The sequence below is a fragment of the Polypterus senegalus genome, chromosome 9 (genome assembly GCF_016835505.1).
Source record: "Polypterus senegalus isolate Bchr_013 chromosome 9, ASM1683550v1, whole genome shotgun sequence".
Taxonomy (NCBI): Eukaryota; Metazoa; Chordata; class Cladistia; order Polypteriformes; family Polypteridae; genus Polypterus; species Polypterus senegalus.
This window is the reverse complement of record NC_053162.1, coordinates 94,042,200-94,114,288: the sequence shown is the minus strand read 5'-3', so window position 1 is coordinate 94,114,288 and position 72,089 is coordinate 94,042,200.

Genomic DNA, 72,089 nt, shown 5'->3' with positions numbered 1-72,089 from the left:
CAATTCCTTCATCCTCCAGGTACTGCCTGCATACTCTTGCCACATGAGGCCGGGCATTGTCGTGCATTAGGATGAAACCAGGACCTACTGCACCAGCGTAGGGTTTGACAATGGGTCCAAGGATTTCATCCTGATACCTAATGGCAGTCAAGATGCCGTTGTCTAGCCTGTAGAGGTCTGTGAGTCGCTCCATGGATATGCCTCCAAGATCATCACTGACCCACCACCAAACCAGTCATGCTAAACGATGTTACAGGCAGCATAATATTCTCCACGGCTTCTCCTGACCCTTTCATGTCTTTCACATATACTCAGGGTGAACCTACTCTCATTTGTGAAAAGCACAGGACGCCAGTGGTGGACCTGCCAATTCTGGTATTCTATGGCAAATGCCAATTGAGCTCCAGCGGTGCTTTGCAGTGAGCACAGGGCGCAGCAGACATTTGGGCCCTCAGGCAACCCTCATGAAGTCTGTTTCTGATTGTTTGGTCAGAGACATTCACACCAGTGGCCTGCTGGAGGTCATTTTGTAGGGCTCTGGCAGTGCTCATCTTGTTCCTCCTTGCCCAAAGGAGCAGATACTGGTCCTGCTGATGGGTTATGGGCCTTCTATGGCCCTCTCCAGCTCTCCTAGAGTAACTGCTTGTCTCCTAGAATCTCCTCCATGCCCTTGAGACTGTGCAGGGAGACACAGCAAACCTTCTGGCAATGACACGTATTGATGTGCCATCCTGGAGAAATTGGACTACCTGTGCAACCTCTGTAGGGTCCAGGTATCGCCTCATGCTACCAGTAGTGACACTGACTGTAGCCAAATGCAAAACTAGTGAAGAAACAGTCAGAAAAGATGAGGAGGGAAAAATGTCAGTGGCCTCCACCTGTTAAACCATTCCTGTTTTGGGGTCATCTCACTGTTGCCCCTCTAGTGCATCTGTTGTTAATTTCATTAACACCACAGCAGCTGAAACTGATTAACAACCCCCTCTGCTACTTAACTGACCAGATTAATATCCCATAAGTTTCATTGACTTTATGCTATACTCTGATTAAAAAGTGTTCCTTTAATTCTTTTGAGCAAAATTAGGGCGAAACATGTGTCACATACTCTTTGCATTATTTCACAGTAAAACTATTTCAATATATATATATATATATATATATATATATATATATATATATATACACATACATATATATATACACACACATACATATATATCAGCGCTTCCCGATTCATTTTACCCTCGTATCCCCTTGGTTTGAGGCGTATGAAAAATATGCGGTTAACGCAGAAAGACAGATCACCAATTGAAGCTTTATGAATAATGGATACTTTATTCGCCATCAATGATTGTTTTGGTAAAGCCATACTCAGAGGAATTATTTGATGAACGGTAAAAAAGTAAGAGCGAGGGGAGGGTGACTTATTGAGGCACGCAGGCGAAACCACAATAGCACACAAGCTCGATGTAGTGCGCGTCAACTCGATCTGAATTGTGCGATCACATTCGAAAAAATACATCTTTTCAAGTTCTATTTAGTCGACACAAATATCTTTGGTTGGAATATAAGGCGAATTTACTCTTTACATTTCTATGGTGAAGAAAAATTTATGCAATGATGCCTACATTTAACTTACATTCCTACCAAAGACATTTCTGTCGACTAAATAAAATTCCTTCTATTTAAAATTTAAATAGAACTTGAACAGATACGATAGGTCATAATATCCACGCAGACTTGCACGTGAGAGCGGGAGCCATCTGTTTTAACAAGTAGCGTATTGCACTGATACAAAATAGCCTGCCCATTTAATTATTTACGAATGGATAAATAAATTAAGATTTTGTACAAATAATATTTTTCATTTTTCTACCCTGATGGATTCCAAATACAAACCTAATTGCAAGAAATAATGATAATCAAATCCTTGATGACAGCAACACTCATGACGGTCACAAAACTATTACTTTGACAATCATGTTACGTTATTTTTAAAATGTTTCCTTTTCTTATCACAAGCACAGCTGAGAAGCTTCGATGCATGTACTCCATAACACGTAAAAAAAAAATAACGCATTTAATCACACTTTGCATTCCAAGCAAAGGGGAACTTTTGTCAATGCATGATTTCCTGGTACATTGATTACATTAATGCACACATCAAAGCTACAAAAATGTTAGAGTCGGAATAAAGCGCGTTCCTAGGACTGATCGCTGGCAAAATTCATTTCAAAAGACTACCCGACGGAAGCCTTGATAGAAGCGTGGTTTTGTGCAAACTGTCCAAATACGAACCTGATTGAAAGAAATTATAATCAAATCCTTGATGACAATAACACTCATAACGGTCACAAAACTATTACATTCACAATCATGTTACGTTATTTTTAAAATGTTTCCTTTTCTTAGCACAAGCACAGCTGAGAAGCTTCGATGCATGTACTCCATAACGCGTAAAAAAAAATAACGCATTTAATCAAACTTTCAATTCCAAGCAAAGGGGAACTTTTGTCAATGCATGATTTCCTGGTACATCGATTACATTGATGCACACATCAGAGCTACAAAAATGTTAAGAGTCGGAATAAAGCATGTTCCTAGGACTGATCGGAGAAAAATTTCATTTCAAAAGACTACCCGACAGAAGACTTGATAAAAGCATGGTTTTGTGCACACTGAAAAGCAAGCAAAATTAGATGCATTACAGAAAGCAGACTTTGTGGCTCTTACTGGGGATCATTGGACTTCTGTGACCGTTAGTAATTCTAATTATATCTAACTAGCAAAATACCCGCGCTTCACAGCGGAGAAGTAGTGTGTTAAAGAAGCAATGAAAAGAAAAGGAAACATTTTGAAAATGTGAGTGATGAGTGTTGTTGTCATATATATATATATATATATATATATATATATATATATTTACACACACACACATAAACATATATATATATATACATATCTATACATATACACATATATACATACATACATATATATCTACATATATACACACACATATATACACACACATACATACATACACACACATATATATACATATACATACATATCTACATATATACACACACAGCTATTTCGTATCAGTGCAATACGCTGTTTGTTAAAGCGGTTGACTCCCGCTCTTACGTGCAATAACAAATCAAATCATTCAGTTTTCTTTGCTCATATGTCATTTTAGAGCTGGACGCCTGGCATCTTTTTTTGGCCACAAGTTCGTTTCTGTTTGGTGTGAGGTTCTGTGTTGTGGAGATTCTCAGGATGGATTGCAGGTGCTCATCAGTGAGGCGACTCCTGTGTGCTGTTTTGTTAGTCTTTATCACTGAGAAGAGCTTCTCACACAGATATGTGCTACCAAACATGCACAAGGTTCGAGCCGCATGTAGACGGACTTTTTTTGTTCTTCAAAGTCACCAAAGCGCCGTGCAAACTCAGTGCGCAATAACTCTAGCTTCGCAATAACTTGCAGCATCATAAAGTAGACTTGATTAACGCGTAAGTGTTCGGCAAGGCAGCTGAAGCGCTGCATTATGGGATCTGTAGTTTATTGTGTTACCAGCGCTTCATATACCCGGGCCATTAATAACAATAATACAGTATATAAAATGATCTCGGGGCGGATATAATTACACGCCGGGCTGGATGTGGCCATGCCCTTGAGTTTGACACATATGGACTAAATAGAACTTGAAAAGATATATTTTTTCAAATGTGATCGCTAATTCAGATAGAGTTGACGCGACTACAGCCTGCATGCCTCAATGAGTCATCCTCCCCTCGCTCTTACTTTTTTACCGTTCATCTAATGAATACACTGAGTATGGCTTTACCAAAACAATCATTGATGGCGAATAAAGTATCCATTATTCGAGTATGTAGAGCGGGATATATATATATACATATATATATACCCGTATCGCAGCGAGAAGTAGTGTGTTAAAAAAGGTAGAAAAAGAAAAGGGAACATTTTAAAAAACGTAACATGACTGTCAATATACAGTATTTGTTTTGTGAGTGTTACTGAGTGTTGCTGTCATCAAGGATTTGATTATCATTATTTCTTTCAATCAGGTTCGTATTTGTAGGATGTGTTGTGTTCAAGTTACATTCCGTGTTTGTCAATCGTTGTAAAGATGACAGGTTTCATTCATTGATTCGTTTCTTACTGCATCAATAAACAGTTTGTCTTCTTCTTTATCTGAGACCTGACACACTGCATGCACGGGTTTTTTTTACACTGTCTTCCTTTAGCGGGACATTGACTTTTTCACCGTGTGCTTTGTTTCGCAGTAGCTGGATTTATGAATATGCTTATCAGACGCTTCATATTTTTTGCTGCCTTTTCAATTGTGTAATTCGGTTTTTGTTCAGCGCTCTTTGGAACTGTTGCTTTTTATCTGTGCACTGCGTCAGTTCATGTGAGCCACTCGGTGTACTTGCATCGAAGGTTCCCAGCTGTGCTGGTGCCATCTCGTGCTATGTCCATAGCTTTATTTAATGTTACCTTAGTCCTGGCACTTAAAACTTTCTCTCGCAGTTTCGCTGAGTTTGTGTCAAACACCACCCTGACCATCTCATCTTCCTCTCCATAAGCACAGTCCTTCACCCGTGAATATTTACCCGTGGCAGTTTGCTATTGCTGCGGTGGGTTGGCACCCTGCCCTGGATTGGTTCCTGCCTTGTGCCCTGTGTTGTCTGGGATTGGCTCCAGCAGACCCCCGTGACCCTGTATTCGGATTCAGCGGGTTAGAAAATGGATGGATGGATGGATGGAGTTTGCTATTGGATTGCCGCTGACGGACGGCCTTATATGGGCAGGCACTAAATTACAAACGCCAGCGGCAGCCTGTCTATGAACTTAATTTAAAGTGTAGGTTTACATCGTGCTTTGTTTCCGAAGTAGCAGAACTCATGAATATGGTTGTATATGTCACTCGCTCGCTTCTTATTGTTTCGCTGCCTTCTCAATTATATAATGCATGTTTTCTTGAACGCTTTTTTGAGGTCTTCCTGGTTTTCTATGTACTGCGTGATTACGTGGGAGGCGTGATGATGTCACACGAAACTCCCCGGCGTTGAAGCTCATCTCCATTACAGTAAATGGAGAAAAACTGCTCCCAGTTATGACCATTACACGTAGAATTTCGATATAAAACCTGCCTAACTTTTGTAAGGAAGCTGTAAGGAATGAACCTGCCAAATTTCAGCCTTCCACCCACACGGGAAGTTGGAGAATTAGTGATGAGTCAGTGAGTGAGTGAGTCAGTGAGTGAGTGAGTGACTGAGTGAAGGCTTTGCCTTTTATTAGTATAGATTACAAAATGTTCAATGATCACAATGTTTTAGCCTAATGTACAAAATAATTTTGACTAAGGTTACTCAGAGTTTAAAGGTGAAGCTGGTCAAATTACCTTTTATTTTTCTGCCTTATTTTTTTAAGAAGAAAAACTGCACTTTATGTTGAAATTTTTGTTATTATTATTTAAAGACAGTACCATTCTGAAAATGTACTTAAAATACCACTTTATTTTTAAGTCTGGCCAATTTTAGCCAGGGATGATATTTTTGTTTCTATTTTGAATTGAAATGCAGTTTAAAAGCATTTTTTTTTTCAGAAATTAAAAGAGTTTGAGTTTACAATATTCATGTCCATGTCTATTATTTGATTCTGTCGCCCACTAAAACCCTTTTAAATTAAAAAAAAACATTTGCGATTTGGGACAAATTTTCATGTGTGATTACATACGATTAATCAAGATTAATTATTACACAGTCTCTAATTAATTAGATTTTTTTTTAATCGAGTCCCACCCCTAATATATATATGTAGATATATATATGTAGATTTGTACATATATATGTATATATAAATGTATATATGTGTGTGTGTATATATATTGTCACGCACGCGCGAATAGGAGACCGCAGACGGACCTTAAACCGCTTTGGAAGATGTTCGCCGGCAGGGAGTGGCGGGGTACTAACCTTTCTCCTTTGATTTCTTCCAGGAAAAAGACGCTCCGCCATCATAAGCCTTCCCGCAGTACGCTTACTTCCGCCCTTCCTTCGCCATCTTTCCTGACGTCATCAGTCCCATCCTCCCTCACGGTTCCTTCCCAGCATTCCTCCACTTTCGGCTCCTCCCTTATGAAATGGCCGCCGACGCCTAGAATGGCGTCGCGAATATGAACATATTTGTGTTTGTATTTTTGACCGGAGTTTTTCTTTAATTGTGGATTGTGTACAATATACGGGGCCGGATAACCCCAAACCTTTATGCTGCTTACCGTTGCATCTTTTACAATATATATATATATATATACTAGCAGAATACCCGCGCTTCGCAGCGGAGAAGTAGTGTGTTAAAGAAGTTATGAAAAAGAAAAGGAAAAATGTTAAAAATAACGTAACATGATTGTCAATGTAATTGTATTGTCACTGATATGAGTGTTGTTGTCATATCTATATATATATATATAGATATATATACCTGTATATATATATATATATATATATATATATATATATATATATATATATAGCAGAATACCCGCGCTTGGCAGCGGAGAAGTAGTGTGTTAAAGAAGGAAAGAGAAAGAAAAGGAAACATTTTGAAAATAACGTAACATGATTGTCAATGTAATTGTTTTGTCACTGTTATGAGTGTCGCTGTGATATATATATATAGCAAAATACCCACGCTTCGCAGCGATGTCATGTGTTAAAGAAGTTATGAAAAAGAAAAGGAAACATTTTAAAAATAATGTAACATGATTGTCAAAGTAATTGTTTTGTGTATTTGGCGGCAGCGTCACGAAGTTGTTTTCGGTAGCTGCATCAGAAAATGTACCACGACGTCTGACACGCCTCCTTTTTACTGTTTTCTCACAGCTTGGATTGCTGCTGTCATATATATACACACACACACACACACACACATACATACATACATACATATATATATATACATACAGTATATATACACATACATATCTTCATATCTACATATCTATATACATATCTACATATACACATATATATATATATATATATATATATATATATATATACATACATACCTATCTACATCATATATACACACACACATACATACATACACACACACAAATTATATATATGTGTGTATGTATGTATGTATGTGTGTGTATAGGTTTGGTCACTGAGTGCAAGGGAAAAATAATAAATTATAGTTTATAAGTTATTAAACAGTAAAACATTAACGTTTTAAGAAGTACAGGTACATTGAAATTACATTTTCTATGTGAACGTTCAAATTTATGCCTCTGGTAATGTGCCTTACCGGCATTTAAAGAAAATTAGTTTTGTGTCCTCTGCAGTGTTAAGAGAGAAAGGCTTTGGTTTGGGATAAAAGGAAAAAAGGTGTAAAGAAAGGAAAGTTGCCTTTTTCTTTTATATAGTATAGAGAGATGTGTTCGCTGACGTTATGATCGCCTTTTGGGGACAGTCGCGGTGGGTCTTGTAGACTGCTGAGACGTCCCCGCCATTAATCGGCTGTGATGGCACTGTCAGTCCTCCACTCGTGTGCTTGTCTTCATAATCCGAGCTGAGGACCTCATAATCGTATACGTGCAAAAGAAAGTGTGAATCGCCTTAATATTATTTTGCCGTGATGTAGAAAAGGGGTTGCATTACTTCTTTAACACACTACTTCTTGCTGCGAAGCGCGGGTATTTTGCTATCGATATGTAATTTTAAGTTGAATAATTGTATGCTTTGCGTATATGGAGCTTGAGTGCATTCTCTGCATTGCTACCTTTCACTCCTTTTCTGATATGTTGAGTGATAGATCTTTTTCCCATTGTCCTCTTGGATCTTTGAAAGGGAGGAACTGTAAAATAATTTTATATATTGCAGAGATGGCGTCTAAGTCTCGAAATTGAGCAATATTTTTTCTAGCATGGAGGAAGGTACAAGATGAGGAAAATCGGGAATGTTCTGTTTGACAAAGTTTCTAATTTGAAGAAATGTGTTACTGGAAAGTTACATTTGCAAAGATGTTGTCTATATAAATATCTCTAAGTAATTTAATCCGAAACGTTTTCCAGATATTAAAAACTGTATATGTTTGTGAGGGTTGAAAAAGGTGGTTCTCATGCAGAGGTGCCACAGATAAAAGCTTCTCCATCTTAAAATGCTTTCTACATTGGTTCCATATTCTGAGTGAGTGAAGCACAATTGGGTTATAAGTATATTGGCGATAACTTGCATTTATTGGGGCACAAAGCAGGGAATACAAAGAAGTACTGCAGGATTTTATTTCTATTGCTGACCAAGCCTGTGTATGTTCATCTATTTGTGTCCAGGTTTTTATATCTTGTATGTTTGCTGCCAAGTAATAAAACTAAAAGTTAGGTAGAGCCATGCCACCTTCTACCTAAGGTCTTTGTAGGGTCACTCTTTAGAAACGTAGATGTTTTGAGTTCCAAATAAATGAGGTTATTGTTGAATCTAATTGCTTAAAAAATGATTTATTGATGTATATTGGAATGTTTTGAAATAAAAAGAGAAGCTTAGGAAGCATATTTATCATAACAACGTTAATTCTTCCTGCTAGAGTGAGATGAAGGGTTGACCATCTATGCAAGTGTTGCTTAATTTTTTCCATACAGACAGTGAAATTTTGTTGATAAAGAGCTTTATATTTACTTGTGATATTAACAAAATTAACTTTTAATATTTTCTTTCTACAGGCATAACAGTCTAACTTTGTAGTTCAGCTCTTGTTAGAATATTAAAATTGTCACAAAGTGTGTCTTTTGCAGTACTAACATATTAATATACTTTGTGGCATTAAGGGTGTGTCCAGTGAACAAAAAAATATATGATTAGCTAAGAAACCTCTGAAATTTAAGTATTTATACTTCAATAGGCTCTGGTTATTTCTGATGTATAGCTCAATCAGTCAGTCAGTGAATCTTTGCATAGCACATTAATAATATTTTCCATAAATAGATTCTTTACAGGGCTAACAGGATTATGATAAGATGATAATCAAAAACAAAACTTGAACAATGTAATAAGAAAGACTGCAAATGCAGCAAATAGGATGACACCATTAGTAGAAACCACTAAGACCTTGTACTTAAACCAAACATATTTTAAACAGAAAGTATAGTGGAGTAGTTCTTAAGACTTGCCTGCTACACAAAGTGGCATCTCAAAATTCATATTTTAGTGCAATGTGTGTATGAGTTTACCCTGTGATGAAATAACATACTGTCCAGAGTCAGTTCTGCTGGGATAGGCTGGCATCTCCATTACACTAAGGCTGGATTAGGAGAGTTTGGAAAATGGAGATGTACAACACCATAACAGATACAAGATAAAGGTAACAAGCAAAGTATTAATATTGTGTGTTCACACATGAACAGACCTCAAACCCAGAATGACACTCAGATGCTACAAAATATCCGGTGAATAAACTGATGCATTTCAAGTTTGACTGAAATATACAATATATTTTACTTAGCCTTGTGTGGTCAAACAGCAGTAAAACCCAGGTTCAAGGATAATGTTGAGACACTAACAGGGTTGTACTGTTTAATTATTTTTTAATTCAATGCTGCTGTAAAATAGAAAATATAGGCAGTTGCCTTCTTTCTTTTTGTTGTGGCTTGGATGAGTGCATCCTTTCCTTTTGTGGAGTTCCATCTTTCAGTTTAGCTCAACTCAGAGTGAAATGTCTCAGTCCAGAGATGCTAGACTTTATAAAAATTGTCCCAGAAGCAGTGGAGTCAATTGCCTTCAATGGCCATTTTCTAAGAACTGTGGAGGCAGAAACAGGAGACAAGGTTAGCACTACCACCTCTTGGTTTGGGGTGGTACCACCTACCTCATCAGAGCCTAGAAGGAGACTCAACGATGCGCATGTGTGACACTTGCAACAGATAAAGGACTGAAAAACAGGAATGTATAAGCATACAAGAATACTCCCCAAGGGAAACAACATACAATAGGGCTCTCACAGGTCTGACTACACAGTTTTACTTCTTCCTAGCTTCCTCTTCCTCATAGCACTGGCATATCCAATGTCACCATCCTGTCAGGTGAGCTCTTGCTTCTACTCCACTGTTGACTCAAGGCTCACTCTGTTGTCAGATCAGAGATCTTATTTGTACTGTCAGGAATGGTGAAAACCTGGCAGGCCTTAAAGACAAAGGAAAATGGACCAGCATATGAAATCCTAAACCAAAAACTAATGGGCTTGTAACCAGAAAAACAAATGATCTTACAGCAAAATCCAATATGTAATTTGAACTTTAAAATCACTAGTCAAAAAGTCATTAATCAAAATTCAATAGGATGAGTACTAGCAGGGCGGCACGGTGGCGCAGTGGTAGCGCTGCTGCCTTGCAGTTAGGAGACCCAGGTTCGCTTCCCGGGTGTGTTTGTGTGTGTCCTGCGGTGGGTTGGCACCCTGCCCAGGATTGGTTCCTGCCTTGTGCCCTGTGTTGGCTGGGATTGGCTCCAGCAGACCCCGTGACCCTGTATTTGGATTCAGCGGGTTAGAAAATGGATGGATGGATGGAGTACTAGCAAAATTCTTTAGAATTGATCTCCTCCAACCTTTGTACAACCCCTGGCATCCTGTCTGGGACACATTCCAAACCAATTTCTGGGTGGCTCAAATGAATCCCTACTTGGGCACTGGCTTATACCAACCCCAAGATGGCTCTTAAATGTCTCCATGGGCAGAGGTCCACACCAATACCTGGGCAGTTTTTTGGCAGACTGTCTAAGAAGTGGTCCATTTCATCTCCTGGACATGGGGAAAACACTTGCAATGCATCTCACTTCCCTGTTGCGTTTTACAACTGATATATAAAGTAACAGCAAGCAACAAATAAGATACACAGATCAAGAACACCTATAGTATAACATTCTAAAACAGGGTTCAGAGTAACAGAATATATGACACTAGCTGAAGACCCACTGTTTCCCAGATATATTTGTAGAATGGGTTAAGGAAAGAAAGCAAAGATTTATGTGTTTTTTAAAAGATAACCCTGTTGTTATTGCTAGCTGTCCCATCTGTCATCCACCTGGCTTCTCTGACAATGCTCTTGTGAGTCAAAAAATGTGTTCTTTTCATTCCAATTAGATCCCAGAAATGCAGTAATCCTTGCTGGGTTGTAACTCTGAACACTGCCATGGCTGACTCTGGAACTGGAAAGTTCTTAGTGCTTAAATTGTGAAGAAAAGCTGGCAAAGAAGGAGCAACCCTTTAAATTGTCCGTTGTGTTGCGCTGCACTTCCACTCTCGATCAAGCCTCACCATAAGCAATGGAAAAATATTCAACACTCCTTTTTATATTACAGTAGATAGATGCAGCACATGGTGTTGCCCAGGTAATTAATGTTAAGCTGTGGCCATTTTGTCTGCTAGTCTGACTTTAGTCTGTTCCAGCAAGTGGCACCGGTGTACAAACTGTAGCACACAAGAACAAAAGGGATCCAAAGTATTCTATGTTGTCCATATGGCCCTAGGGAGCAAATATGCAAAATATGGTCCAGATTGGTCACAGGATGCAGGATTGTATGGGAAACATACAGACAGACAGATAGAAATTCAATTATATACCCTATATATATATATTGTGCCTCCTCCAGACCGCGAGGGGGCGTCCACCCTGGTTATGTTGGGGGCCCTGTAGGGACCCATGGCCACCACCAGGCGGCACCCCAGTGCCTAAATATCCCGGGAGCCCAGCACTTCCGCCACACCAGGAAGTGCTGGGGGGAAGATGACAAGGGACACCCGGATGGCTTCTGGGTGCGCAGCCGGCACTTTCGCCACACTGGGGCGTGGCTACGGAGGAATGCCGGGAAGCAGCTGGAGCCTATCCTGGTTCCCATTTAAGGGGCCGTCTCCCTCCAGTCATCGGCAGAAGTCGGTTGGAAGAGGACGGAGCTGGAGGGAGGACTAGAGGCGGCCAGGAGAAAGGCAGTGGAACTGTGTGGCCTGGACTTTGAGGGAATCGGTGCTGGAGGCACTGGGGTTGAAAGGTGCACGTGAAATTGTAAATAGTTGTAAATAAACAGTGTGTTGGGTGCAACAACGATGTCCGTCTGTCTGTGTCCGGGCCAGCGTCCACAATAGATATATATCTATCTATCTATCTATCTATATATATATATATATAGTAACAAAGGCGCTATATAGGCGCCGGACCCAACACAGATGGACGTGGAGACACTTATAAAAAGTACAAAGACTTTTATTTTTCTTCACCCGTGGGTGCACGTCTTCCCCGTGACCCACAGGTAATACACAGTCCCACAAAACACCTGTCCAATACACAGCAACACCACCTTTCTTCTTTTACCACCACTCCTTCTCAAGCTTAATCTCCTTGCTTCCAACCTTGGCTCTCCGAGTGGTGGTGGTCGGGCTGTTGGAAGCAGACAGCCCCCACCTAGCGGCCACCCCAGGCCCCAACCAAACTGTGGAGGACTCCATCTCCCATGGAGCCCTGCGGGTGGTTGAGGAATCACCGTCGGCCAGGGAGGCTGCCACCAAGCATCCCGGGGAAGATATTGGACTGCCCATGGTGGCTCCCCGGAACATAACCAGCAGGGGACCTGGCTGCCCTTCACAATATATATATATATATATATATATACATAAATATTTATTGTTGCAGTAGGGGGCGCTAGTGCTCCCTTGAACCCTCAGGTACAACTCCAGACACCAGGTAAAAGTCCAAGACTTTTTATTTTCTTCCACAGTGCACCAAGCACCTTCCACACTACTCATTAACTATTAAATCACTATTAAACACCAATAACAAAACACTAATCACTCCTCCTCGCCCAGACACTTGCTCCTCTCCCACCCAGCACAGCTCAGCGTCTGGACTGAGGCACTGTCCTTTTATAGCCCCTGACCCGGAGGTGTTCCTGTCCCAACAGTCCACAGTTCCTTATTCCTTCCGGGTCAGGGCAAACAGTCCTTTTCTTCAACCCAGGAGCACGCCATTCCTTCCCATCATACTCCCGGGTCATAAGGCACAACAGAGCCCAGAAGTCCCCCCACAGCGACTCCTGGTGGTCCCCAAGGTATCCAGCAGGGCTGTGTATAAACACTACAGAGTCCATAAGGCCCTGCTGGACCTCGGGGCACGATCCTGCTGTCGGGAGAGCTCCTCCTGGCGGCCTGGGGGTGAGGACCGGCATGGGAAGCCGGCTTTCCTCCACTATATATATATATATATATATATATATATATATATATATATATATATATATATACATATATATATATATATGGATTGATCTGCAAATACTTTGACATTGCTTCCATTTTTCACAATAGGCCTGAGCTCCTACTTTTATTACAATTGCTGCTTTCATAAGGGGTAGTTGCCCTCTCAACGCACCCTTCCAGATGAAGAAACTGAACTATTGGTATGCTAAACAAGGAAGCACTCCTTCAAGATCTACGGTATTTAGGAGGATAAGTTTACTAATATTTGTAATAGAAAGGCATAGCCAAGTAGGCAGATTCAAAATTCACAGGGCAAGTAAAGGCAAAAAAGAAATCAATAAATTAAAAAAAAAATCAAAACATCACATTCAACAAGAATTCACAGAGGCAGAACAAAAATCTTCATCCAGACTCATTCTTTTATTTCTCTTGCCCATCTAACTACATAACTACAGCTTCATTTGTTTTGCCCAGCAACAAATGCAAAAAAGGGCAGTCCACGAGTGAAAGAGAGCTTTGAGATGGAGCAAAACTGAACACTAACAATCATTAATTTTTATTTTTTACTTTATTGTATTCTACATGCTATTTTTACTTTGCACAAGAGTTAATCTACATCAGAGATTTTAAAGAAATGCCTTCTGGTAGCTTTACTTTCTATTGATTCGTGCATTCCTGAATTCACTTCAAAATGTCTGAAAACTTCAGAACTTTCCTGATATATGCACTTGACAGCAGCTGTCTTGAAAAATGCGGTATATTTTGCTCAGCCTTGCAATAGATAAAGGTTTGAAGTAGAGATAAAAAAGAATTCATTTGCTGGACAGCAGATTATGTGAAGCTTAAAAGAATTAAATATTTTTTAATAAAAAGCACAAGATCAATTTTGCCAAAAGCTGGTTTAATCATTTATAAATTATGAAAGAAGAAATGTTGCTGGATACATTTTTTTTGAAAAGCCAACTCATAAAATGAATGTGTGACATCTAAATAAACATGGTCTGGATCTTCACCAATCACTAACTTCAAATCCTTGCACCACAGTAGCCTTTTTGACCTTGCAGCAAGCAATTGTGTGGGCACCAAATCAGTTGGAAACAAACATAATGCAAAAGCCTTTCTTTGCAGGCACCACATATCTATAGTTTGTATGTACAAAAGGTCACAATAATGTGACAGTTTGTATTTTTCCTGTTTGAAATAAAGCCTTTTAGACATCTCAAAGCTAACTATGGTGAATGGCAGCCAAATAGGCTCTTTCCCACATGAAGAGAGAAACTCAGCAGAGAGTTTTTTGTTTTTCTTTTTTTTTTTTTTAGTTAGGAGTACTTTTTGTGTCACTCTTTCATGAAGAGACTGATACAGAAAGGAAAAAAAGGATTCTTAATGTTCTCTTTCGGAACTAGAAAACAGTGGAACACCAACACAAACTTTTTGTTTAACATTTTGGTATTTGTGAATTAAAAGTAAAAAAGTAACAGACACTGCCCTTGCAATCAAATGATAACACTGTTTCAACAAACATTTGAGTTTTTTTTTGTTTTTTTTTTTGTTAAATGCAAGGTATTACTGTCAGCGGTTGGCAAAACATCAGGGAGAAGCAGAACAAAAATGGATAAATTTTAAAGAGCTATCTCATCGCCTTGCCAACACTGCAGAAAAACTCATTGTTTAATGTTTGGCAACATTATGTTGCAATTGTTTTGTCCTGGGTATCACAATATTTAAAAGAGAATAATAATACTATAACAGTATCTATGCTTAATTCATTCAGCTCATGGAAGGATGTAAGGAGGGCCACATTATTTGCATAACTTAACAACATATATAACTAACAGACACAAAACTATATACAGCAGCCCAATGGAATACATAAGTCTCTCTCACACACAGAGAACATTTTAAAATAGTAGTTGTATCCACAGGTCATTAAAAAAAAATAAAATCTATAACACATCACAACAATTTAAACGCCATTCACTAGGAGTCTCAGGCATTAAAGACTGTTGAAGCACATAGTTCCAAGCACTTCCAATAATGCCCACTAGAGGAGGATATCACCATCAAACCCCAGCTTGTAATAAAGGCAAGCACCAAATATTTATTTGAAAAAAGTTGTATTTTTTGTTAACAAAAGAGCATTGAGCACAAAAACAAAACATAATTGTCTGAAACATGAAGGCAATCCAAATTAAACAAGTCTGAATGCATATTCCAAAAGCAAGGTCAAAAAACAGAGCAGAAGTCAAAAAATCCGAAATCCATATAAATCACAATAAACACAAGTACTCTCACTGAATTCCTAACAAATTCACAATGAACCATTAGGGACTGTGGAAGGCCCTCCAAAACTATAGCCTGGAGAGCAGTTCCTGTTGGCTCCTGTCTGGGGACAACCCACAAAACACATGAAACATAACAAAGGAAGCTTATATAGAGTGCATAGACAAAACCAAAAATAAAGATTGATGCACATAAACATGAATAAAAAAAACTAAAATTAAAAACATGAATTTGTATAACCAGCCAGAGACAAGGCAAAAGTGTTGTGATTTTTCCAAAGGGAAAGTCAAAAATACACATTCCCTTTTGTTACTCTCCAGACTGACTATGGACCATCAGTCCCATCTAGGATGCCAGCTAGGCCATATTGTCTATGACCCTGCTCCTGCCCTTGCTCCTGCCCTTGCTGAGACCTGTAAGGTGAAGCGGGCAGTCCCGTGAGGGGTTCCATATATCAGAAAAAATGCTGTGGGCTAAAATGTCCACACCCCCTGTTTAAAATAGAACAATTGTAGTCAGAGGTTGTCTCACACTGCCTGTACATATTCCAATCCTGGGTATTTATTGGTCTGGAGACAAGGGTGTGAAATTGCAACATATGACACAGCAGACAGGGGCAGTGTTTCCATCTGTGCACTTTTTCTTAACACTCGAAGCATCATACAGTATCTCCTTTACTATGTGCATCCCTGTGCATTTCCTAAAACACACTGGAAACCTTTGGATAGGATTACTGGTCTCTGTCTTTCTGGCTTCTCTGGGCACATGGTCTGCCCTTGTAGATCAGGTCAAGTAAAGGCTGAAAGCAGTGGAAACTTGAAATTACATGACTACTATTGCCCTCCCGGACTGGTCACTCCTGTCTTATTGGGTATGGGTTGCTATTTTAGCCCATTGCCCAGGTCTGTTTGCTATGCTGTGATGTTTTGCAATCCTCTATGAACAAAAAAAGGACCCCTCATCGTGTGTAAGCCTTTGTGATACCTAGAGGCAGCACCACAACAGAGACATTAAATCATTAGAATATTAAAACAGTCTAGATGAGAATAGGCCATTCTACCCAACAAAGATCACTGTTTTCATCCACTTAATTCTTCTAAAATAACATTGTCTAGTTTTGATAGCTCATTTCATGTGTTTGTGGTTTTCTGTGTAAATAAAAACTTTGTAACTTATGTTCAAAACTTACCCTTAACAAGTTTTCAACTTTGTCCTTGTGTTCTTGATGAACTCATTTTAAAATAACAGTCTCCATCCACCGTACTAATCATACCCTTTCATAATTTAAGACATTTTAATTATGTCTCCTCCAAATCTTCTTTTCCTTAAACTGAACAGGCTCATCTCTGTTGATCTTTCCTCATAATACATCCCCTGTAGCCCTGGAATCAGCCTAGTTGCTCTCCTCTGGACATTTTCTAGTGCTGCTATGTCCTTTTTGTAGCCTGGAGACCAAAACTGTACACAGTACTCCAGATGAGGCCTCACCAGTACGTTATAAAGCTTGAGCATAAACTCCTTGGAGTTGTACTCTCTCTACACATCATGCACTGTCTGGCAGTTGATAATGTCATGTCAACTACTACTCCTAAATTCTTCTCATGAGGTGTCCTTTTGAATTTCAGGGTTCCCATTGTGTATTCAAACCTAACATTTTTACTTGATTTACATTTACTGGCATTAAATTTCATCTGCCACACAAGCCTTCGTGCTGTCCAAATCCATCTTTAATGATTCAATAGAGCCTACATTATCTACTAACTTAGCCAGTCATTACCTATATTCTTATCCAAGGCATTTATATATATATTAAAATAGCGCTGGTCCTAGCACTGACCACTGAGGGACACCACTCTTAACATCAGCCAATTCTGATAGATTCTCTCGCACCATAACACTCTGCTTTCTGTGTCTGAGCCAATTCTGCACCCATCTCAAGTCCGGTCACACCCTGAACTCCCACTTCTTTTAGTTTGTTGCCCAACCTCTTATAGTCACATTTTGCCTTATCTGCAATATCCCCCAATAACTGCCTTTTAGCCTCCCTAATATCCTTCTTAATGGTTGTTCTCATGTTATCATACACCCTCCAATTCACATTGACGTTATTAGTCTTATATGTTTTTTTTTTCCTTTGGAGCTTCTTTCTCAACTCTTTATTAACCTAAAGGAGTCTTTTTTATTTAAAATTTTGGTATATATCTGTCCTGCATTTTGTTTGCAGCCACTATGCCCATTGCCAGTTACAAAACATGGAGATGTTAAAACCGCTAGCTTCTCCTCTGACCATGTCTTTGTTCCCTAAACGTGCTGTAAATCTCTTTCAGCCGTAGGCATGTTGTACTGAAGAGAAATAAAAATGTAAATTATATTAGATTTTGTAGGTGCAAGCTCAACAGATTTTGCATGAGAAATCAAGAATTAAAAAAAAAATCAAGAAGGGATTTACATGCTTATCTGTGCACATCCTGGTTCATGCTGACTAGGGGAAGGTCAATGACAGTCCTGGGAAAAATAAATGCAAATATCTTTCCAGGAACAACAGAAACTTGAGGATATCAGATTGTCCAATACATGTACTCGCTAATATTGAAAATGAAGGTTATAAAGAGAAGCAAAATAAATACATAAGATTGGCAGGAAACTCATTGGTGTTACATTTATTTTTAATGCCAAGAGTGCAAACTGTTAACCTTACTGTATTTCTTTGTGCACTATTCACACAATACACAAATCTGAACCAGAAAAACCTTTTATCTTTTATCCAATAACCATGACAACATATATTTTCTTAAGGTTTTTTGCCTGTTACCCTTCTCAGCTACAACATATGCAATTATAAATACATAAAATAAAGAAACTTGGTTAATTACTGTGAATTCCGATTATGATCCTGTATAGTTTGCGGAGAGATAAACATTATTCTGATAAAGACTAAAGAGATTTCAATTAGAGCAGAAGTCCTCGATCACGGTCCTGGAGGGCCGCAGTGGTTGCAGGTTTTCCTTCCAACTGGTTTCCTAATTAGAAGCCATTCTTTGCTGATAATTGGTATTTAACTATTTGACTTGTTAGTGTTTGCACTCATCCAATGAAAATTTTAATTGCAGTGTAGAGTTTCCTTCTGTGAGAACATTATTTATGTGAACAAATTTAAAGTTAACGGTCCTTCCAACTTCCCTGCCATTTATTTCTAAACATTTTTTGGCACAGATACTTTATAGTGCATATGCACAGGTTTAAAAAGGAAAGCTGCTTATTTATTGGTTAGCTGCATTTCATTATTAACTAATGTGTGGTTAAGAAAACAGGCAGCAATTAAAAGTTAAATGCAGTGGCTGAAAATTAAAATAGGCAAATAAGTGTTCTGAATTGTAGCAAGCAAGATAACTAAAATTGAGCCCAAAAATATATTGCTTTAGTAGTAAATTAATGCGTTATATTCAAGAAACTGCTTGAAGTGAAAACCTGCAGCCACTGTTGACCTCCAGGACTGTAATTAAGGACTCCTAATCTACAATGTAGCTAAAATTTGTCTTTGATAAAGCATAGAGTTAAATATCAAGTTTCATTATCAGCAAGGACTGAGTTCTAATTAAGAAACTGGCTGCAATGAAAATCTGTAGCCACTGTGGCCCTCCAGGGTCATGATTGAGGACCAGCCTTAAATAATCTCGCCCCATCTTATATAACGGAATGTCTGACACCTTATATTCCAAATCATAACCTCAGATCCTCAAATGAGTGTCTCCTTAGAATTCCAAGAACAAAACTTAAAAGAAGTGGTGAGGCGGCCTTCTGCTGTTATGCACCTAAAATCTGGAATAGCCTGCCAATAGGAATTCGCCAGGCTGATACAGTAGAGCACTTTAAAACACTGCTGAAAACACATTACTTTAACATTGCCTTTTTATAACTTCATTTTAATCGTAATTTAACTTAATCCTGATACTCTATATGTTCAATCTCCTCAAAATAACTATTCATGGTGGCTCTAAAATCGGTACTGACCCCTACTCTCTTTTCTGTTTCTTTTTCCGGTTTCTTTGTGGTGGTGGTGGCCACCTACTCAAAGCTTCATGATGCTCCAACAATGATGGACGGATTAAAAGGAAGAAGTCTACGTGACCATCATCATCATCAAGCCCTTCCGTGAGAATCCTAAATCCAAAGAGGACTGTTTCATTTATATTAGGTAGAATGCCCAGAGGGACTGGGCGGTCTCATGGTCTGGAATCCCTACAGATTTTATTTTTCTCCAGCCATCTGGAGTTTTTTTGTTTTTTCTGTCCCCCCTGGCCATTGAACCTTACTCTTATTCGATGTTAATGTTGATTTATTTTGTTTTATAATTGTGTCTTTCATTTTTCTATTCTTTAATATGTAAAGCACTTTGAGCTACTGTTTGTATGAAAATATATAAATATTAAATTAAATAGTATATAAATAAATGTTGTTGTTGTTGTTGCAGTGAATTAGAGGGTCAAGGAAACAAAAATGAGGAAGTCAGGCACCTCCAGGCCCTATCTTATTGTTCTGTTTTTCTATATTGGGCAGCTCTTAGGTCCTCATTCACTTTTTACATTTTACTTGGGTTTCATTCAAACAATCCCAGATGATAGTTCGTGAAGCAGTCTAGTTAAGTACAAAGCAGATGTCAATTTTTTATCATTATTATTTTTTTATGGTAACTTGTTCTCAGATAATGGATATACTCTTACCTCTATGATCACTAGAACATAATTACAGTGAAATAGTTATATGGGATGCAATTAAACAAAAATCAGATTAGACCAGTAATGGATCTCCTTATTCTCTCCATAGCAACTACACATTGATAATGAAGAAAGACCAATATTACCACAACGTCCCCAAATAGTTTACCAAAAAAGAAGTAAAGAGTTCCTACCCACCAACCCAGTCTAAAAACCAAGGAGTTAGTTTGAATGTTCTCTGTTTGAGACAGACAGATGAGAAAGAAGAGAGAAAGAAAAAGATGACTACAAGTTGCTTACATCAGCTCAATCTAGTGCAGCACTCAGATGGCCTTTTAAATTGCTTTTATGGACTTTGCCCAAATGACAAGTACTGAAAATAAAGGGGGGACCATGTAAAATGTTTTTATAAATTCAACTTCATGTAAAAAATAGTAGTGTAGTTATTGTTTTCTTAATCCAAGGTACATATGTAAAATAACAGTCAATAATGAATGATGACACAATGATCAACTATCAAGACAATTGATTACTGAGTTTCTGTTTATGGAGAACACAAGAGAATGGAGGTAGCGATCATCTGGGGATGAAAATACCAACATAAACTACTTACAATCAGAAAACAAAGTACAAAACAAAAAGGAACATTAACAGTCCTGAATAAAGCTATGTCAATACCAAAACGTCTTTTACAAAACATAAAAAGTGAGCAAATTTGTCAACTAATTCCAAGAGCTTGGACGTCAGATGCCTTAAATAGGTGATTCAAGATGACATAACACATCTTGCATCATAATGCCACCCAGCCACATGACCAACAATAGACATCAACATTAGAAATAACATGGCTGCAGCCTCAAAACTAAGTCAAAAATTGCAACACTCACAAGAAAAATAAATCAGTAAAATGGCACCCTGATGATGAAGATCAAAAGATCATTAAGAATAAGGAAAGTACAAAATTAAATTAAAAAAAGTATGCAAAATGAAATATTCTAAAAAGTGTTGACAACATTGATGTTCTTTGGCTGTGCTAAATGAGTGACTGCTTTATTAACTGCAGAATTTTTTTAGCTTTAAAGTAGTTTTTCTGTTCAGTTCATCATAGAATTCCTAACATGTCTATCTTTGTTTCCTATTCTTTACCTTACTGGTGTCTTTAAGGCTGCTGTTCTAAAAACACACAATTGTGGCTCTGTGGCTCTGTATCTCTGCAGAAAAGCACAGAATCTCAGTCTTACATAGCGAAAGATGCATGGCTGCAGAACAACTTGATCTGTGAATGAGTCCAGGAAAGGTGATAGTTTTAGAAAAGCTAAGATCCTTTTCTCCTAATGTTATTCAATATGACAGTAAAAGAAAAGACATATTAACAGTCAATAGTTGGCAGAGAAAACTGAACACTTTGACACTGATACTATAGCCCATGACCATTGATACCTTTTAAAATGATGTTGACTCAACTGTTAATATTCTTATTCACATTTAACAGAAGATTACATTAGGCACATACTCAGTGTTCCAATATTACTGACAATACCCTTAATAAAGGCATCTAAAAGGACTCAAATGTATGGAAACTACATAATCCAACTAGGCTACCAAAAAGGACGAATTGACTAGATAAAATAATGATTAAGCAACATACATACATAATGCATTCTGAATAACAACTGTTTACTCAGGAGATTGGTTAAGGCATAATAAAGAAATGTATGCTTGCATAGTCAAATTTCCATTGCTTACTAAGCCACAAGGAATGCACAAACCAGTGTGTTTCTTTGTGCCGGTCCCAAGCCCGGATAAATGGGGAGGGTTGTGTCAGGAAGGGCATTTGGTGTAAAATTTTGCCAAATCAATATGCGGACAACAATACAAATTTCCATACCGGATTGGTCAAGCACCGGGTTAACAACGACTGCCACCAGTACTGTTAACCAACAGAATGCTGGCGGAAATTGGGCTAATGTTAGCTGAAGAAGAGGAAGGAGAAGAAGAGGGGGAAGACGTATCCGGAGGCAGGAGGAGAGAAAGAAAGTAAAGAGAGTGGAACTGAGGGTAGGAACTTTGAGTTAGCCAACATGATGGACAGAAGGAAGGTTGATATACAGTATTGTGCGTGCAAGAGACTAAATGGAAGGGGAGTAAGGCCAGGTGGATTGGAGGTGGATTCAAATTGTTCTATCATGGTGTGGATGGGAGGAGAATTGGGATAGGGCTTATTCTGAAGGAACAGTATGTCAAGAGTATTTTGGAGGTGAAAACAGTGTCAGCCAGAGTAATGATTATGAAGCTGGAAATTGGAGGAGTGATGATGCATGTTGTTAGTGCATATGCACCGCAAGTTGGGTGTGCAATGGGTGAAAAAGAAGATTTTTGGAGTGGGTTGGATGAAGTGATGAACAGTGTACCCAAGGGACAGAAAGTGGGGATTGGAGAGGATTTCAATGGGCATCTTGGTGAAGGGAACTGTGGAGATGAGGAGGTGATGGGTAGGTATGGTGTCAAGGAGAGGAATAAAGAAGGTCAGAGGATAGTGGATTTTGCCAAAAGGATGAACATGGCTGTGGTGAATACGTATTTTAAGAAGAGGGAGGAACATAGGGTTACATAAAAGAGTGGAGGAAGATGCACACAGGTAGATTACATTCTATGCAGAAGAGTTGATCTGAAGGAGGTTGAAGACTGCAAAGTGGTGGCAGTGGAAAGTGTAGTTAAGCAGCATAAGATGGTGGTCTGTAGGATGACGTTAGAGATCAAGAAGAGGAAGAGAGTGAGGGCAGAGCCAAGGATCAAATGGTTAAAATCTATTGCTAGCTTCTGTATGAAAATCTGCATGCTCTCTGTGTGGCTATGTATTATTATTAACAGAAGCGTGCTTGCATGGAGTAGGGCTGCAGGTGTGGAGTGTAGTTCTTGGCTCTTCCCGGCTGCTTCAGCAGTGCCTAGATTACCGTCCAATTAAGATGCCAAACGTATGACAAGTTTTCTGATAAGCTTCATTAAAAATATAAGACTAGAATTTCTGCTTTCTGTTGTAATCAACAAATTGTGTAAAGAATGTTCTGTGACCTTGGATGAAACTGAGCTTATTTTATCTAACTGCTTTCTTTCAAGATTTCTGTTATAAAATGCAGCTGACCCACCCCCTTGATTGGGCTTTGCACTTGGAGCTCTGTAAGGCAAAGCCGCTCTACTCACCAAGAAGTCAGAAATAAAAGAATTCTGTTTGTTTGAATTGGTGTCTGCCTGCTATTGTTCTGAACCTGCGTCCACAGTAGACAAGAGTACATGGAGATAAGGTGTAAGGAGAAGAGAGAGGTGGCGAAGGCTAAAAAAAAGGCGTATGATGAGCTGTATAAGAGGTTGGACACTAAGGAGGGAGAAAAGGACCTGTACAGATTGGCTAGACAGAGGAACCGAGCTGGGAAAGATGTGCAGCAGGTTAGGGTGATAAAGGATAAAGATGGAAACATACTCACAAGCGAGGAGAGTGTGTTGAGCAGATGGAAAGAGTACTTTGAGAGTCTGATGAATGAAGAGAAAGAGAGAGAGAAAAGGTTAGCTGATGTGGAGATGGTGAATCAGGAAGTGCAACGGATTAGCAAGGAGGAAGTAAGGACAGCTATGAAGAGGATGAAAAATGGAAAGGCCGTTGGTCCAGATGACATACCTATGGAAGCATGGAGCTGTATAGGAGAGATGACAGTGGAGTTTTCAACCAGATTGTTTAATGGAATCTTGGAAAGTGAGAGGATGCCTGAGGGGTGAAGAAGAAGTGTACTGGTGCCGATATTTAAGAATAAGGGGGATGTGCAAGAATGCATTAACTACAGGGGAATAAAATTTATGAGCCACAGCATGAAGCTATGGGAAAGAGTAGTGGAAGCTAGGTTAAGAAGTGAGGTGATGATTAGTGAGGAGCAGTATGGTTTCATGCCAAGAAATAGCACCACAGATGCAATGTTTGTTCTGAGGATGGTGATGGAGAAGTTTAGAGAAGGCCAGAAGGAGTTGCATTGCGTCTTTGTGGACCTGAAGAAAGCATATGACAGGGTGCTTCGAGAGGAGCTGTGGTATTGTATGAGGATGTCGGGAGTGGTAGATTACTATGTAAGAGTTGTACAGGATATGTACGAGGGAAGTGTGACTGTGGTGAGGTCTGCGGTAGGAGTGACGGATGCATTCAAGGTGGAGGTGGGATTACATCAGGGATCGGCTCTGAGCCCTTTCTTATTTGCAATGATGATGGACAGGTTGACAGATGAGATCAGACAGGAGTCCCCAAGGACTATGATGTTTGCTGATGACATTGTGATCTGTAGCGATAGTAGGGAGAGGTTGAGGAGACCCTAGAGAGGTGGAGATATGCTCTAGAGAGCAGAGGAATTAAGGTCAGAAGGAACAAGACAGAATACATGTGTGTAAATGAGAGGGAGATCAGTGGAATGGTGAGGATGCAGGGAGTAGAGTTGGCACAGGTGGATGAGTGGACAGTACAGAGTAATGGGGATTGTGGAAGAGAGGTGAAAATGAGAGTGCAGTCAGGGTGGAATGGGTGGAAAAGAGTGTCAGGAGTAATTTGTGACAGACGGGTATCAGCAAAAGTGAAAAGGAAGGTCTACAGGACGGTAGTGAGACCAGCTATGTTATATGGTTTGGAGACGATGGCACTAACCAGAAAGCAAGAGACAGAGTTGGAGGTGGCAGAGTTAAAGATGCTAAGATTTGCACTGGGCGTGACGAGGATGGATAGGATTAGAAATAAATACATTAGAGGGTCAGCTCAAGCTGAACAGTTGGGAGACAAATTCAGAGAGGCGAGGTTGTCTTGGTTTGGTCATGTGCAGAGGAGAGATGCTGGGTATATTGGGAGAAGGATGCTAAGGATAGAGCTGCCAGGTAGGAGGAAAATAGGAAGGCCTAAGCGATGTTTAATGGATGAGGTGAGAGAGGACATGCAGGTGATGGGTGTAACAGAACAAGATGCCGAGGACAGAAAGATATGGAAGAAGATGATCCGATGTGGCAACCCCTAATGGAAGCAGCCGAAAGAAGAAGAAGATTAAGCCACGGTTTAGCTTTTAGTGAGGTGCATGGTAAACTATAGCAGCAGTGTAGAACAATAGTAGTGATATTAAGAACATGTGTGACAGAAGTTCTTCTTTGACTCGGCCAGTAACAGTAGGCCACTTTTCAGAAAGCAAAAACTAAAGTTCAATTACGAATTGGTTGTTAACAATAAATGCTATCTCAGTTTGGGTGGCACAGTGGTAGCACTGCTGCCTCGCAATAAGGAGACTAGGTTTCACAATCTGGGCCCTCCCTGCCTGGAGTTTACATATACTTCCCAATTGTCTGGTTTCCTCTCTTTGTCCACAGACATGGAGTTACATGAATTGGCAATGCTAAATTGGCGCTATGGTGTGTTTGGGGTGTGTACGTCTGTTCACCCTGTGATGATATGGCACCCACTCCGGGGTTTGTTCCTCCTCCACCACTTACCTGCAGCACTGGTCTAGATTATATCTATACTAATAAAAGGCTCACTCACTCACTGACTGACTCACTGACTCATCACTAATTCTCCAACTTGCCGTGTAGGTAGAAGGCTAAAATTTGGCAGGTTCATTCCTTACAGCTTCCTTACAAAAGTTGGGCAGGTTTCATTTCGAAATTCTATGCATAATGGTCATAACTAGAAGCTATTTTTCTTCATTTACTGTAATGGAGTGGAGCTCGAAAGCCGTGGGGGGCGGAGTTTCATGTGACATCATCACGGCTCCCACGTAATCACGCAGCAAGTAGAAAACCAGGAACAGCTCCAAAAACCGCTGAAGAAAACATACATTATATAATTAAGAAGGCAGCGAAACAATTAGAAGCGAGAGAGTGACATATAAAACCATATTCAGCGGCTCACGTGAACTGACGCAGTGCGCAGACAAAAAGCAACAGTTCCAAAGAGTGCTGAACAAAAAACGAATTACACTGCTACGCTCAAATAGACAAACCACACGCTGTGGCGCAATAGTAGAGGCTTCGCCTCTACCGCCGAGGTTCGATTCCCTTGCATCCCCTTGATTTGAGACGTATGAAAAAATATGCGGTTAACGCAGAAAGACAGCTCTTCAATTGAAGCTTTATGAATAATGAATACTTTATTCGCGATCAATGATTGTTTTGGTAAAGCCATACTCATTGTATTGATATAATGAACGGTAAAAAAGTAAGAGCTAGGGGAGGGTAACTTATTGAGGCATGCAGGCAAAACCACAATAGCACGCGGGCTCGATGTACTGTAGTGCGCATCAACTCGATCTGAATTGCGCGATCACATTTCAAAAATATATCTTTTCAAGTTCTATTTAGTCCATATGTGTCAAACTCAAGGCCTGCAGGCCACATCCGGCCCGGCGTAATTATATCCGGCCAGCGAGATCATTTTATATATATTATTGTTATTAATGGCCCAGGGATATGAAGCGCTGGTAACACAATAAACTACAGATCCCATAATGCAGAGCTTCAGCTGCCTTGCCAAACACTTACCGTGTTAATCAAGTCTAGCTTATGATGTTGCAAGTTATTGCGAAGCTAGCCCACACGATGCCGAAGAGAAAATGTGATTCTGAACATAGAGCCTTTAAAAACCGATGGGAGGCTGAGTATATGTTTCCTGACATTGCCGGTAAACCCGTGAGTCTCATTTGTGGAGCTAATGTGGCTGTAATTACAGAATTTAATCTAAGACGGCACTATGAGACAAAACATCAAGATAACCTGAAAGACCTGAATGCAATGCACAAGATACAGAAAGCAGAAGAGTTAAAGAAGAATCTGACACTTCAGCAGACGTTTTTACCCGTGCAAAATCACAAAGTGATTTCAAGTGAAGCTACTTTTATGGGAGACACAAATGCACCAGTGCAACTTGCCCCACTTTCCCTGTTGCCAAGTAATGTTGAACCAAGTCGGCACAACGGTGTTCCCAAATATGCACTTTGCTGATAAACTGAGCGCACTGCACACTGAGTTCGCACGGCGCTTTGGTGACTTTGAAGAACAAAAAAAGAATTTTGAGTTGTTTCGCAACCCATTTGCCGTCGATGTGGAAACTGCACCTGTGCAGATTCAGATGGAGGTGATTGAGCTGCAGTGTAATGGCACACTGAAGGCAAAGTACGATACTGCACGGCCCGCACAGTTTATTCACTCCATTCCCGCAGAAATGCTCCAGCTCCGTCTACATGCGGCTCGAACCTTGTGCATGTTTGGTAGCACATATCTGTGTGAGAAGCTCTTCTCAGTCATGAAGACTAACAAAACAGCACACAGGAGTCGCCTCACTGATGAGCACCTGCAGTCCATCCTGAGAATCTCCACAACACAGAACCTCACACCAAACATAAACGAACTTGTTGCCAAAAAAAGATGCCAGGCGTCCAGCTCTGATAAAATGACATAAGAGCAAAGAAAACTGAATGATTTGATTTGTTATTGCTGAAAAGAACAAATTTTATTTATATTTCCAGGTTTTGTTATGCACCATGTTCATATTTGAATTTGTATAATTTTGACAGGATATATTTTTATGGAGAGCAAAATCTTTTGGGATATTTAAAATTTAAGTTTATTTTTTATATAAAATTACATAAGAGTAAAGAAATTTGAATGTTTGTTCTTTTAAAGTGTACTTTATTTCTAACTTGTATAATTTAGACAGGATATATTTTTATGGAGAGCAAAATATTATAAGTTATTTAAGGTTTGAGTTGATTTATTCCGGAATAATATTCTGTCGACTAAATAAAAATTCCTTCTATTTAAAATTTAACACCCTACTTCTCCGCTGCGAAGCGCGGGTATTTTGCTAGTATGTTATAAAATGACATGACATGACTATCTCAATTCCATTGTACAATTAAATTTTTTTTAGGTAAATATACATTAAAGTGTACTTGATGAGCTTGTGACAGTCTTGTTGGAATCAATACCATAAATCAACCACATGCTGCCAACTTAAAAATCACAGCCTTTTCAAGCAGAGAGACAAGAAAATAGATCTGGACTCAAATAGCAGAACTGGAAACAAAAGAAGAAACTATTCAGTTAGGCAAAGCTTAGTCAGAAAAAACAAACATGGGGCTTGAGAAGCACAAGACAGAACTTTAAAATTTGACTGTTGCCGCAAAGCTGAATCCAAAGAATCAACTGAAAAAGTACTAGAAGACCTGATCTCTGAAGAAACAGAGTGTAACAGACCAATTTATGCAGCACTATCAGGTGTAAATCAAATAGACATTATGTCTATTAAATTTATCTCAAATCCCTTTCTGTCCTTTTTAGCAAGCCAATGCATACATTATCTTGAGCCCATAGAAAGAGACCCGGCTGAGGCAGCAACTGCATCCAGGTAGTTCCAGTCAGGAACTGTTCTGTAAACTGCTTAACAGAAGACTGCACTGGAAACATTTCTTTGTGTGTGTCTGTATCGATTAAATAATTCTTTTTATTAGTCATTCTTATCATTATTTTAGTAATAATAACAATTATCATAATAGTAATACATTTTATTTCAAACACCGAAGGATACCTTACAAACAATAAAGTCATAAAGCCAACAATAAGCAAACATGCATGTATAACATACACATATGCATATGTCCATGGAACTGAAAAATAAACAAGCTAATAGGAATACAGCCTAAGGTCATATGGTGTAAGCTAATCTAATTAAGTGACTCTTAAAACAGGATTTGAAAATGGGTAAGGAATCTATGTCTTGAATGTTTTGTGGTGGTGAGTTCCAGAGACAAGGAGCAATATGACTAAATGCCCTGGAACCCATGGTGATCAGGTGTGTTGGGGGCTGATGAGAAGACCACATGTAGAGAACCTAAGAGTGTGGTTAGGAGTATAAACATGTATGAGGTCAGAAAGGTATAATGGAGGAAGGTTATGAAGTGCTTTGAAGGTAAGTAAAAGAATTTTAAAATCAATGAGGAAATGAAACGATGTGTTGTATGGAAGATTTCTGTGTTATAATACGGGTAGCTGAGTTGTGAACAACCCGGAGTTTATGGAGAAGCGTGTGTGGGAGATCAAAGATAAGAGAATTACAATAATCAATGCAGGTAATGACCAATGCGTGAGTAAGAATAGCGATGCTATTTGGTGTGAGGGAGGGTTGCAGGCACGTAATGCTAAAGGGATGAAAAAAGATGATTGTATAACCTTATTGATTTGGGATTCATAAGACAGGATACTATCAAAGTTAACCTCCAAATTCATAACCTGACGGAAGGGAGAGACTGAGGTACCATTAATGTTAAGTGAGAAACTATTAGATTTTGTAGACAATGAGGAGAACTTCTTTCTTATGGCTATTGAGATAGAGGAAATTAGAAGATAACCAAGATTTTATTTCAAATAGACCGTCATTGATCCATGAAGGAGAAAGGATAGAGTTGGGCTTTGTAGCTATATAGAGCTTAGTATTATCTACATATCAATGAAAATTAATTACATTTTTTAATGCCATCTAAAGAGAGCATGTAGTATATATTTAAAACAGTTAGGGGCCAAGCACTGATACCTGAAGAACATTACTTGTGACTGGGGGATTGTGACCGTGAGTTTTATAGCTGTTTACTAAAACTGAGTATTATTAGACAGGGATGAAATAAAACAAATATCGGGGGGAATGGGTATCAGTAATGCCGATGGTAGCTAACTGATTCAACAAAATACTATGTGATACAGTATCAAAGGCTGCCCTCAGATCGAGTAGGACAAGGATTGTTTAAAGCCCAGCCTCAGCAGCCATTAATAAATCATTAGTAACCTTTACTAAAGTTGTTTCCATACTATGTTTGGGACAAAAGCCAGATTAAAATGTCTCAAACAGGTTGTTATCTGTGAGATGAGCATTAACCTGTGCTGCAACTACTTATTCAAGAATGTTTTAAATGAATTGTAAATTTGATATAGGACAATAATCATTGAAGTTATTGAAGTCAGCAGGTTTGTTTAAAATTGGAGTTATTATAGCCTTTTTAAGGGATAAAGGAACAAAATCAAATCTTAGAGAGGACTGAATGATATCAGTTATAAGTGAAGAAAGTGAAGGAAAGCTGGCTTTTAACATTCGATTAGGCATGGGATCAAGTTGACAAGTGGCAGATCTAAATTTATGGATAAGAGGAGAAATTTCAGTTTTAGTGAGCAATTCAAAAGTAGATAGAGAAGTAAAAGGAGGCACAGTTGAAATGTTTAAATAAGAATTGTGTGGCATATGTAATGAAGATGCTGTTGATGAATATTATCAATTTTGGTTTTAAAAAAGGTCAAGAATTCATCACATGTAGCAGTGCAGCACATATGAGATAGAATTATATCAGGAGGTGCAAGAATTCTGTTAATAGTGGAACACAAAATTCAGTTTTGTTACTATCAGACATGATTTGTTTAGAATAATAAAAATATTTAATCACAGACAATGCATCTTTGTACAGATGAATGTGCTCACGATACATTTCTATGTGCACATTTAGTCCAGTTTTTTTAAAGAGGCGCTATAAGCAGCGGTTATTCGTTTTATACTGCTGAAGCTCGGGAGTGAATCAAGGAGTAGAGTGTATAAAGAAAACAGTCCAGGTTTTTAGAGGTGATAGTGTTTCCAAAAGGCTATGAAGTTTATCATTGTACAAATAAAGCAATTCATCTGGAGTAAGTAAATCTTCATTGCCGGTAAGGTTATCAATTGGTGTTGTCAAAGCAGAGATATTTATATTTTTTATGTTACAATAATACATATAGCATTGTCATTTAAGTTTGATTAATGGCAGATTAACATTAAATAAAAGTAATTTATTGTCTGATATAAAGATATCAGATGCATTAAAATCATTTTTGCAATACCAGAGCAGTAAACATGACCAAGAGTGTGACCTCTGGAGTGAGATGGGAAATTAACAAATTGTTGTAGACTAAAACTATAAAGGCAAGACATAAAATCCTTTATAGGTGGTACATTATTTTTTTAACATTTTGTGCCTTTATTTCGTCATAGGCAATGCCATTCTGATTATTTGCTTGGATGGGTGCTGCCATTTTAGAATTTTGGGTAACTGAGGTTCAATGTGGCTTCTAAGCACGTGATGCACATTACATTATGGCAGCCATTTTATAAAAGATGTATGTGTGCATGAAGCAGCAATATAAAGAGAAAAAACTTCCAAAAAAGTTGTTTGTAGGAGCACTCTTCTTGTCTGGAAAAAAAAATCCTTTTTTGACATACTTTTGTTTTTGACTTAATTTTTTTTGTAGTCTCTTTAACCTGATGATCAATCTCTGATCTTATCATGTTTTGACTTTGACTACGCTTGACTGCCCTCTTGTAATGTCTTTTAAAATCTCTTATATTCAGTTTAAATATAATGTCTGTTATGATTTGCATGGAATAATCCCAAAGGGCATAAATGGAATGATTATATCAACACAATGGATGATACATTGCCACAAAGGGACACATTTTTATTTTGTGATCTGTTATATACTGTACAAGGCTCCCTATCATCCATAATAATGGACAAGCACACAATGGGAATACCTGTCTCTTTTTAATAAAAGGATGAGATGCAGGAAATGGCACTACTGGACAGTTACTCCAGGAAGGTGACTCAGGGAGTTTAGTGGATAAGCTGACACCCTGGGGGTGATTTTACAGAATATAGCCACAAACTCACAATCTTAGCTATTTTGATTTTGGCATCATGTGGTTTCTTGCTGGTGGAAAGAAGTAATGACAGTGCAGTTTAAAGAAATGGTTTGTTTGACGGCAGTCAACTACACAAAAGCACCCAACTTATTAGATAGGCCAATTTAGCTAGGCACAGTGGAGCAGCAAAGATCTTGATTTATTTTAACATTTTCACTTGTCTCATTCCCTAATCCTCTTGTTCTTTAGTTTTGTTAATAAAACAACTTTTTTGGCTTCTTTAGCTTATTTCTGAGTTCAAGTCTGATTCAAGAGTCTCCAGGAGTAGCCATAAAAAGTAGGCATACACTATTAATCCTTTTATATTTCTGTGGTGCAGTGTGGTGCTATGCTATAAATTTTAATAAATACATTGCAGATACTTTTTATGTCCAGTTCAGAATGTCGTCACCACAATCCTCATCAAAATAAGTGGAGAGAATGTAAAGTTACATTTTCACTTTTCCTTTTCATATTAATTTTTAGACTTTATTTTCATAGACTATTCACTTCAAAATATATAAAACGTATTAGGAGATTTTTTTCAAGGCTGTTGTGCAAGCTCTTTAAAAGCCATCTAATTATGCAATACACTATACTGTCTAAATGCGACAACTGAAATGGATATTACACAGTGGAGAAGATTTCATTACAATAAATTCTGTAAAATGTTTTTACTGAGCATCTTATAAACTTTTTTATGTTTCATCAACAGATGACTGCAGCAAACTTGTAAATAACAAACAACATGGCACAAAAGCATTTTGTTTTAAAAACTATTAAGTTTTAGATGAAAGTTAAGAGTGGCATTTTTCTTGCTAGGCATTTTATTCATTTATATAGTCAATACCCAATTAAAGTTTTGCAGCTTTGAAAGCTTATACATCCAAATAAAATTTATTATTGACAAAAAAGCAAAAAGTACAGCACAAAGACTTGCTTGATTTTTTTTTTTTTTTGTGGTATTTATGTAAGTTGTTTTGGCATTACAGGAAGAAGGGCATGTCCATGGCACAGTGTGATATTTATTGAATGTGCTCTGAATGTCCTCCATATCAATAGTTATCAGCAAGTTGGACAGGTGAAGAATAAACGGACCTCTGGTGGATATTACAGCAGCGGGGCTGGCCCATTAAGTATACATGTGGACTTAAGGATGGAGGGATAAAAGTGAGTTGCTCAAGAGCTCATCTGACAGGAGGCAGAGAAGGCAAGATAATGTATGAGATAGACAGACAAAGATAGAGAGAGAGAGACAGACAGACGGACAGACATAAGGAAGTAAGGGAGTGCTTAGTTGTAACAGTGGACAAAAGGGCAAGTAACACAGCTGAGTTCTTGTTTTACTTCCTCAATATATGCAACTTTCATTACAATGAAATAGTGACTCACATACTATCAAGTTCTCCATTGCATCAGTCTTCCTGCCTTCAGCTATAGGACAGTCTTGGATCATGTCACACCGGCAGAAGAAACCGACTCTATTTTTACATTTTCATACCTTGTTAATTCTGCTATATGTTTGAAGTGGGCCATCTTCCAGCATTGTGCTCTTTAAACCATGGGTTGCTTCATCTACTCTCTGCTATCTTCTTCATTGTTGAGTTGGAAATTGATCTTGTTGGTGTATTTTTTGCTCCTAGGTGTACCATTTTAGGAGAGTATATATATATATATATATATATATATATATATATATATATATATATATATATATATATATATATATATTGTCACACATGTGTGATTAGGAGGCAGTCAAAGAGCCTAAAGGTGAGTGAAACATTGCGAGATAGAGGGTTGTCACGTGGTACTTACCTGAATCTCTTTTGCCCGACAGAAAACTGGAAGAAAAATAACTCCTCCACTTACGGATTCCAAAATGGCCACGACGACGTCACTTCCGGTTCCACCATGATGACGTCACATCCGGCTCCATCAATTCACATCACCTCCGTCCCATCCTGATGACGTCACTTCCGGTTCCTGTTTTCAAACGTCACTTACTGCCAACCATTTCCTGTCCCATAATCCTTCCCTCTATAAAGTCGCCATTTTTCTCAGGAAGATTGTTTATTGTTTTATTTTTAAGACTTTGAATCGTGTTTTCTTTGATTGTCTGGACGACAATATATGGGGACGGTCCCCAAAACTTTTTCTTTGTTTGAGTATTATTCTTTTAAAGAAAAAACCTTATCACAATATATATATATATTACCTAACTGAAATAACTGAGGCCCCAACAATTTCTTAGATTTATTCATGATTTTTTTCATGAGTGATTATAAGTGTGATGTTTTCAATAATTATTGTTCAGTTGACTGCATACGTGAAAAGCAATTCATGCTTGGACAGCAATGCTCAATGAAGTTAATAAAAGTGGCTACTGAGGATTTCTTAAAGTAAAAGTAACAGGCAGATATGGTCACCTGGTACCTGGCTACTAGAGTTAAGTAGTAGTGATGAGGGGCCTTTTGTGTATAAACAACAAAGGAAAATATCAATAGAATTTTAGAGTGACAAAAACGTGGGCATTTGTAGTGCAGCTGTAGTAGAATCCTGGTTATCTATGGTAACATGGACTGTTGCTACCTTGGATAACTGATTAAAAATTAAACATATAAAGGATTTTGCAAATTTATATGGTACAGTATTACTATTAAGTCTCTTTTCATAACTTCTTTGAAGTCAATGCTATAAAGAAACAAAGAAAAATACACATTCACACTTTTTTTTGTTGTGTATCATTATTTATACAGTTAATATACCATAATTTTAAGAATAAAAATGTGTATTTTTGTTGGTACATTTTTATATTAGTCTCACATTAAAGTTAAAAGTAAAATGATAAAACGTGAATGAAACAGTAGAGCATGTATAAGGTCAACACTGGCAACACACTGACATTAACTGAGGGGGGCAGATGAAGAGGGATGAGTGAGTCACGCCCACATTCCCAGTCACCAGATCCTCAACCACTCACTCAAATAGTACAGATGAAATTTAAAATGTAGTATTCACATACTCAGTGCAGTATACATGACAAAGATTTAATGAATTATAAGAAAAGTAGTGTATTACACTTACAGGTTTGCTTTGGATAATACAGATCCTCAGTTTATCAGGGTGCAGATAATTGGGGTTCTACTATATATGGAAATAGTCAAGGAAGGCCAGAAGCATGGCATGCACATTGATGAAATAAATCAAAACAAAGCTTTTCTAGCATTAATTAGCAAACTGTTTTTTAAATATATTTGTAGTACTAGGGTGTTGTACCATGCTAGCCATTATGAATGTAGTGAGAAGTCAAGCAAAATTACACCTTTTATTGGCTAAGAGGTACATCTTGCCTGAACAAGGGGCCTGAGTTGCCTCGATTGCTTCCATATTGTAATATTTTAAATTTATTTTTAAAGGATTTGACTAGAATAAACTAGTATAAACATTTTCTTTCTTGTGGCATTCATAATAGATAAAAAATAGAGAAAGCCTGCAAAACTGATCTGAAGAACTGTCTTCTAAGTGTATTGCATTGCATCTTCCAGCTGAACACCAATGCAGTAGTTCACTGTTCACTGGGAGGCTGCTTGCTCCCACGTGTCAAGACTACTCAGTATTCCAATAACATGACACATTGGGGACATAAAGGGTATAATGAATGGGTAGGTGACATGAGCCAAACAACAAGCAATAAGAAGAGGAAAACAAATATCACTGCTTTTATTTCAGATCGAAGATGGGAAAGGTGGAAGGGACGCTTTTCCTGCTGTGGTCTCAGATTGAAGTAAAGAGTGCGAAAGGAAGAGTACAAAGCTAGTTTTCGAACTGAGCAAAGGATGTCAAATTTGCAACATCCATCCATTTTCTAACCCGCTGAATCCAAATACAGGGTCACGGGGGCCTGCTGGAGCCAATCCCAGGGCACAAGGCAGGAACCAATCCTGGGCAGGGTGCCAACCCACCGCTGGACACACACAAACACACCCACACACCAAGCACACATTAGGGCCAATTTAGAATCGCCAATCCACCTAACCTGCATGTCTTTGGATTGTGGGAGGAAACCGGAGTGCCCGGAGGAAACCCACACAGACACAGGGAGAACATGCAAACTCCACGCAGGGAGGACCCGGGAAGCAAACCCGGGTCTCCTAACTGCGAGGCAGCAGCGCTACCACTGCGCCACCGTGCCGCCCAATTTGTAACATTTAAACTATTTAAAAAAAGAAATGACTTATTAAATAATTAACAAAAAACACCAAAACAGAAAAAAAGAGAAATAAACAATGTACCAATACAGCAAACTATAAATAATTTAATAGTGAATAGCAAAACATTACTCATACAAGCAAAAAATAAAAGTCTTAAACCTGTATCTTTGAACTAGGGTTGCTCTGATCACAAATTTTAGGGCTGAAACTGATCTCCAATGGCATGTTGCTAGAATTGTCTGACCCTGATAAACCAGTTTTGTTTTTTTCTTCATCCTTTTAACATTTGTAATATTACAAGGTGCAATTATAAAAAAATGTTCAGAGGATGTTTATACGAAGCTACAAGGCTAACATACATAACAAGTTTACAAATAAAACAGTAAAACAAGTTTACATATAAAATAGTAAAACAGACAAATTTGGCCATTTAAGCTAAAAAGCCTATTGTTTATAAAAAAAACAAGAGCAAATTATTCTTTATGTATTCTTTTATAAACTAAAAATGTGGCTTCTGTACTAAACATAAGCTCTTGCTGTCCACACTGAAGACAGGTGTGAAAAGATCAGAATTTATTAATACTTTCCTTTTAATTTCTGCCAAAGATGCGACTCTGTTTTTTTCCACCCTAAAGTGTTACAATGGAGCAACACACAAAAAAACAAAATGGTGTGAGCCTTCAAAAAACACTCATTAAACAGGCCAGCAAAAAAGTAGCCTGACCTGCCGACTCTACAGACAGGCCACAGGCCTATCCAGGCCTTAAAAAATGGAGAACAGACTAACAAAGTATAAATAACCTTCCCAAAATCTATTACAATGATTCTCAAGGGAAAGGAAAACCATTCAAGACATTTGGCTTGAGAATAAAGTCCACAAGGATTCTTTATAAAATTGCATTTATATTGTGATGCATGAGCCACTGTCTTGCACCCTAAAGAAGAGGCTGAGGCTAAGATCGTCAGGAAAACCAGCTTTATTTTAATCTCAACAAGAACAGCAAGGTTGTTCATTCAGACAGGAGCTACCACTTCCCTACACGCAGACACCACAAACAGGCAGGGATGGGGCGAGGTCAGAGGCCAAGTTATAATGTTCCTTGTATTACCCACCGGGCGACAGACACATTACGTAGGAGGCTGCGAATTTGCAATTGCCTCAGTGGCACTGCAGACCTGTGGTTGTGTCAGTGATGGACAAACAACCTTCGACAGACGCTTCAGTTACGATTCATTGTGCCACCCCATTGGGGTGGGTCTTAAAAGGGCTCAGAAGCCTCATAATATAAACAAAATAAAGAACAAAAAATGGTCAATGGTTATTACTATGTTTTGTTTAATGGCTGGGCTGTTCTGTGATGCCTTATAGTTTAACTTGGATTCCATTAAAAGTAAATGAAATGTCTAAAACAAGTTTACATATAAAATAGTAAAACGGACAAATTGGGCCATTTAAGCTAAAAAGCCTATTGCTTATAAAAAAAAAAAAACAAGAGCGAATTATTCTTTATGTATTCTTTTAAAAAAGTTCCATTAAAAGTAAATGAAATGTCTAAAACAAGTTTACATATAAAATAGTAAAACAGACAAATTTGGCCATTTAAGCTAAAAAATTAAAAGGGAAGTATTAATAAGTTCTGATCTTTTCACACCTGTCTTCAGTGTGGACAGCAAGAGCTTATGTTTAGTATAGAAGCCACATTTTTAGTTTATAAAAGAATACATAAAGAATAATTTGCTCTTGTTTTTTTTTTATAAACAATAGGCTTTTTAGCTTAAATGGCCAAATTTGTCTGTTTTACTATTTTATATGTAAACTTGTTTTAGACATTTCATTTACTTTTAATGGAATCCAAGTTAAACTAAACTATATATCCCGAGAAGGACCCAATCCCTACTGTGAAGCATGGAGGGTGCCAAAAAGAATGGGCAGCTCTACCACCAGAGAACATCAAGGGCCTCACTCCCAACATATCACAAAAGACTGTATGCCATCATTAATGCTAAAGGGGACAATAAACAGTAATGAGAACTAAGGGTATGCAAACTTTTCAATGGGGACCGCCTCATCATTTTCCTTATTACTATGTTTTGTTTAATGGCTGGGCTGTTCTGTGATGCCTTATAGTTTAACTTGGATTCCATTAAAAGTAAATAAAATGTCTTTTGTCTGATCAGTCAAGTTTTCTTTAAAGTATGGTACACATCTTACAAATTCTGCCAGGGTATGTAAACTTATGAGCACAACTGTAAGATGGCAGTGCACTTACACAGGAGTCAAAGTTTGTGGATAAACATTAAAATAGGTAAACCCAGTAGCAATTTTAGGTTTACCAGGACTTTTATCTATTTTTAATGAACGTGTGTGGATTCTGAAGATTTTTACGTTAGCATTGATCAATTGGTAATGAACCCCTGAACTCAGTATCTCTTTTATGTCCTAATCTTGTTATTTTGGCTTACAGGTTTACCTTTATCACCTTTAGTATTACATCATTTACCAGAAAGAAAAAAACACAGCCACTGTAAACCATATGTGGATGAGGAAAATTACATATAACTGAGTACTGAAGCAAATTCAGTGCCAGAACACTGACACCAAAGATTAAGGGTAAGGATATCTAGAAGCAAAAAATTCAAAAGTCTGGCATAGGCTGGCAAACATTGACAACAAATATAAACCTGCACTGGAAGTTGCAGAGTCCATCATTAAGTTAGCAGGTATAGATGGACTTTTAAGGCACATAAGCTTTGTATGTCTCAGAAGTGAATTTACTGTTGATAGAAGACAGATAATGAGACCCTGGATAACTATTAACAGACAGGCTCAACTTCTGTGATCTGACAAGTGCAGAAGATTAATTTTGTGTGAAGTAGGTAGTCTGGAAAATGATGTAAAAAAGAGCGTGGGCCTTAATGCATATCCTTGTCAGTGTTTCAGTGATATTATAATTAGGAAGTAAGGTGGGAAAAGTTTTACTCATAGGAGAACAACAGCTGAGACCCTGAAGATAAGCAGAAACAGAAAAGCAGAAAAATGTTTTGTGGTACTTTGGAGGTGAACATGTAGATTGCTCACCCCATTAATTAATCAGTACAACGGCCATTACTGGGAGGATTTAAAGGGCAGCTGGAGTTGCTAAATTTGTTGGTGTGATGGCCTTAGTTGGCCTCAGCTGCCAAACTCCCTTGAACCCATAACCGTGAACTGTAATGTCAAAGGGTTAGCTGGGTTAGTGCAAAAAGTGTTCAGTGCTTTTATTTTCACACCAATGTGCAAAAGTATAGTGCAAAATCTTCAAATAAATAATCCAATAAATAATTCATAAAAACAGTGTAAATAAATAAATCCACACAGGTTAAAATCCAGGTTAAAACACACACGATCTTTCCCTTAGAAACTACCATGAGGTTCTGTGGCCCTTTCCAAAACTAGCATCCCTGCTGCCCATGGTTCAGGTCTACTCTACAGCAGGAGATGTCTGCAGACAGACACAGTCATCCATCATTTGTCTCATCTGCATCTACAGGAGCCAACCTGGAGTGCTTGGTCACTTCTTCTCCTATGGTGCTCAGCAGGATCAAACCTGCCCATCAAGCACCATTTCCTTGCTCCTTACAGAGCCATTCAACAGCCTATCACTATTCCACATCAACACCAACTCCACCTCGATCCTGCCTCTTTCTTCTCCTTCTGTCACTTTCACCTTCAACCTTTTTTTCTTCTTGTTCACTCCCCCAACTACCTGTTCAAGGTGAATTTTTACCCCCAGTGAATTAATTTAACTCTGTGTAGTGTCAATGTGTAACAGCTGATAAATTAAACAATAGAACACCTCCACACCAAACACACCACGTCAGCCCAGCTCCACAGTTGTGGATGCTCCCGCAGAGCCCAAGTTTAACAGTTTCTTAAAAACTTGTGCCGTTACAGATTTCATCATAGTTGTTCCTATAATTATCGGTGACAAACAAGGGTGTCTTTCCATTAAAACAGTGCATTACTGTTGATTTTCTCTTGGTGGCACAAATTAGTACGCAGAAACTATTTGAACCTGTAGACCAAGAATTCCCAAAGTGGTCGATATCGACCCCCTGGGGTCGATTTGAACTTTCTAAAGGTCGATAGTTTCAATAAAAATATTTAGGGGTCGACAACAATAAAAATAGACCCCCTTACTACTGCTATTTGTTTGTTACTTCAAAATATATATGATTCCAATAGGTACCTAATTAAGAAGTAAAATAATAAAAAAAAACACTTTTGATAAAAACACATTATATACCGAACTTGCGAACGAAAAGGTAAAATGTGTCATTAAAAGAGTCACACGTAAAAATGCATGAAAATACATGTAGCACAAACGTGTCTGTGCATTGTCTTATCAAACGTATCAAAGCAAGTGCGGACATGAAAAACCGTTGCATGTCCGCACTTGTTCACAATGGGTCGAGATGACGGATATTCGATATTAGCAGAACCTATCAGTCTTGTACGGTCATGCTTTCATAAAACACTATAAATTGGTTTGTTTGATGTGACCTGTACTTATTTGTGATTTGAACTTTGAATATAATTATTTATTGAGGAGCAGTACTATGAAAAACAAAATCAGAGTACACAGTTTATTTATTTGAGTTTGAACAAAAATCTTCTGTTTCAAGTAAGTACATATTTTATTTTATTTTTTTTTATCACAGGGGCTGTCGAAATTGTTTGTTAATAAAAGTTTTTATTTCTTCAGATAATAATATTAGTGAACCAAAAAAGAAATGCAGACCGTACAGCTTGGACTATTTGTACTTATTTTGAATTTACATATTTATTTCATAAATGTCAAAAATGTAAAAAAACTCTGCTCATATTTTTTTGCTTTAATTGTCATTAGTGCAGGTTTTGATATTAAATGTTGCACAAGATAATGCCATATGCCGTAGTCCTTTTATCTTTTTCGGTCATTAATTACAAGTGATTAAAATGAAACGTTTGATATCTAGTGAAATATTTAATATCGAGTACTGTACAAATGTATTCATTTGAGTAAGTAAAGTAAATGAAAAGGGGGTTGATGGTTTGAAAAGTTTTTGGTAAATGATCTGCGGCCGAAAAAAGTTTGGGAACTCTTGCTCTAGACTAATAAGGGTAAAGATTCATAACAGGGTGAAATTGGGAATTTTGGTTGAGAGTGTTTATTTAGGAACTTGAAACACTTAATAAAAAGACATTTTAAATTATTTTCTGTTCTTTTTACCTTTTCAGTAAAGTTCAACCTAGGAATTACCAAATCCCGCCTTGCCCTTAAATTAGATTGTGCCTGACATAGGCTAAAACACAGAATGACATTTTCTGCAAGACACAAAAATAACAGCACAAACAAAAAACTGAAATCTCAAGGAATCTAAACATTGAAAAATGATGTGAAGAAAATCAAGACAGGTTTAATCTACAAAAGAACCTGACATTATCCTCCTCTTGCTTTTGGCTGTTTGATAAAGTCTTGATCTGTTTTCCATTTTCCATTATGCCAGAGTTGGCTTTCTCTTTTTATCATCTCTGCATACATATATTAATGGACCGCGCACAAGGTCTGGCATCCCAGCCAAGACTGAACACGGATCTTTACCAACCTGGGAGGCCAGTGCAATGGTAGAACCAGGGAAAATGAGGACTGGTAAATATTTTCTCCCCTGACACACTAGATGGCAGTATCCCTGGGTGAGAATTCCCATACAGACACCCACAGGGCATGCTGGAATCTGTAGTCCCGGGGTGAGTCCTTTTGGGTTCCTTTAGAGTTGCCAGGGGGAGCTGCCAGAATTCACAATCCCTACTTTCAGGGACTTCCATTTGTTCCGGAAGTGCTTCCTATGGGTTATCCCCTATGAAAGGGAGTGCTCCAAGGTCATAGATAAAAGAAGCTGCTCAACCTCATCTAGTTGAGTCAGAGTTGAGAGAGGAGCTGAACAACACTTGCCTGGGAGGAGTTGAGGAGAGAGAAGAAAAAGAGTTTGTTTTGCTTTGCTGTGCTGTGCTACAAAAGAAAAAGCCAATTAAAGGCATGTTGTTGAAAAAATACATATTTGAATCAAGGTTTGAAGGGCACTATTACGCCCCTTATCGGTCACAGTATATAAATATAAATTTTCTTTTTATTAACAAGAATAGCTTGATTAATTTCAATGTAATGTATCAAATTTAATAACCTGGTCGAAACTGGAAAGGAAAACTAACATTAAACACTCCCAATCTGATAATCTGGACAGAAATCAAAATCTTACTCGAATTAAAGTATTATTTAGATAAGTTTAATGTCTTACTTTTAAATATAGAGTTTCCATATTTTCTGTTGGGGTGTGCTGGTTTTGATTTTTTTACATGTTTTACCATTTTCTGATTTTTCTATTGTGAAAGTAGAGTACAGGATACAGTTGTGTAATGGAAATTTCTGGTTAAAGCCCAGGTATTGCAGTAGGAGCTGTCACATTAAACTTATTCAAGCAAGGTACACCTTTCATGTAAGAGAACATAAGATACCTGTATGTAACCAGTCAGTTTGCATAGCTGTGCAATACAACAGTTATTTATTTATTTATTTATTTATTTTTAAGAATCAGAAATATGCTTTGTGTCACTGCAAAACAACCATGAAAAAACTTCAACAGACCTTGTTTTCTTAGTTTACTCAAATGCTACTTTCTTTTGGTATAGCTGAAATGTAATAAGGACAATGGCTTATCTCTAAAAGGTTAGACTTGTCATTCACCACCATATTCAATGTATTAGGAGCTAGGGATTCATTTTTGATTTGCGGGACTGTTCAGTGCATTTCATTATATTGCTCACCCTCTTGGAAATAAAAAGCACTGAAATGCAATTAATGGATGTGCTTTATGTTATAAGTTACTGTATAGCATATAAAAGTAATTATTTCCATTTAGTTTTTTTTCTATTATATTCTGTATGTATTCACAGTAATATCATAGTTTCAATCAGTTTGTGCCAAGTGACACAAATTAAGGGTAATATGAAGGATCACAACCGGCTAGTACTTTTTTGGAGTAGACATTCAATTTTATTTAATTAATTTCCATCACATTTGATATTTTTTTTTAGTGTCTGTTCTATGAATGTCCTTCAAGGAAATTAGTTTGATTATGACTAGACAATTAACATCTGAATACATCTAAAATCCTTTCTTAATAGAAATTAAAAGTTAACTTACTCATTTATGTTTAATTTAAATTTCATCTAACTGAGGTTGCTTAACATATATGACATAGCTTTGTGTTAACAGTGTGGTGAATGACCGGAATCGTTACCTGGCCAGGACGCCCAAAGTGTGGAAGGATTGGGGGAAAGTGGTTATCGGGACATTTTCTCCAGTGAGGCCACAGGTTATGAGCATGAGGGCTCAACCCTGTTTCGGCCCGTGGCCACCACCAGGGGGCAGGTGGATCTTTCCAGAGCCTTATTTGGCCACACTTCCTCCACACCCGGAGGTGTGGCCTGGAAGAGGCTCGTTAGGCACCTGGAGTCCTTCCAGGAGCCCTATAAAAAGGGATAGTCCCACCATTTGGTGGCCAGAGTTGGGAGGAAGGTGACAGAAAGCGTGAGGAAGAGGGGAGGCAGATGATGATGGTAATTGGTGCACTTAGACTGTAAATAAACATATGTGTTGAACTGAACCTGTGTTCTGCCTTTATTAGGGATTAGGGTGGCGGTATGCCCCCTAATGACTCACAACATATATTACATTTTATTGATAATTTACAGATGCATTATCACTTCCTATTTATGTTTTACAAAGTAACATTCTCAAAAATTTATTTTTACAAATTTTTTATTTTAAATTTATTTATTCCTTACTTGCATAAATTATTCTTTCACATTATGATTTTTTTGTTAATTCCTTCTTTTATTTATTTTATTGCATTTATGTTTTTGATTATTACGGTATGAGTAGATTAAAGTATTTCACAAGCAAATGTTTCTGTCTGTAGAATTTTAAAAGTAATATGTTCTATAGTATTTATAATAAGACCATTTGTTGAATAGGGGCTAGTTTTATTCTATAGTACAATACCTTAATATTTAATGCTTACTTATGTGCAGCTTTCTGCAGGAAAAACTGAACTCCTGTTTTAATTATTATGATTACTTTTACCATTTCTTAACTATCCTGTAAATATTTCTAATTTTTACATTTTAGTACTTAAAATTGGTTTCATTATAAGGCACACCAAAATATATCTGCATTAAATAAATGTCTATGCATCTACATTTCTAACTCATTCAGTTCAGTGGAGTGTCATGGAGGGCACGACCTATACCATCAAATCACACACAAAGTAAGTTGCCACCCTTAAAGTATAAAAGAGCAGATCAAAATATAAATAAGAAATGTATGTGGATTTGCAAAAAAATTGCAATTAGTAATGGTTAGAAGGTTAGCAACAATTAAATAAGAGAAACTATCTTGAATTTATAACTCCACAATGCACTAAATTCAGCTTTGAGACAGTCTTTTCCTTCACTGAAAGGATGGGGTGTCAGTAACACAGCAGTTATAAACTTTCAGCTACAGCACTGAGTAGATGATAATCACAAAATGGCAATATGGTAAAAACCACACTTGCCAGTTCATTTAATTTATGACTTGTATCATCTGCAGGGACTATAACGACGAAAAAGAACAAAAATCAATTTTCTTCAGAGGTCTGTTTCAGTGTATTGATTAAACCAAGTCTGACATTCTCAAAATCTAAAGCTGAACATAAAATGGATTTAGGAGTTCAAAGGTGACATTTTTAGCACTACATATTCAAGAAGCAAGTAATTTTATTAGAATTCAAATCTTGGCTGATGCTTTCTCTTTGCAAGGGCTATCTAAAGCCTCACATAAGCCTTAGGCACATTTCTGCTTTTATTAAACAGTTCCATCTATATATATTTTTCTTTTTTTTAAATCAAGCAGTAGGAGGTTGAGCGGTGCCTGCAGACAATCTCAGAAATATTCAGCATGGACAAAAGGCACTGTGGGACAGAGACATTGTGGTTATCACTAGCCACATTTCTTCTTCTTCTTCTTTCGGCTGCTACCATTAGGGGTTGCCACAGCAGATCATCTTCTTCCATATCTTTCTATTACGATTAAATATGCTTCTACCTTCCTATATATATTTATTATGTTTCTTAATATAGTTAATGAAACTAAAGGGGTTGGGTATTTTTATTACATTTACAGTATACATTGGGAAAGGTGCTATATAAATAAAATGTATTATTATTATTATTGTTATACATAGGCTCTGAAAACTTCTCAGTCCATTCATATCACAGTGAAGCCAATGGCTAAAGTTATCTCTGAAACTGTACAGTTAAATTTTAGAATCAATGGGAGCCAAAACAAACCCTAGAAGGAAATTCATCATTTTACAGAATCTCAAGAAATCTCAAGGTCACTTAGAGTTTCTGAAATGTATGTGGTAAGACACATTTCCTTAGGATGTAGAAAGAAAGCCACAGTCCCCAGGAAAAAAAAAAAAACTTCAAGAGATACATTAGAATCCAAGGTTGATGGAACTGGAAGGCAGAGGTAATTCTTCTTTTTAATTTCTTTGAACTTCTGTGTGCCTGATCAACTATCTCCACACAGCTTAGTCCTGCACCTCCTCCCTAGTCAGACTCTTTTCCTTCTAATGTTATTTTACTTTATCCATCCACCTCCACTTTGGCCTCCTTTGCTTCCTCTTCCCTTCTTTCCTATGATCATGTATTCATTACCTGTCCTCATCACATGTCCATAGCACTCCTATTTATGACTATTTCTTTTCTTAGGTATCTTTCCTATATTTGTACCTGTGATTACCTCATTTCTTATTCTGTGTTTGTTTCTGTCTCCACACATCCATCTCAACAATGTAATTTATGCCACATCCAAATTCATCCCCTGCACTTCCTCTACTGCCCATGCCTCAACTCCATGCATTGCCAGTCTTACCACTGGCTTAAAAATCTTACATTTAAACTTTACCTTAACTTTTCAACCACACAACACTCCTGATACCTTCTTTTGTGTTAAGGTAGGGTTCTAGGGTGATCCTATTCTCCCCGTTATACTCTGTATTATGGAGACCATAAAAGAATGCCATACTTTTACTACTCTGTCAGCACTTCCCCCCTCCTTTTACATCTCCCAGGCTAATAGACAGCACAAGAACAAAATAAGTTACACACACATACATACAGATATATATACTGTACATATGCAGTATTTTTGTATAGATCAAATAGATAGTGCCACATTAAACAAAAGCAAAATAAAGTGTGAACACCATACAATCTATATTGCTTGAAGTGTCAGCAGTATGTCAAAGGATTCTTGCCACAACTTTTCCTTCCTCCTTTCTTCACTCTGTTCAGCTTTTTACTGATCTTATAAAGCCATTCTGTCTCCAAGCTAATTTTGCCTTTTTTTAAATTACATTTCTTCTCCCCGAAAAGTGTTTTCAGAGCTCATACACTTCTGCAGTTACACTCAAGAGGCAATAAAGAGTTGTGCTTGTGTAACTTACAAGAAGCACTCTTGTGTCATCATCCAAAGTTCATAAAACTTAAATGATGTTTCCAAAGTTGTATACAGGAGCTAACAGCACAGCACATTTGTGTAACTTAGAAACATCTTTTGAAACCAAATGTGCATTATAGTAGAAGTTATCAACAAAAACATGCATAGCCAAGTAATGCCTTATGGACTCCCAAAATAGCACAGCTAATTACACTTTCTACTTAAACTAATTATCAAAACATTCAGGTAATTCTTAAGGAAACAACCAAAGCATTAATGGAAAAGGTACATTTTCAGTAGCCAAGTAACGTAACAAGCTGCTTAAAACTAATAGAGCTTTTTAGCATAGAAAAGAATTAAGCATTTTTGTAATGGTCTACTTTTTAAACATTACAAGAAAAGCTCTTTTTTTTCTCAGAAAAATTATGCTTATTTCTCCAACGCTGTATCCCATTTGTTCCCTTCACACTGCACTAGTCATTAAATTTTAGGGAAATAAAAAGGGGTGTATTATTCTGCCAGCTGGAAAAGGTAACAAAACAATTGGAGGTATTCATCCTTCCCTTGTGCTTATTGATGCTAACTTTTACTATACTTTGTCTCCTTGGTAGTATTCTGGATTGGAAAGTGACTATAACAGTGCCCCTGTATGCTAATAACACAATGTTAATAACACACTTTCTCCACAGCACTTACTTTTCATTTATAATTTAAATATGTAACACTAATAATTGTCTTCTAACATACAAGGCAGTATATGGGTCTCTGTGTTTTAGATTCACTAAGACTTAATCACCATTGATAACTCTTCTAATATATTTGGGATGGTATGGTGTTGCATGATTTAAAATGCTTGCTTTATTAGTTTTTTTTTAACCAAAATTGTTTTTTGTGGTCACACTATTTGATAAATTAATACATTTAAAAATTCCTCTATTGTACATGAAAATGTACGTCATGCCTGCAAAACACTGTGAAACATAATTTCTGTGTTTATTTGTTCTTCATTCAATAGTAAACAAAAAACCTCTGCATTATATTAATGTAAATCACTAAACAGTCAATACTACTATAAAACTGAAAATTGCAAAAAGTTTTCTTGCAAGTTTCAAGGCAATATTTTGTAAATAAAATACTTAATGTAACTGACTGATATGTCTAATGTAAGAAATGTAATAGAGCCACTGTTCGGCTTCATTCTGTGAATGTGAATTTGCAAATTAAATCACCAGGAAAGACTTAAAATTCTAATAAACCTTACTTCAGCTGCTCACAAAATCTTTTTCTCCAAGCTACTAGTATCTTCAGCTCATAACGTGTTAGATTAGGTAATATACTTTTTTATTGTAGGGGCATATGAAGTAGGAAGAATCCAATCGAAGCACAGCAGTAAGCTTTCACGTCTTTTCACCGATAAGGAACTGCTGAAGATTGATTCTGGTAATTCTTTGCTGTTTAGTGCAATTGTAATATTAGAAGTTTATCTGTTTTTTCCACAAGTCAAGACCAAGGATTGGACTCATTTGTAGTCAGTAAGAGCATTGTAAGTGTGTACAATGAGACGGCACCCCCAAAAAATCTTCCTTTCCAAAATTAAAAAGAAAAAAAAAAACAATTATGGAATGAGAATCATGTCATAAAAATTCTAAATGAAATTCAGTAGACTATAAACAAAGTATAAACCAGCACCCAAAAAAATGCCTGTCAGTTAACACATTTTCCTAGCATTTTTGCCTTTTTTCCGCATAATAGCTTTAATCTGTTTTAGACAGTTATTCTAATTTTTAATACAGTGGGTATCAGTGGAAGAAGTCCATATTCAATAAAACAGTGGAAAATGTTAAACTATCCCTAAACCCACACCAACCTTTTTAATGTTGAAAAAGCAGCATATTTAAGAAAAAGTAGTTTTAGTATGGGAACAAAAATCAATGGATTTTATTTGTTTGATTTCATTTGAAAAAAACAATGACATTAAATTAACAGCTAAGCATTAAATAAATTGCTCTTCAGGATGTGAAAATTACGATTTTGATGTTAATTGCCATGAATTGCAGCCTTTATTAATTTTTCCTATTTGCCTTTTAGCCTTTTCCAATGGTTTTGGACTATGCAGATTTCAATTTCACTTTCGTTTTATTTTTTTGTTGACTTATTGTTTTGAGGTGTCATATTTTGAATTTACTGTAGTGCCATTTTGTTTTGTAGAGTGTATGTTGCCAGTTTTGGTATTTGTTGCCATGATGCTGCTCAGTGTCAGGGGGTGAGGCTATAGAAGTTACTCCAAATTTTGTAATCGGCGCAATGCTTTTTGAACTGATGCTGCAAGCAGATGTGTGTCCAGGTTTTCAAGTGTTTTTTCTTCAGAGATTTCCATATTTAAACCTCTTTAGTAGGAGTCTTGAACTTGACTTTTTATTCGTGTACTGTATTTTGGATTTGACACGTTTGATTTTTTTTCTAGGTTTGACCCTTACTTGTTCTTTCGGTATGGTAGCTTATTTGCATACCTAAGATGTGTTTCTTTCTATATTTTCTTCACAAATGCACTTACATTTAATTGGCTATGTACAGTATGTTAGACAGAGGTCTGATCATGTGTAACATGAAATATAATGTAGTTTATCATTAACAAAGTTTTTCTGTTTCTTTAACAGGTACCCTGTGTAACAAAATTATGCTTATTGCTGTGGATGTCTAAGTTGGTTGCATGTTATGAATTAAAGTTTTCTGACATTCGGATGCTATTTTAATGCAATGCATTTTATGTTTTTTACTTATCTAGCCAAACATCTATTTTTTTGGATCTTTTGTTTCCACTAGGCATTGTTTTTTTTTTTTCTTGAATGGTGCCATCATCTTGTAGTTATTAATGTTCCTGCCATTTTATGCTGGAAGTGGCAGTGAGTGACTTGACTTACCTGGCAATACAAAACATGATGATGTGTTTACCTGCACATTTGTACATAAAGTGCTAAGAGAACAATCCCAAGTCACAGCTGTTTTGTTTGCTTTCTGGGAGTTTCCACTTTTTTCAAGTACTCTCAACCTTGATTTTTGGCTCTTGATTTGGCATTGGTGTTTTGATATTTTGTCTGTCCAGTTTTGACCTTTCCCTTGCTTTGACTTTCCAATTTTCTCTATTATCTCCTGATCCAATGTCACACATTTGGCTGCAATTCTGTGTTTTTTATGCTGGCAGCACAATGGAAAATGTAATTTTCTGTATGTTCTTATGTGTTATTTAAATGGTATGAATTTAATGTTTTTGTCAAGCTTTAATGTTCTCTTTATTATTTCTCACTTATTTCTTGATATTTTTAATCTTTTGATTTACTTATTGTATAAACCACTGGCAAGTAATTAGCTTGTTACTCAATCATTACGTTCCAAGCTCAAAATACAGTATATCTTTGATTTTTCTATTTTCTTAAATATCAGTACACTGATAACATAGTTGTGTGTCTTCTTACATACTGTATGCAATATAGTTATAAGTAGCATTATAAAACATGTCACTATCTTTAAAAAATACTTTGTGTTTCAAATGGGAAGAACAGGGTATTTACCTTTGCTTATAGTACGCTTTCACTCTACCGCAAAACAACACAACAATCTTAAACTATATGCTTTACCTTGACTGAGTGTATGGCTTTATTTGTAGAAATAAGAAATTACTTGTGGCATTGTAATATCAAGGAAGGCTATTAAAAATGTTGCACAAGAGAAAGGGAAAGATATGTGAAACTCATAGTAACATGGGAGTAAAAGAAGTAGACATTGGCATAGTCAAGTCAGCAAATTGTTTTAGCATTGTTAAGGAAAGGGATAAGGAAATTTCTATGTCTAAAAACATAGACAAAGATCAGAAACTTGAAGTATACCAGACTAAAAAAAACTGAATTAATAAAAACAAATTCAAAGAGCCTGGTAAAATGAACTATGCTAGCCGCTAAACAGGCTCAGGTTATCACAGGGTAACTGACACTGCCTGGCAGCATCACACATGGTTAGTAGTGAGAGACGTGGTAAAGTGCATATCCAAGTATGAGATATAACAACTAATTTGCTATTAACAAAGTACTGTCTTTTGTGCTTTAAATAACTGAACCTTTCTCGGACAAAAAATTAAATAGGTCATATACAAGGCTGTAGGTAGGTTTCAGTGTGTATGTTTGTTAGGTATACAAATCTAGACTATTGCACTGATCTTTGACAAATTTTTCACATATTCCTCTCTTGTAAGTGGGAATGCTGTAGGCTATTTTTCATTCTAAAATTTAGTCTAGAGCTCGCAACCCAGACAGAACTGTGTACCCCTGCTAGTGTCAAACTTGTGTATCATAATGCAAAAAGATATATTAGATATAACATTTTCTGGTAAATAGTAATAAAAATAATATCCAGGTACAATTTGAACACATACTTATATTTTAAAATAAAATGCCTTTAAAACCATTCTTTGTTGTGACGCAAATCCAGTCTGTTAAGGTTTCTGATTTCTCCAGAGTTTCAGAAAATCTGATCTTGTCTACACTCGTGGCCTTTTTCCCATGCCTTCTCTGATTCTGACTTCTGGTTCTTCTACTGTAAAGTATTTTTTATTATTTGTACAGTTTTTTGGTTATATTTTTTGTTTTGATTTTATTATCTTTTTCACTATGTAACATCAATGAACCAGTGGACATAAAGTAAATATTTTTTACTCTAAACAAATGAAACATCATATCTAAACATAACGGCACATGGATCAACTGGACAACTTTCACTGTCAACCTCTCTGACTGTGGTTCAGTTACTTTTTTTTTCAATAATTCTTTATATGATCTGGAAATGACACTAGCCAAGTTGCCTGCAACTTCTGGTTTGAGCATGTGATGGAAGCCCATTTCTTAGATACAGTTTTTTTTTTTTTTTTAAAAAAAGGATGGTATATTTTCCATCTCTCTCTCTCTTTCTCTCTCCCTTTATCTTTTCTCATTCTTAATTCACATTTATACTGTGTGATAGTGTCTTCATGAGATTGTAGCTTTTTATAATGGTTTTAGACAGATTTACATCTAGTTTACATATATAAAAATGAAGAATAGTCACACTCAAAAACACACCTGTTGCGCTAAAATATTCATAGCAGAGTCCACAGTTTAGAGTCAACGTAATGAGCAACCCTTTCACCTGAGAGAAACACAGGGAGAAGATCATTTTTCACACTCCACATTAATAGTGAACAGAAAGGAAATAAAACCCAGTATGGTCCCTATGGGTTGCTGCAGCTCCTTAAACTCCTGACACAAAAGGTTTGGACACAAGTTCAGCAAAGACTGCCTTGTCCACCTCCCCCCCACTCTGGCTCCCAGATTGAAGTGAGGCTGCTACATTTATCCTATCCCAGGAGTACTTCAGGTGGTTTGAAGTTGTGACTTTGAAGCGCTTCTAGATGAGGCTGAAGCCCTGCAGAGCAGCAACTCCCAATCCCCCCAGCTCCCCTTGGCAGACCCCAGGAACCCTGCAAGGCTGTTACCTGGGACTATAATGGCCAGTATGCCATGTGGGTATCCATGCATGTATCCCAGCCTGGCTTGGCTGCCATCTAGTGTGCTGGGGAATGAACCAACATGAATAAGCTGCCTTCCCCTGTCCTTCTATTAGAATGGCCCCTTGACTGGGTAAGGATTCCTGTTCAGTCCTGGCCACTTTTACTGAATATGCATGGTAGAGCACTACTATGTACTGTAAATGAACCACCCAAAACAAATTCTTAAAATGAACAATGATTTATTAAGGTTGGACACAGTAATATAGCAAAAAGATTGCAGGATTGAACATTTAAAAGGAAATCTAATAGCCATCTTTTATACAAACTCAAGACATTAACAGTTACAAACATTAACACTTACAAATGCTTAACAGAAAATTATGCAAATGTTGTAAATGATGCAAAAATTAAATATATGGGTGGCTGCCCCAAACCTTTTTGAGTGTGTCAAGTCTATTTATTTCACACTGTAATCTGCAATTTATTTTGTAATTTGTAAAAGCAGTGTTAATTTTTGTGATGTGCCATATGTTGATTTGAAAAATACAATGCATTTATTACTACATGCATTACAAAATGCATTCCAGTAAATATGGCACTGCAAACACTGACACAGAATTCACCCATCAAAGAGTAACTACTGGACGGACAGAAATCATCTTACCCATCGCAATAAAAGAAAATTTATCTATGTGTGTGTCTGTGGGTCTGTCCAGTTGCTATGCCATTTAGTGCCATCACTTTGAATGAAACATGGAATGCATTTTATTACTACATTAGGGGACTTAGTCCCCTGCTTGACAGACACCTGCTATCTCGTGGCTGAGCTACTAGAAGGGCATCGGGGGGTCTTCCGTTAAGAATATTGTATTTAAAGAGATGGTACATTGAAGAGTATGCGAGGTGGGGAAGGAAGACGGTTTGGTGTTTTGAATTGTTGAATAACATAATTTGCTTTACTACCTTGCCATGATAACCCGATATCCAATTGCATTGAAGGGTGAGTTAGCATTGAGAGTGTCACGGGGTAATGCAGAGAGCGGATGTGCACAGTAGGAGTAATGATTGGGCAAGCAGTGTGGAGGGGAGTGGTCAAGACTGAATATCACAACGGAAAAAACTTTTTTTAATATAATAGAAAGATGAATTACAAAATACATTCATGGTTCACTGCACACATTAATGCTGAATATGCCAAGCTTTACATTGAATACATAGATTTCAACTTGTCTTAGACAGGTAGCAGAGCTCATTTTCTTATATTCTTAAGGATTGTTTAACAGCCATTTTCTTATTGTGTATTATCAATATATTTCATCTATCTGACCAAACATTCAGAAAGGCATTCAGGAAACTTTTCAGGGGTATGTACTCAAAATATTAAAAAAAGCTCTAAATTAAATTACTCAAGCCCTTCTCTTTTGAATTAAGTAGGAAATACAGCCAGTGGAAGCTTAAAAATAAAAATTGTCAGTTATTAATTTCAAATAATTAGCAGTTATGCTGCTAACTGAAAAATAATGAAAATTCAAAACAATATAACTTTAGCAAAACTATGTTAAACTTCAGTGCTTTATTGGCCTATATTCTTTGTTTTTGAACACAGTACCGTATGTATTTACTATACTGTATTTGAAATCATTGAGACTGTTGAAACATTAAAAAATTAAAATGCAATTTTGATTTACTGTAAATTCTAAGGAGAAATAAGGTTCTGACTCCTCTGATACATTTAAATTGATCTTTGTCAGTTTAGCATATATATATAGTTTTGTGTTGATGACTTAGTTTGGTTGTCCTGGTGGTACTTTATGTTATTCGGAGAGAGAATGTGCCAGAACATTGTGACCATTCTTTGCCTTCAGATGCTACCATTATGTGATGCAAAAATTGTACAGTAATTTTGGAATCCATAAAATTTAGTAGACTAGGGGGCTTTTCCCACCCCCCACTGACCCCCCGCCTGTGCTATGCACCAACCACTTTACGTCTCTGTTGCTTGTGTTGTGAATAGGGGGGCTGAACGCACCCCAAGGAAACGCAATCGCTCCTCCGACACTCTTCTTAAACAGTGAAACAATGGGAAACAAATACATTTTCTACCTCCTCTTTGCTCAGTCAGCAGATGGCTTGCTTCTGCTGCCATGCCGCGTGATCTGCATTTCACACAGCACACTTCTGTCATATCACCAATGTCCATATATTCAATCTCTTTTTGCTTTTACCTTTTCATCAATATCACATTGAATTTTGATTTTGTGTTTGGAATTACATCGTGACAATGCAACGTATAACTGCCCATGAGTGAATATAGTTTCTTTCTCTCTACAGGAAATGTGTCTGACATAACCACGCAGGACTTTTCCAAATCTCTTTGCATAAGCTCTTGTCTCGTGGGGCTTCTGGCCCTGGGTGTGGTTACATCGCTTGGCAGAACGACTTATCTCATGAGACGTGAAAGTGTCTCTCAGACAATCACATCTCGTCTCCTTCCAAGAGTTTTTTTTATAATAGAGAGATAATTAATAACTGTAACATATTATTACCTCACATCTCCAGAACGCTGGTTTTAAATCCCAATGTTGTCCATGTCTGTGGTGTATACAGCCTCTGGTGTTAGGGGACTGAAGGGAGCCGTATGATTAGGAGGTGCAACAAAGCAGTACAGACAATAATCAAAATTAATGAGGCAGAGAGGAGCCTGTACCAATGGACATGACAGCTGAAATCCAGAAAACAAAAACCAAAAGTCGCAGTAAATGAAACAGGTAAGAATCCTAGCAGTACAGGAAACACCTTTTAGATTCCTCTCGCTCTAAGTGAGGAGGTAAAAGGCAGTGCAGATCAGAAACAAGGTCAGAAATGGGAAAAAGGGTTAGAAAACCAGAGAGAAGTCAAATGTGTCAATCACAAACAGCCCAATAGAAGTGAGACTAAATTTAAACATAAACAATCCATAAATCCAAAGAGATAGCAAAAATAGAAACCAAAACTCTTCTTACAGGATGGTATATTTTTGCTAATTTGATGTAGGCTTTAGTCTTGGAGTTAAGATTTTCTCCCTCACCCCTAAGAGGAAACAGTTCAGTGCAGTTTTGTAGTCATAATGTGAGCTATAACTATTTATAATCAACCTTAAAAACTATTAAGAAAGTCTCACTGCCAAATGGTTTTATCACAAGAGTAATGAGCATTTTGTATCTAAAGTAGTGTTGAGCTTCCTATTCAACTCACACACTTTTAAATATGCAGATATCTAACAAATTATCTTAGGAATTCATTTACAGTGAGACCTTAATTTTCGTAAGAGTGTTCTGATAATTCTAACTTAAAAAAATGAAGAGCTAATCATAGACTTTAACAAACACTGCTACTGTGAATGCTGTGCTGAGTGAAGGCAGAACCTCTGTGTTTTTCCCAGTTGATTCTGGAGTTCGTCAGGGGTGTGTTCTTGCTCCTGCTCTGTTCAGTGCTTGCATGGACTGGGTGTTGGGCAAGGTTGTGGGGTCCAGCAGCTGTGGGACATCTGTTGATGAAGAAAGATTCTCTGATCTTTGACTTTACCAAAAATGCTGTGATCTTCACAGAGTCAATGGAGGCTCTGATCAGGGCTCTCAAGAGACTGAGCGAGGAATCTAAGTGTCTGGGTTTGTAAGTGTCCTGGATAAAAACCAAGATCCAGACCTTTAATTATCTCTTAGGCACAGCCATCAGCCTTGTGTCTGTCTGAGGAGAGAGTGTCAACTTTGCCAAGAGGTTTAATTACCTCGGCAGTGACATTCATCTCTGATGACTGTTCCTATGAAGTCAGTAGACGGATTGGGAGAGCATGGGGGAATCAAGAGGTCACTGGAAAGGGGTCTGTGACACTCCTGATATCTATGCAATAGGATGAAGGTCCAAGTCTTTAGAATCTTGGATCTTCCTGTCTTGCTTTATGGGTGCGAGACAGGGATGCTATCCAGTGACCTGAGACGAAGACTGGACTTGTTTGGTACTGTGTCTCCTCGGAGAATCCAGTACTGCTGGTTTGACTTTGTGTTGAATGAGCAGATGCTCATGGAGTCCTGAATGAGGCACATTACCTGCATTGTGAAGATGCGTCAGTTTCAGCACTACAGCCATGTGGTGCGATTCCCCAAGGGTAATCCAGCTCATAGGACTCTCATTGTTTTCTTACATCACTGTAACAGTAACTACTATTCAAGATCAAGTGGTCTTTTTAATTGATTTGATCTTTTTTTATCAAATTTTAATTAGAAAGTAGAAAAACAAGAAAACAAAGCTCAGCAGGCACAAGAGAAAAATTACACTTGAATATATGATTTCCACCTTCTATAGCCCAGTAAAGTACACAATGTCATGCTAACCATGTGCCTTAAGAGTGATGTCCAGACGGCCCAAATGTACAGAAGCCCTAATAGAGAGACAGAAAAAGAAGCCACTAAGGCCTGACTATTCAGCCCTCCACCAAACAGCAGCTATCCTTTCGTCAATGGTGGTATGGGACATCCCATTAATCCATGATGCAGAGAGCTCTAGGAGGACTACAGCCATCTAGAAACCACCACATGTTTGGCAGTAATGGTGCACAGAAAAAAGGCTCAATTGATCTGTGCTTTGGAAAGTTGCATGCACAAGATAATGTAGATTGTGTAAAGCATTCCTTAGTCATCAGTTCATGAATATGAAAATGTCTGTAAAAATCCAATTGTAAATACAAACAAATGATGATTATGGGGAAAACTTCAAATAAGAAACAAACCAAAGGAAAAAAAAAATAAACCTCTTGGCCCTCTATGTCCTTACTAACAAGTGGGATGCCTAAATCACTTATTCACTCCAGTAAAGATGTCTTATTATTTTGACACTAATGTATTTTGACATGTTTTTGTCAATTCATGGTTTCACTGGTCCTCATTTTAATGGTCTTCTTGAATAAAGCATCAAAAGGAAAACCAGTTCAACAGTCTTGATGGCCCATCTACATTGATTTCCATTAAAAAAAATCACCTATAAAACTTTGCTATAAAATTTTTAAAAAATCTGGCTTTCAATAGATCTCCTGGTTACCTATTTACACTTCTCATGAAATACAAATAGTTGAGATTAATAGAACCTCCTTTTCAATATAATGGTGATAAAACCACCATGCATTGCACTAATTTTAGAATACTAGCTACAAAAGCTCTGTCCAGTATGTGTCAATTTATCCTGTATTGTACCTTCTCTCACTTTTGCCATGTATATACTTCTATGTATTTGAATGTATTTTATATATGGTAGCTCTATTTGATATGCTGATCTTCTTTTGATGGAACTTTCTGTTTATGCTTAAATACTCTTTATATTTCATGCCTTCTCAGTATGGTCTGGGGAATTTTCCTTCATAAGTGTTTGTACTGAATTTTGAACAACAGATCTATTTAGAATGTATCATTAATCTATCTGACATTAATAAATGAATGACTAATCCTTATGTAATGTTTCAGAGAATAAGGAGAGTGTATTTTGTAGGTTTTTCCAACACTTATTTTTGAAGAAAAACATCTATCACACAATATCATGTCCTGTTTTAACTAAGACATGAAAACATAACAGCAAAAATGATTTAAATACATTTTATTGAAAGTAAAAATGGTAAGAACATTCTATGACTGGTTTCCTTAAAACCACCATTTTCCTTGATTTGGATCTAAAATCCATCTCAATACATACGGATCAAATCTGACCAGGAACAGCCTCAATGTATAAAAATTTGTAGGACCTGTACAACAGTAAAAAAAAAAAGCTAAATATTTTAATTTTTGTGCATTTTGGGTCACCTTAGGAAAAGTCATTACATTTTAGGCTAAAAGAATAATATATAGGGTATTTTTACTGCTGTCAAATGTCAAAATAAGTCATATTTGACCCAAATAGTATGTAAGTACTAAAATTTACCAGTTATACATTTTATGTCTTCCTGATGTTTTAGTGCTGTATTCTCTAGGCTTTTATTTCATTTTCTATTTTTGGTCTTACTGTACTGATTAGGTTGTATGTTTTATACTTTATATAATACTAGCCAACCCGCGGCGTAGCATACACCGCATAATCAGGCCGCTTTTTAAATGATTTTTAAGCACAGAGGAAAAAATAAACATTTGAAAAATCCGTAATTTAATAAACCACCAAGAAAAGTAACATTGCAACAATGCAAGCTACGAACCAACATACAATTGTCCGTGACTGAAAACCGGACCAGACCGTGACTGCCCGCTTATGTGCCCGCCCCCAACTCCCTACCTGAGTCGCTTTCGTCTGTGTACAGTCCACACGCACCTGTGAGTCACGTTGACTGTTAATTTTCCAAACACCGCCTCAGTCGGTTTTCACGTTGATTTTTCATCGTTCTTTTTTTTATATATAATCCACCAAGTAACCCGACCATGGGTGGCTTTACAAAGGGCAGGGACGTAATCACTGCGAGCGTATGACCCGCACGTACTGGGAATTTCTCGTTCGTGGGGAACAATTGGAAGCCACGGTCTCCATCACGAATGGGGTTCAACGGCCTCCCCGCGCCAGGTAGACACACGTTGATCCATTCAGTGTAGCGCGCGTGCAGTACTGGACATACAAGTGCATCACAGACCTGTTAATGCTCAATCTCACGTGGCTGAAAGCCACTTGTCCCTCTAAGAATTTGGACGCCGACCGCTGTTGGGTCGTGTAACTATTTAGCAGGCGGGAGTCTCGTTCGTTTTCGGAAATAACCAGCCAAATCGCTCCACCAACTAAGAACTGCCATGCACCACCACTCACAGAATCGAGAAAGAGCTATCAATCTGTCAATCCTGTCCGTGTCCGGGCCGGGAGAGGATTCCTGCGTTGAGTCAAATGAAGCAAAAGGCTCCACACCTGGTGGTGCCCTTCCGTCAATTCCTTTAAGTTTCAGCTTTGCAACCATACTCCCCCCTGAACCCAAAGACTTTGGTTACCCGGTTGGCTGCCCGGCGGGTCATGGGAACCAACACACAATCGTCCGTGCGGCGCTCAGGGTGGAAAGGGAGGAGAGGAGAAGGACATCCACTCCGCTCCCTCCGTCATGCTAGTCTGCTGGTTTCTCGTTCAGTATACACTGCCTGCTCATGTGCCCACCTCCAACTCGTCACTCGAGTCTTTGTACAGTCCAGATGCACCTGTGACTCACGTAGAGGGAGGGGGGTGTGTACAAAGTGCAGGAGTATCTAAGAAGACGCATGTTTGTCGCGGATGCAAATTGCTGTATATAGCGTGTAAAACAGTTTGCTATAGTGCACGCGGTCGTGCGTTGTAACCGAAAACTTGTTTTTTAAAGACTGCTCACTTCATTGTGTTTTAACCTCAGTTGTAAAGGAACGTTTTAAGGATCCCATGGGATACCCCTTGCAAACAGTTTTACACGCCACATATGGCGATTCACCTCCGCGAGAAACATGCCTCTATTAACAGTCAACGTGGGTCGGAGCTGCATGTGACCTCTACGACAGACGAATATAAATGACGCCGGTTTTTCTGTGTCGTCGCGTCCGAGTTGGTGGGCATGGCTCTGTGAGTTGTCGTCGTATCCAATGGTCTTGGAGTTGGTGGGCGTGGCTCCTTCCTGTGTGCGCCATAGGTGTCTCACTTGTCGGCGACTTAGTGAATCCACGCCCCTTCCGGCGTGCTTTCCATGGTTGTCTTGCCTTAGTGAATTATATATAGAGATATGTATTTCCTCGGTAAAATACCTTTTGTTGGTGTGTGATGTTATTGTAGTTATATCAAGTAATTAAAAATAATAACTTTTCTTTTACTGTAAAGTCATTCTGATCAAAATTGCACTTCCAGATTTGATATTCTTATAAAATCAGGACTGAAACTGTACTTTCCAAAAGCCGATCAAATATTCTCAGCAAAGATTTTTCATGACTTTTAGAATCTGACAAAAGTATATTAATGCAGTTTTAAAATAAACATGTTTGATTTCCTAATATATATGAGGGCCTACTTTACACTAGGTATGCTGGGCTCTCTGTTCACACAGCTCTCTAAATTGGGCATTGTGAGGTTGTTAAGAATGGTTTAATATGAAACAGATTTTTTGAATGTAATATGGTAGTCAATAAAATTAAATAAAAGATCTTGTCTGTTGTATGTTTTGAATCCTGCCTGTTTGTTACCAAATTCTGGCATTAAGAACTATATGTCTGCTTACACAGAATGATATCTCTAACTTTTCATTGTCATTTGATTTTTAGTTCCCACCTTTTTAGAAAATAGTTTAACATTGTGATGGAAGGCCAGGGATCGTGCCCTACCGGGAGAACTGGAGGAGCAGGGGACCAGGAGGAGGGCAATTTATACCCCGGCATATAATAGGGCAGCCCCCCTAGGTTGCATCGGGGTCACGGGCTTGGGGCTTAAAAGCTCCAACCTATTGAGGTCCGTGGTCACTGCCAGGGGACGCCTGGACAGCTCCAGAAACAAGATCTGCAGCACTTCTGCCACACCCAGAAGTACTGCCCTAAGAAGAACTGGATTCAAGATCAGCGCTTCTGCCACATCTGGACGTGCTGCCGGAGGTTAATCGGGAAGCACCTGGAGCACTTCTGGGTGCACTATAAAAGGGTTCTCCACACTCCATTCAGAGAGCTGGAGTCGGGTGGAAGAGGATGGAGCTTGTGAGTGGAGGAGTAGAGGCAGCAGGAGACTTGTGAGTTGAAGTACTTTTTAGTGCACTGTGCTGGGAGAAGGAAGAACTGTGAATAAAAAACATATGCGTTTTGGACATCTGGCTGTCTCAGTGTCTGTCTGTGTCCGGGTTTCTTTTACAACATATATAAAATTGATATCATAATATAATATCATAATAGCCTTGTTTAGAACACATAGAAGATTTTAAAGGGCAGAATTTTAAGTTACAGGTAGATTAATATTATCCCGTTAACCTGAACTAGAAATAAAATATACAAAGGTTGTATGCAGTATACAGAAGACATGGCCCTTAGGGGGGTTATGAAGCCTGCTTAGGCAAAACAGTTCCATCACCTCCTGCTATAACATGAAGAAAACAGGCCAAAATGTACATATGGTTTTCTCATGTTTTTTCTCTTATTTTGAGTTTTTTTTTTTATTGAAACCAATCTTAAGTGCATTCCTTTTTCTATTGTGTTTTTCTTTGTTTTGAAATGTGTCAAGAAGAAAGGGATTTTGTTTCTTAAATTTCTCGACTTCTTTCTTAAAAGAATACATTCCCAGACTGCATATTACTGTCATGTGAATGAAAGGCCCTAGACTGTTTTTTGTATATTTATTTTACATATGACTTTTCCTGAATATATTACCTACTTCTGTGTATTAGAGAATTTTTCTTTTATACATATATTTAGAGGAAGTCTAACTTGTCTTTGTTTGGCTTAATTTAAAGTATAGATTAATATAACATTTATTTTATTAATACACAGTAGCTAAAGTAGGATCATACCCTCCTCCAAATAGTCTGCATGAGCAGCTTTTCCGAAAGAGAGCTTTATGTAATGTATTTACAGTATGGGGTGATCTGTATAACATTAAAACCGACATACTGAATAGCTGTTTGGTTAAGGCCAATAGTGTTAGTTTTCAATAAGCATGCTAGTTTTAATGTGAAATATGAATTTAACTTAGAAAGATGCAAACACATGTACTGTAATGCTTTTCTGACAAAACTTCTGTGCATACCAACTAGGAAAATACATTGTCTTAAAGGGGACAACAGCAATAATTTAGTTTGAGTATGTTTACCATATTAATGATCTTATCAATCACCCTTTATTTTTGCAAGAGAATATAAACAGGTAAATCTTTTATTTTAAATGCTATATCATGTCACTTAAAGACCCTAGCCACAGGGGATGCACAAACCAGTGTGTTTCTTTGTGCCAGTCCCAAGCCCAGACAAATGGGGAGGGTTATGTCAGGAAGGGCATCCAGTGTAAAATTTCGCTAAATCAATATGAGGACAACAATAGAAATTTCCAAACAAGCCCTGGGTTAACAACGACCACCACCAGTACTGTTAGCCAACAGGGCGCTGACGGAAATTGGGCTACTGTTGGCTGAAGAAGCCGAAGAAAAAGAAGGAGAAGAAGAGGGGGGAGATGTGTCTGGTGGCAGGAGGAGAGGAGGAAAGTAAAGAGAGTGGAACTGAGGGTAGGAACTTTGAATGTTGGCAGTATGACTGGTAAAGGGAGACAGTTAGCCGATATGATGGAGAGAAGGAAGGTTGATATATTGTGTGTGCAAGAAACTAAATAGAAGGGGAGTAAGGCCAGTTGGATTGGAGGTGGAATCAAATTGTTCTATCATGATCTGGATAGGAGGAGAAATGGGGTAGGGGTTATTCTGAAGGAACAGTATGTTGAGTGTTTTGGAGGTGAAAAGTGTGTCAGACAGAGTAATGATTATGAAGCTGGAAATTGGAGGTGTGATGATGAATGTTAGTGCATATGCCCTGCAAGTTGGGTGTGCAATGGATGAAAGAGGTTGAATAATGTGCAGATAGTGAATCAGGAAGTGCAATGGATTAGCAAGGAGGATGATATACCTATGTAAGCATGGAGGTGTTTAGGAGAGATGGCAGTGGAGTTTTAAACCAGATTGTTTAATGGAATCTTGGAAAGTGAGAGGATGCCTGAGGAGTGGAGAAGAAGTGTACTGGTGCCAATTTTTAAGAATAAGGGGGATATGCAGGACTGTAGTACCTACAGGGGGATAAAATTGATGAGCCAAAGCATGAAGTTATGGGAAAGAGTAGTGGAAGCTAGGTTAAGAAATTAGGTGATGATTAGTGAGCAGCAGTATAGTTTCAGGCCAAGAAAAAGCACCACAGATGTGATGTTTGCTCTGAGTGTGTTGATGGAGAAGTATAGAGAAGGCCAGAAGGAGTTGCATTACATCTTTGTGTACCTGGAGAAAGCATATTGCAGGGTGCCTCGAGAGGAGCTTTGGTATTGTATGAGGAAGTCGGGAGTGGCAGATTAGTATGTAAGAGTTATACAGGATATGTACGAGGGAAGTGTGATTGTGGTGAGGTCTGCAGTAGGAGTGACGGATGCATTCAAGGTGGAGGTGGGTTTACAGCAAGGTTGGCTCTGAGTCCTTTCTTATTTGCAATGGTGATGGACAGGTTGACAGAAGATATTAGACAGTCCCCGTGGACTTTGATGTTTGCTGATGACATTGTGATATGTAACGATAGTAGGGAGCAGGTTGTGGAGAACATGGAGAGGTGGAGATATGCTCTAAAGAGGAGAGGACCAGACCAGAAAGTAAAAGACAGAGCTGGAGGTAGCGGAGTTAAAGCTGCTAAGATTTGCACTAGGTGTGATGAGGATGGATATGATTAGAAATTAGTACATTAGAGGGTCAGCTGAAGTTGGGCTGTTGGGAGACAAAGGCAATTAGGCGAGATTGCATTGGTTTGGACATGTGCAGAGCAGAGATGCTGGATATATTGGGAAAAGAATGTTAAGGATAGAGCTGCCAGGGAAGAGAAAAAGAGGAAGGCCTAAGAGAAGGTTTATGGATGTGGTGAGAGAGAACATGCAGGTGATGGGTGTAACAGAACAAGATGCAAAGGACAGAAAGATATGATATGATAAGACAGTATTTGTTAGTGACACATGTAATAGGCAGAATGTATCTGTCTCCACCACTTTTCTATAATTCTGAGAACAGTTGCAAAAAAACATTGTATTGTCAATTTCATCTGTCAAGAAAAAGTGCTTCTCCTGCAAGAGTGCTCCAAACAACCCTTCTTATCTTTTTAGATTGCAAACAGACAGGCAAGAATTTACATCCTTCCTCCATTAATACTAAGAAGTGTCCACTTTGGGTACCACCATCAACCAAATCATCATTAAACTCATCATGGCCTAAATGTTGAAATTTTGATGTAATATGTTCAAATTTCAATTTCCTCACTATTTTGTTTGTTTCATAGATGTTTTGTATTGTAGCACTCTTCGTGCTGGATGCGAGGCTGTTGACATCAAATATCACATCTTGTCTGCTTTACCAACGCAACCCATAGAACCAGACCTATTTTTGATTTCACCTGATCAGTTTCTGTGTCTGTAAATGGTGTTCCATTTTGTAAGGCCCTTGATGAATCTATAGAAATAGGACCAATGTTTTTTACGTAGGTTTTCTTCTGTAATTGTATATATAAGTAGATCAGAAGAATTCACCAGTATGCCAAACTAACAAATATTATTATGTTCCTCACGTCCAATCTGAAACACAGATTTTTAAATACAAAATTAGAGTTTATGCAAAGTCTTTGGAACAAACCCTCCCAAATAAATTCATCAACATCAGAAGCAAGATGTCCACTGACATTGTCATATTTGTCTAACTAGTAGAAAACAGTAGGATTTACTAGTGACATTACTCCCCTTGTGCTTTTTATGGTTTATTTCAGTTTGTTGTAAAAATAGACTGGCACATCTGCAAATCCATAAACATACTTTTTCAATTTCTATTGTATTCCCTTACATTTAGCTTCAGTTGGAGGAAAATATAAATATCTCGAGACAGTTCTTTTCCTTGTCAGTATACATATTTGATATCTATGGAGAGTACATTCCATTGCTTCTGACCAATGACAGCCAGAACCAATTTCACAGATTCAAAAGAACATGTTGGTGAATCTTTTTGAAATTCATCCATCCATTTTCCAACCTGCTGAATCCGAACACAGGGTCACGGGGGTCTGCTGGAGCCAATCCCAGCCAACACAGGGCACAAGGCAGGAACCAATCCCGGGCAGCCCACCGCAGGACAGACACAAACAAACACACCCACACACCAAGCACACACTAGGGCCAATTTAGAATCACCAATCCACGTAACCTGCATGTCTTTGGACTGTGGGAGGAAACCCACGTAGACACGGGGAGAACATGCAAACTCCACGCGCCACCATGCCGCCCTTTGAAATTCATCCCTACCACATTCCAAACCTCTAGCCATTAGACGATGTTTATACACTATACCATCTGGTGTCTCTTTCAAGGTGCATACCCATCTTGTGGAAATACATTTTTGCCCTATATCTGGAATTTCTTCAAAAACTCTGTTGTATTCCCAGTTGTAGAGTTCCTCTTGTTTAGCTCTATCAAAAGACATGTTCTTGATTTCAAGTAAATCTTTATTACAAAGAAAACTGCTCTGCATATTACCCTTTACTTCAATATTAACGCTATCAACCACTAGCGGAGCCTGTGGTCCCAGAAAGTACATCAGGCTCAGTGTAGCACACATGGTACCAATTTCCATATTTTCTTCTGGCTTTTCCTGCTTGTACAAGAATTTCCACCTTATGCTGGACTCCACTGTCTCTGTCAGTGTATTTGATAGCTGAACCGGGTTTCAGTGCAATGATTCCTTAACATTCTCTATGTTACAATTGATATTCTTTGCTTGACTGTTTCTGTGCCACTTTCAATGTCTTTGTTAACCAAATAATTTTTTGTCTTTTTTTTTTTTCATTTTATATGGAATTCTACCCTGTATAGAAATTATCTATTTCTTCAACTCCCACCTTCCTTAATTTTGATTGATGTCCCTATACATATACAGAGATACCTCCATATTTAAAAAAAAACTACCATACCAGCTTGTTCCTATATCTTCACTTTCTGGACAATCAGCTCATTTATAGCATACTTTGTCACCAGTTTTGGACTTTTCATTTATAGGGTGCAGTTGTTTTCGAAGAGCTCTGTGTATCCTGTCTGAACATTCTGCTTCTGCAAATGCTTTACAAGCTGCATTCAAAGCTGTAATATGCTGTTCAACCCAAACACTCATGGTTCCTTCAAGGGCTGGCTTGTCAGTTAGTAAGGAAAACAAAGTTGGGTTTGCCCAAACACAAGTTGATATGGGCTTTAGCCATGTACATTGTGCATAGTATTGAGTACTCAGTCTAATGTAATTTGCCAGTTTCATGCACTACCATTCTTACATTCAAAAAAGTTTCTGTTAATATTTGGTAGTTAATTTCTAAAAGCCTATTACTCCATGAGCTATATGTTGTCTTTACATCTCTCTATTATAAAAAACATCCTGTAGAATGAATGACTAGGAGACGATACATGATCTTCACGTTAAGATAACGAACCACAAGACGAAAGAGAATGGGCAAAAAAAAAATCAGTGGTGTAAAGGGAGCAGCACACGCAGATACAGGTGTCTCAGTGCATATAAAGCATATAAAGAACAATACGTTATAAATGAAACGTCGACGAATAAAAGATCGCATTAGCGCAAAATAAAGGAAATTAATCATCAGGACCAGGTGTAATTGAAAAAATAGCAGGACAAAGCGATGTCAGAAATAAAAGGAAAAGAGCAGAAAACAAAGTCTGTTTGCATTCGCATCATTCAATGCACAAAACGTAGATTTACACAATAATGGACCCGCAACAGTTAAAGAAACGACAAGTTTAATTTCAAAGAAAACACAATTCGGTCAGGTATATATTTGTGATCACAGAGAAGCGATCACAACGCGAGCAGTAGAGACACAAAGTAGCAAGAAGGACAGCGGCTGTACAGGCTTTAAAAAGATCAAAGGGCAGCGCGACAGCAGCCCCACCCCACAATGCGAGTAGTGTTATTATTCCTGCAAGAAAGAATTTAACCATGCCCAGGGCCGGAAATAAAGGACAAGTATTGTTTTTACAACGTCACACGAGACCAGGCAGTGAGCCATCATTTAAAACAAGCCCACAGACATCTAACCTACAAGTTGTTGGATTGAATTTGGCAGACAAGCATCATGTGCTCCCAGCTCTTAAAACAACGACAAGCGACAAGCAGAAGAGGCAGCTCGCAAGCAGCAAAAAGACAGCAAATGATCCAAAGGCATATTCTTAGCATGCGTTCAGTCGTCACCCCCCTCACAACACGAGCAGCATTATACGTCTGGCAAGAAAGAGATGTAACCACGCACAGGGAAATAAAGGACAAGTATTGTTTTTACAAAAGTTTTTAATGTAAAAGTGAAAATAATGCATATGTAAAAATTCACAAGAAAATAACAATCTCTTTAAATTATATATTGCCTGCCTAAGGTAAAGTCATCCCTGATGGAGAATCGCAGGAATTGTGGGAAAGAGGGGTCCTTTCATTGGATTAGCGCTATATCATATGTGGAATGGCAAAATGGGGCAGGCAGCTTGATGAATGAGGTCTCCAGGGCTTAAAACACATCCAAATCATATTATGTGATATCATCTAATGTGAAATTCTACTCTGTACTTCTCTAATTTTTTATACTGTATTGAGGATTTATTCTGTTCTGTGTATTGTATTGACACCCTCCTTTTTGACACCCACTGCATGCCCAGCCTACCTGGAAAGGGGTCTCTCTTTGAACTGCCTTTCCCAAGGTTTCTTCGATTTTTTCCCTACAAGGGTTTTTTTTGAGAGTTTTTTCTGCTCTTCTTAGTGGGTCAAGGCTGGCTGTCAGCAGGCAGGGTCTGTTAAAGCCCATTGCGGCTTGTGTGATTTTGGGCTATACAAAAAATAAATTGTATTGTATTGTACAGTATATCCAGTAAACCAAACATGGGGGTGAGAGAGCAAAGCGAGCAGAGGCACAGCCCCCTAGTCTATATTAAAGTTTTCAGTCACATCTCTAATCTCTTTATTCTCACATTCCCCTCCATTATCATTCTGTATTTCCAGTGATGGTCCATGAATGCTTATCCATGAGTTGATAAAATAAAATGCTTTACAATTTCAGAAAGTTTCTTTGAAGTCACAATGCTTCATGGACTAAAAAGTGTGAAATGATCAATTATGTGGAGATTCCACACATTTGGTTCAAGTTAATGTGACAACCAATTTAGGCTTAGACTTGTACTTCAAGCATGTTCCAGGAGTGTTCAAATAGATAGGAATTTAGCATCATTATTATCAAAACTGCCCAACAGTTTTTGTAGTTTATTAACTGAGGCGCTCAAACTGCTTGTGAAGCTTTAGCATCATTTTTTGTTTCTGCTCTTTTGTCATATACTCTGTGACTGTCAGTTTAATTTTCAGAAACTTTTTGCATGCCCATATCTAGGATGTTTATACAGTAACGTCCAGAAGTGGTCAGTTCAAGATTAAATGATTGTGTAAACATTACTGTTCTGTGATTTTCAGTGTCAAGTACAGCTCCAGCTGTCTTTAAAGGTGTTTTGTTTAAGCAAAGGGTTATTTTCAGGGATCTCTTTTGTTTCGGTGTTGTACCTGGTGTTTCCAATTTTAGCTGGAACTCTTTTAGTTAATCTTTACATCTCCAAATCTAAAAGCTCTACAACTTAGAACTTCAATCAGCTTGTCCACTTCATTCTGGCTGACCTCACTCACAGAAATATCCAGCCACCTTTACCCACAAACACTTTGAGTGCACACAGTGTCAATTACTGCAGATCCCAGAAATTCAACAACACAAATCTCAAAATCAGAGGCAGATTCATTTGAATATAGTTTAACATTACACTGTTCTATGTCATCCATATTTACTGTACATTACCCCCAGTTAATTTCATTTGTTCACTTCTATGTGTACAGTCTTTAGCCCTAGGAAATGTACTCTGAGATATGGCACACTTCGATTTCTGCCCCAGATAGCAAGCTGGTATTGACTCAGTATTGAAGTACAGTCAGATGCATTGATTTATGGTCAGTGTTGAAGACTCAATATTGAACTTAAATTTCAACATTGAAAATCTTACTGTAAAACAACATTAATTCACCATTGATATATGGTGAGTTTTTCCAACATTAGAAATTATATATTGCACCAATATTGATATTAGCAGAAATTTCAACATGGAAGTCATGCAGGTTCACAGATGATAAACCAACCTTGATATACTGTATAGTGTGAATTTTCAACATTGAAAAACAAATGTTGACACAGCATTGATATTGGTAGAAATTTCAGCATTGGAGTGATACATGTTCAGGGATGATAAATAAAAATTGAAAATAAGATGTTCACCTAACATATTGGGACAAATTTTGATAAGGGGGAAAATGCAACAATGGCTATCCAGTCTCATTAAGATGAGGTGGTGGATATTCAATTAACCCTTTACTGCCATTGCATTATGATCACATATAACTAGAGCTACTTGAAAATAGTCTACAAGTTACTTTTACAATTAGTAATACATCTCAGTCTCTTAAAAAAACTTTCTGCTTTTTAAAGAGTTAGCATGGAATACTGGTTCTTTTTCCACAGCATCTTGTCAAGGTAGTACTATTAAAGTATTTTAATTTATGTAAAGTATGGGTTCCTAACTCCAGTCCATAACCCACCAACCTGTGTGAAGATGTGAAGGTACTGTGTAGTGTGATATGGCATTGCTTACACTGTTGAAATTGGCACAGTGTTTACGAAGGTATTTTTTTAACTGACATGAAATGGAGTCTAATGGCTCAATCTAAAGTATTAATGTAATTTGCTTTATGATTATTATTTCTCATACTGTCACAGAATGAGGAAAATATTCATTCCTAAATGTTTAAGTAATTGTTAAAAACATGAGATATGCTGATATACGTTGTACACATCTGGCAATAGATTGCAGTTTTATAAATGATACAAAAAAGGTATTAAGTGTAGCTGATGTTTGTGAAGCATAAACATTTACTGATTAAAATATTGCCACCTCTTGTAATTTTTAAGCGTTTTTGCAAATAAGATATTTGAGTGTGAGCAACTGTGCATACTTGATTTTTGTTGCTTTTTTGATTTTTTTTTAGATTCACCTACTGACCAGATTTACCACAAAATGCAGATATCTCATCAAGCAACTAGTAACAAAATGGCTTTTTTCTGTGCTTATAATTCCAATCTAATTTCAAAATCAAATAATGTTTTACATATGGTATGTTAAAACATCATGTATATTAAATGTTATGGTAATCCTTTAGACCACTTTAGGGCCATTATCTAAAATTTCGGGTGTATAGGTAGTTAAAGATGGATAAAGTTTTAAACCTTTGTTTAAATAGTTATGAAATTTCTCCTGTTTCAACTTTTTAATGAGAGAAGAAAGTCTCTAAGCCATAAAGTGTTTTGCAAAATGCTAAGCAGGTTTAATGGAAAGGAAGATCATTTTTGCATTTCTTTGTTCATTTTAGTTTATAAGTAGCTTTACCCAGCCTCATCTCTTCAGCTAATGAAGGGTAATCACATCAATTCAATGAATCAGTGGTAGGCATGATGGACTGGTATGTGTATACTGTACAGGTTATGGAGGTAACTTACTAGTTTAGTTCACAGATGAGCACCTGTAAAACACTTATACAGTACATGCATTTTCTTTCTTCACTTTAGTTATTGAGCCTGGTAACAGCACAAGTTGGTTTTGTCACCAGAATTTTGAGTATGGTATGGTGCCTTAAATCAAGAAACTATTAGTATTAGAATTCCACTCTAATAGTCTTAACTGAAGCATGTGACTAAAGCGCTGCTCTAATGCACAATCTTTTATAAGTAGCAGGCTTGAGAGGTCAACATCCTGCATAGTGGAATGTTCTACTTACCTGTTATAGGAGAATTTGTCAGAGATATGCTCAGGAAAGACCACGTCACCATATTTTTCAAAAGTACGGAATGCTCTAATAAAGACTTTCTTGCAACTATTAAATATCAAAAAAGACAGGATGTTTGGTATATTGTGACAACCCTAGTGAAAATGGTTATTATTAATGTTTCATTCTTCTGTAGACATCACTGACTGGAGGTCGATGCAAATGCTTGTTCAAGTTTTTGACGAGGTAAGGAAGTCAAACATGCTGTTCATGGGCTACAGCATGACGTAGAAGAACTCCAAGCAAATCTGGGAGAACAGTGCTGTGAATCATCTGCCGATTCCTCCCAGTTTCCTATAAGACTACCTCTTGATAGTAAAGAGGATTTAATGAATATTCCTGTTCATGAATGTTCCTACATTGATGGATTAACACTAGAATTACCAGAGCCTACGAAAAAACTCGTAAATCCATCCCACTTTAAATCACTTCTTAAATCCCTTCACACCTCTCTGTCAGTGTCCTTTGTCCTCTAAATGTGCTGATAAAGAGAAGCTAGAAGCAGCCGGCTATTCCATCCCCCCACCAATTTAGAACGTGTACGAACTTCTCTCAGCTCATGCCTTGATTGAGTATCTGGGAGTGAAGTGAAGTTTTAGAGTGGAAATAATAGATCGTTATTTGGAACACACGCATTTCATGTCTGTTCCGTTTCTAAACTAATCTGTGTAAACACATTGTTAAAACAGAAACGTTTTTTATATTCTAGTAGTAGATGACAAAATGTAGGCATAAACTATATAATGTATGAAGCCTGAAGTCCAAATATCAAAGAAACATTTTCACAAAAGGTACAAATATAACACAACAATTGCGCTTGTTATTCAAAAATATAACTGCAGAAACAAAAAGCCACCTTAACATGCGACATTGACAGCCGTTTAGTATGACTGCCTCCGTGGCGCAATAGAATCAGCTGCCGACTGGAAATCAAAAGGTCCCGAGTTGAGAAGTAAACTGCTCTTAGTCTCACTATTTTAGAATAAAAGCATACATTTGATTTCAGTCTGTAACAGCCGGTGTAATTTATGATCCCTGTAAAGGATAGCTTTGTTTTTTGTTTTTTTTAATTCACTTTTCATTCTCTCAGTCGC